The following is a 72,089-nucleotide window of genomic DNA, read 5'->3' as shown; positions in this document are numbered from 1 at the left end:
TGAATTATTGTCAAACTTTTACAAAAGGCATTTTCTTTGCTGTTCAGTTTAATTATATTCATTCTGATTTATATAGCACCAAATCACAACAACTTTATATTGTAGAATAAAGATCCTACAATAATACCAACAACAAATGAGCATATAAGCAAAGTGAGTTGATGCAACACTCTGCAGACTTTTAAGAGGACTAAGTTGGAAGTTTGGTCCTATTTTAGATGCTAAGAGTGCTGATGAAGAGTAGAATGATAGAAAAGAGTAGCCTCTGTGCCTGCAGAACACGCTGAAAGTAAATCACATCACAACAAACTACCCACTATTCAATATCAAATGAAAGGTAAGTTTGCTTTTAGCTCAGTACATGGTATGAGAACACAAGAGCAGGAAAAATACACTAGGAAGCATTGCTTGCCTGTGAGGTGTCAGTCCACATCTGGACTGGACTGTGTTGTGAGCTTTACCTTATGACTGTCCTGATGACGCTCGTGTCTGAGTGGAAATGGGAGAGTGACATGAAGCACTTGAAGGACAAAGTCCTCAGTCAGTGACAAAAAGCATGAATGACACCTGACACACGGCTGACCTCAGAGTGCTGTCTGCTTCTAACAGCTGCTCAGAAAAAGACGTGTGATTAACCGGACCTGACACAAACACAAGTGAACACACACCCACACACTCGCACCCAGAGCCATGATAATACAGCTGAGGGATAAATGTGGCTCAATCACACGAATTTCTTTCTGATAACCATGATACCACTGCTGCTGCAACTGACTCTTATAGTCACATTGATTTATGATACCTTTATACTTTCAGTTCACTACATGAGTGTATCAAAAGAAACAAACTATATAAATCTGAGGCAGGGCCAAAATGACACATGACACACCTCTTTTGATTCACTAAGCATTAATGCAGTTTTGTATTTAATCTTTATTATTATTAAGCTCTTGCTTCTTAACATGCTTTTTAATGCATGAGTCTAAAATACCCAAATCTGCTCATATTAGAGGAACAGCAACCGCATTGGCTTCATTTCTCAGGAGACTGCTCCTTTAAATATAACTTGCGTGTTTTTTTTTGCTTGTTTGGTTTTTGTTCTTCTTGCAAATGTGTTTGACGTGCTTTCTTAACAAACTTGCCTGATGCTTGCAGGCAAACGTATTCTCGCAGCTCTGACATGTACAAAAACTTTTGAGCCGACCTCTAATTTGCCCGGCGACCGCTCTCTCCTGCCCGCTGTGTAGTGCATGCAGAGTTGTTTGTAAAGTCCTGTGTGAGAATGTGTCTAAAATGCATGTGAATGTGTGCAGTGAGCCAAGTGAATATGCATGGCCGCACCCACTTTAATGCATGAAGCCTATCTGCGGCTCATTCATATTTATCTGCGGCACATGCATGCATGCTGGCCCGCAGCTGTTCCACTGCAGGTAATCATACACTCACCGTTTCTAATGTGAAGCAGCACGGGAAGTGCCACCGCATGTTGTGTTTGCAAACAGCTTGCATTCTTACTGTTGACGTTCACTGTGAAGCCACGAGTGTGTGGTGGTTCAGCTGAAAAGTCGAGAGGGAGAAGCAGTAAGACCCTGCCAAAGCTTTCAGAGGTTGCAAACACACACACAGACACACTCAGCTCCTGTCATTGAAGATATTGACTGGGCAATCAAGTGTTATCAAGGATTATCTTAACCTTCGCCCTGCTCCTCCTCTTGACTCCACAAACATACAGGATACTCCATCACAGGGAGAACTATGGGAGATCAAAGCTGGCACTGACATTCTCACACTGTAATATGTAATATTATCTAATCTGAGCTTCATTCCTCAGCTATAAAGACATGGCAGGAGTGGATAAAGTACATCTGCTTATCCATTTATCAGCTTACCCCCCACCCTCCTTATGTCTTACATCCCCCCACCATCTCTTTCTCTCTCACCATGTCTCCCCCGTCCCCCCCTCTATCTCTCTCTGTCTCACTCCGCCTCTGACACCCTGATCAATTCCCCATCAAATCCTAATGCCACGGTTTAACTCAAGTGTGGCATCTTAATTAGAACGATAACTGCACACTGTCAGGGTCATCGACTGGGCCGGCTGCAAACCAATGCTTCTCATCGACAGGCTGCCAGCGCTCAGAGAGGCTCTAAAAGCAGGGGACAGGGGACGTAGAGGGATGGATGGACAGAGAAGACGTACAGGTGGAGATTGGGGGTGAGTAAAAAAGATATAAGAGTCAGTAAGGTATACCTGAGAGCACTCAATGAATGTGAGACTAGAAAAACCTAAAGAACATGTGACTAGAGTTTGGTAACAGTTCAGGAGAGATTAATAATGTTTTAGAAAACATGTTTTTGTAAGAGATAAAAGGACCAGGAACACTTCTATACGGAGCAATGACAAATTGGATTGGCATCTCAGGTGGTTTCTCTCAAAATGTTGTTGTCATATTAATGCAACTATGGGCAGAAGAGGGAAGGAAGAGGTTTGAACCCTTCTCACTGTCAAAACATTGTTTTCTTTTAATGCATTGCTGTACCAATTTGTGCTAATTATACACTCACCTGCCACTTTGATAGGTGCACTGGTTAACTGCTTGTTAACACAAATATGTGATCAGCCAATCACAGAGAGTCTGTGTACTTAGGCATATGGGAATGGTTGAAGTTCAAACCGAGTAGAAAAGAGATAGTGAGATTTTAACTGACTTTGGTTGTTGGTGTCAGAGGGGCTGTTTTGGGTATTTCAAAAACTTGTTGATCTTCTGTGATTTTACTGCACAATCATCTTGGGGGTATACAAAAATGGTTTAAGGAAGAGAAAATGTTCAGTGAGTTCTCTTGACAAAAATGTCTTGTTGATGGCAGAGGATAGAGGAGACTGTTTTAAGCTCAAAGACAGGCAAAAGTAACTTAAATCACACAAACAGCACAACACATCAAGCCTTTAAGCAGACGGGTTACAGCAGGAGACAACCACATCTGGAACCAATTCTGTCAGTGGAGAACTGAGGCCACGATTCACATGGCCTTACCAAACCTGGACACTAGACGGCTGTGAAGTTGTTGTCAGGTAGATGAGTCTCAGTTTCTGCTATGTCTTTTGGATGGTCGAGTTTAGAAATTAGTACAAACTACATAAAAGGATGTATCCATTATGCCTCATAGTGACAGTTTGTGTGAAGGATATGTTTTTACACACTTTGGTCTTAAGCACCTATGCAGACTGCTTCTGCAAACATTTTTGGACGAATGGGTCAACCTCAGGAAGTCAGTGATAGGCCATGTAAAATCACAGATCAGGGTCAGCAGATGCTGAGGTGCACAGTGCACAGAGCTTTCTGAGAATCAATTGCTACAACCCTCCAAACTTCATGTGGCCTTCAGATTAGCTAAAGAACAGTGTGCAGAGAGCTTCATGGAATGGGTTTCCATGGCTGAGCAGCTGCATTCAAGCCTCCAACTGCAATGCAAAGCTTTGCAGTTGGAGATGCGGTGGTGTAAAGCAAGTAGCCACTGAATCTAGAGTAGTGGAGACATGTTCTCTGGAGTGACAAATTATGATTCTCTGACTTGGGCTCTGATGGATGAGTCTGCATTTGGTGGTTGCCAGGAGAACGGTTCTTATCTGACTGCCTTGTGCCAAATTTAAAGTTTGGGGATTATGGTGTGGGCTTGTTTGAGTTACAGTGAGATCAGTTTGGAGATGGTCCCTTCCTCTTCTAATATGACTGCACACCAAGGTTCATAAAGACATGGATTAGTGAGTTTGGTGTGGAAGTTTTATGACCTCCACAGACTCCTAAAATCAAACAGATGACTTTGGGGATGAATTAGAGAGGAGACGGTGAGCCAGAACTTCGTGTCCAACATCAGTGTCTGACCTCACAAAAGCACTTCTGGAAGAATTGTGGAAAATTCCCATAAACACACTCCTAAACCTTGTGGAAAGTCTTCCCAGAAGATTTGAAGCTGTTACAGTTGCAAAGGGTGGGCCAACATCATATTTAACACTATGGATTAAGAATGGAATGTCACTCAAGTTTATATTATGCCTGTGAAGGCAGACGAGTGAATACCTTTGGTAACATAATGGATTACAAAAGAAGTTTAAAGTAATTTGATTGAAAAGACTAACTGACGGTATTCAGGAATGTGAGAGAGCTGTGCAAACTGTGAAAAACATAAAATACAAACTGTGTTGATGAGTTATGAGGTTCAGATGAGAAATGCATCAACACAGTAATAAATATCTTCAGTAGAAAAATATGTGTCGAAACTACATTGAAAGTTTACACAAACACAATGAGAAACACCTATGAGGCGGGAATGCACTGGTTATTTGAGAACTTTGTGGTGAGAATGATGTAAAATTATGTCAAAGTGATTGTTAACAGCAGTCACATCAGTAAAATCATTAGAAGTAAATTAAGTGTCTTGAGGTAACTGTTGTAATTTGGAGTTATATAAATACGACTGACTTGAATTTTCAACTATTTTTGATTTGGTTTGGAGAAAATGGAATGAAAGAAAGCAAAAAAAAGGAAAAAGAAAGAAAAGGACTGAATGAAGGAAGACAAGCTAAAGGAAATTGTTGGATGGAAAGGAAAAACAGGCAGAGAAAAGGAAGCGTGGAAATAAGAGGAAGAGAAAGGAATCCTTGGAAAGAAACTAAAAGGAAACAAAAGGAAAGGAAATTTCAACCAAGGGTCTCATTAAAAACTTCTTTATCAAGTAGGGGAAATGGAGCTACAGGAAGAAGGCATCAAGAAAAAGAAAATAATGAAAAATGAAAGGAAAGAAAGAATAGCACTGAAAAATCAGATCAGGGAAAGGAAAAAGGAGAAGATGAGAAAAGGTTAGAAGACTGAAAAAAGAGGCATGAATGAAGAGCTGTAGAAAAATAAGAACAATTAGAAAAATGGAAAGAAGGCTAAAGCAAGAAAGAAAAAACAGAGGTTGCTGGCAGAAATAAAAAGCAAAAATGAGGGATTGGAAACAGAAAATGTGGGCAAGAAAGAAAGGACATTTAAAGAATGAAAATTAAAGATGACACAGGCATCTCAAGGAAGACAACAACAATTAGGAAAGGAGGGTAAAGGAAGAAAGAATCAAGAAAGGAAATTACAAAGGAAGAAATAGGTAGAGAGGAAAAGAGTGTAAGGAATAAAAGGAAGAAGAATGGAAAGACAAAAGAAAAAAGGCTCGTCTGTATATTTGCTGTCAAGCAGAGAACTGAAGATCCTTGACTACAGACACTGAACTCGCTTTCACATGGCAATTTGCCCTCTCTGTTTGCTTTTCAGACCAGAAATAAGGAAAGAAAAAGAAGAGAGGGGAAAAAGAGAAGGACAAAACACAGAGATGCTAAGTTTGTCATTGTATGTGACAAATGTAGAAATCAATAAATCATTGTGGGCTGTTGACAGGTTGTGGCAAGGAGGGGCCGCTCATTCCTCATCGACTATTTATGAAACTGTCGCTGCTGTCTGTCTCTCCTTCTCTCAGAGCATGTGTTGCCTGGCTGACTGGTTGGCTGCCAAGCGAAAGTACTGTCTGAAATATTTAAATGTTTGCGTGCATTTCACACCGGACCTGTGACGCCCACAGAGGGAGCGTTACGTGCCCATATGAGAGGAGGAGGACTGAGACACAGGTTCTGTGTGTCTATCACAGATTCGACCACCAAAACTCATCCTGGCACAAATAAAACCACCTCTCTGTTGTTCCTTGAACTGTTCAAGTCCATGCATGTCTTACAGTGGATAGGACTGTTGCCTCACAATTCCTGGTTCAAACCCTGGCTGCTGCCTTCCTGTGTGGAGTTTGCTTGTTATCACTGTCCCTGTGTGTCCCTGTGTGGACAGTGATAACATGCCAAACTCCTACAGAGGTCTGGAAGTCACTCGAAAAGGGACTAAACTCAGAAAAACAAAAGTAAATATCTACATTCCATAAACAGCAATGTAAAAAGAGAATATAACAACTCAGGCATTGTACTAATTTAATTCACTGCAGTTTTATTTATATAGCGTTAAATCATCACAAGTCACTTTATACTGTCAGGTAAAGTCTCTATAGTAATACAAAGAAAACCTCAACAATCAGATGACCCCATATGACAGTGGGAAGAAAAAACTCCCTCTTAACTGGATGAAGCCTCCAGCAGAACCATGGTCAGCGAGGGGCAGATGACTGGCCCTGGTTGGGGAGGGTGAGGATGGGGCTAAGGGAATGAGACAGGTCAAACAACACAGTGTGGAAGACAAGAGTGAAGAAGAAACACACAATACATCTGTACACAGCCTAGACCTATTGCAACATCACTAAGGGGAAATTCAGAGTTACCTGATCAAGCCTTAACTCTATTGTTTATCATAAAAGAAAGTTTTAAGCCTAATCTTTAAAGTAGAGAGGGTGTATATCTCCCAAACCCAAATTGGGAGCTTCCACAGAAGAGGGGCCTGGAAACTGAAGGCTCTCCCTTCTATTCTACTTTTAAATACCCTACAAAACATGAGCAGGTAGAACATGTCTACCTGTTTGGTAGGTTTTGTACAGAAGATGTCCTTCCTGCTGTAACCTCAAATGGTTTTGTGTCTTCTCACAAGCTTTCACTTGTAAGGTGGATGTGTAATGTGCAAAAGGAATCGTGCAAATTGTGATAATCTTCAGAGATAAAGAAACCTAATAAATTTATTGCTCGCATGGCTAGTCATACCATCCTTTCTGTTTCTGGAGACGACTCATTAGAGTCGGCATACATACTTAGCATACATGGTACTGATATAGAGATAGATAGATATTTCTTCTCAGTTAAGCACACAAAGGCCTTTCTAATGCAAGTCTAACTGACCCAGTCACACAAACAAAACTTTTATCTATGCCTAACCACTGTCTAACATTCCCCCCCAACCCTCACCCAATTGTGGTTAAGGGAGGGAGACAGACTGTGATTGACAAAAACAATCAAATTCATGAATTTTTCCACATGACTTGCTGTTGAGTCCATGTACACTTGAATGGAACTAAATGGCCTACAACTCCTCACATACTTTATGTCCTGCTGGACCAAATACTCCAGAGTAACAAATGTAGATTGATCCTCATATCCTGTGTAAGTAAAATTTGCTAAACAAAACTAGAGAGTAGGAAGGCCAGAAAGCAATGAAAGGTGGGCTAATATTCTTCGATTTTAGTCTAAGAAAATTAAAAGTATAGAGCACCAGCTTTACCATCTGAAATTAACTTCTGGGGATAATAATTATAGAGGGCTGAAGCATCAGTTCTCAGAGCTCTGCTGTGACTGTCTCTAAGCAGGCCATGAATGGGCATTAGTTGATTAATGAATTAGACTTTATATCCAAAGGGGTGCTCTCCCAAAGAGTCCAAACTCCCTAACCTACTGTAATCCACCTATTACAGACAGATTATCCTGACTATTACACCAGTGTAGATTTAACAGACCATGAGCTCAAATTACCCAGAGGGGTTGGATGAAAAATTTGTCAGTTTTTACTTCAGGATTATCCGTATTTGAGAGTGATTGCCCTAAACCTTTACTGTGGATGTGTTAAATACCAAGTTCCTTTTACATGCAGTGCCATCCTTATTTTTTAAGCTGTAGTTGCTTTTATATGATCATCATTTATATCATTTATAAATGATACTAATAAAGGTTTGTTGATTAAATTATTTTCATGTTAGAGCATGCGGATATTTTGCACTTTTTTTTACAATACTTTTTACTTTGTCACCAAATATTCCAACTAAGCCAAAGCTGTCAATCATGCGAGCGATGTGCCATAACCTGGTCGGTAAAGGTTCGAAACCGGTCCGCCGTATGCCTTTGCAGTGTGTGAAAACTGAGGTGAAATCAGGCGCAGTTTTTGAATCTGTTACTGTGTTTTGCACCAAGGAAGCATTGTGTTGGAGATTGTTAAGAATAGATGTGTTATGAGAGGGGCTGTCCAAATTGGTTATTTCACCTGAGTGTGAGGTGTGAAAGTGTTCCAGCATTCCTACTGACAAAGACATTGTCCACAGCCTGTCATACCACGCTGAAGCAAGACGGTTGAGCCAAAGAGCTTTGCCAGCTTTTATTTTGATTTCCAACCATACAGTAATGACAGTAGACTGGCGGAGAAAAAAAATCATTCTGCTGAAATTTCACTGCACATTTTTAAACTAAAAGAAAAAACAATTTTTGTATAAGGCATCATGCAATAGTTTTGCTTGTCTTGCCCACTTGGGAATCAAACTAGCTGAGCTTGACACCCTTGGACTAAACAACCAGATTTTTCTCATTGTCTCAAAAAAAAAAATACAGTGTCCCAAAGTAAAATTATTCCTTTTTATTTTAGATTTTAATTATTTAAATGGTAAATGGCCTGCATTTGTATAGCGCTTTTCTAGTCCATAGGACCCCAAAGCGCTTTACACTACATTCAGTCATTCACCCATTCACACACACGATAGCAAGCTACATTGTAGCCACAGCTGCCCTGGGGCGCACTGACAGCCTCTAAAGCCTGCTTAATTTTGAACCCAACTATAGGCCATAGTTAAAACGGTAGTTCGGGGACTGTGACTTTTTTCAACAGTTGGTGCATGTCCCATCTAAGATTAACCAGTTTTCTTTGGCCTATAAAACTGCATGCAGCCTTAGCGTGGTCCAGACGCTGAACATAAAGCTCCAAATTGCCTGAAATTATCAATAACCCTTAATAACGTGTGAATAGGAGCAGACGAAAGGCTATATTACTGAAAGTCTGAAATCAGAGGGTGATATCTGCATATTGACACCTGTGGTATTGAAACAAGACGTTAGTCCTCAGTTTCACCAGCTTCTCTCACTCTAAGTCTGAGCTGCTTCTAAAAGTAGTTTAAAGCCACACAAAGCTTTTAATAAAACAACATTTTGCTTCATATTTTTGTGATATGTGGTGTAGTCTTGCTTCACAGTAAGTGTGCACCTGTGAAGTCTGATGTGTGCAGAGAGAGAGAGCAAAAAGTAGATGAGGCACTTTGAGAGCTTGCGGCAATGGTGAGATTTAAACTCATTCTGTCTACGGTTCCATCAGATAACGAGCTGAATCAGCACGCACTGTGGATATGCACAGAGTGGGACACGCACACAGACACACACACATCAGACATTTACGGAGATACAGGAGGAAAAGACAAAGTCTGGCACTGGCTGTTCATGAGCAGGAGTCCTCAGAATCAGAAACTGTCACTTTGTCATTCCTCCACCATTTCTCTTTCCTCAAAGTTTCTCTCTCCTGGTGTCTCAAAGGTCACAAAACAATTAAAGGTAACAAAATTGATTTATTTATCCTTGGTATGCAGTGTACACTGCATTTCCTTCCTCACAAAACATTTCCAAAGTCAGATTTAGGAATAAGGTAATCACTGCAGTCTGTATCGTCTTCTTCCTTGCTAGTGGAGGATACAAATGCGGTCGTGTGGAGACAGAGTGGACTGAACTAAAAGCGACCTGTTTATTGACTGTTTGCAGAACTTAAAGGGCAAAAGGGGAAAGTGAAAACTATAAACTTCTGAAACATAAAGCTCTGTGAGGGACTAATGGAAGGGCAGCACTACAGACAGATGCAAAAACAAGACACAGCTGAGCTAAACTACAGAGGATGAGACAACAAAAGGAAAACTAAAAGCAAGACACAAGACACTAAGCATCACGAAGTACTGGGACAAATGACCCGGGGCAATGACAGCAGGATCCCTTGGTTTCTTAATCAGATCAATCACGGTTATTTAGTGTGCTCACATTGATCTACAGAACAGCTAATGGTGGAAAACTTTTACAATGCACCTTTAATAATCTTAGATATGAAAGATTTCTGCCTCAAAATCTATCTGCTCACAATCACTTTTAATAGGATGTTCTTTATTGAGCATTAATTAGTCGTTTTAAAGGTCGTCATCTGCAGGCAATATGCAATTTATTAATGTTTTAAATTAGTTATATATTAGTTAGGAACAGGTCATTTTGTCACATTCAATGATATTTATGCTATTATGATATTTCAGCACACTATTATTATTATTATTATTATTATTATTATTATTATTATTATTATTTACACACATTAAGAACGACAGTCTATCACTTTCCGTCTTCCATCTTCCTCTGTCCTCTTCCACCACTGCTCCTGCCTCCTGCTTTTACTTTCTCTTTTCCTCCTTCTCACCCAGGCTTGTTTTAGGCTCTGTGTTGGATCACTTTCATAGCCCTGCTGTCAGTGCTAACCACACCTTGACCCCACTGACCCCTCTTATATCCTCTGCCTTATCTCTCCCAACCTGCCACAGCACCCTGCACCTCAGCCCTCACCACATACTCTGCTGCTACCTTCTCCCTGTGAAGGAGGAGGAGGAGGACGTGGAGGAGGAGGATGAAGGAGGCGGTCAGTGACGCACTCCGCTACAGGCCTGTCCCTGCTCATTTCAGGTTAGCCCATCTGCAGTAGCACCAGCCAAAGTGACAGCTGTCAGCGCCACTAAGCGTACTCCACATGCTCCCCCTCCATCCGTCCTTGGAGCTCGGCCAGAACGAGGAGAGGAGAGGAGAGGAGAGGAGAGGAGAGGAGAGGAGAGGAGAGGAGGAAAAGAAAGATATTTAAGAAAATGAGAGAAAAGGAAAGCAGATATTTTTAATAAGGCAAGAGAACAAACTGAAGAAATAAGTCAAGAAGAAAGAGTAAAATAAATTGGGTAGAATTAGATTTTAATAAAAAGAAAATCTAAAAAGAAGAAAATGAAAGGAAAAAGAGGGGACAAGAGGAGGAAATAGAAACGGGATGAAGGGCGAGGACGTAAAAAATCAAGGAGAGAAAGAAACAAGAAAAACAAAAGAACAGATGAACGGAGGAAAAAAGAGATGAAAGGGGTAGAAGTAAAAGGAAAGGAAAGACTGAGGGCTGAAACAAGGGGAATAAGTGAAACTGTTTTTTTGGGGGGGGTTTTAATAGAAGCTCAGCAGTTTCTCCAGTCACTGGCCTACAATAATAATAATAATAATAATAATAATAATAATAATAATAATAATAGAGGTGTAAATTTAAACTGGGCTTCGTCCGTTTCTCATTCACTCTGACCTCTCCAGTCTCGGCTGCTGTTCTTCGGCCTCTTCTGTGGGCTCGCAGCTGCTCCTGTTTAACGTGCGAGCAGCGCCGCCTGCTGGCTGGGAGCGCAGCAGCCTGCAGCAGCTTCTGCTCGGCGCTCCTACGAGCATCAGCGCAGCGCTGTGCTCAGAGCGAGCGCGAAGGTGCGAGAGAAGACAGACTGAACGTCTAGAGGAGACAAACAAAGCCGGACTGTGAGCGTGACTTTTGCTGTTCACGCGCGTGTGTGTGTGTGTGTGTGTGTGTGTGTGTGTGTGTGTGTGTGTGTGTGTGTGTGTGTGTGTGTGTGTGTGTGTGTGTGTGTGTGTTTTAATCGCAAGGGCTGCAAAACTGCCGCAAAGGAGAGCTGGAAATCAGGGGGAGCGGGAAGAGAAAACAAACTTATCTGCATTTTATGGCTGATGTGAATGAAGGTAATATAAGTTCAACATGTCCACGTGCACAAAAAGTAATATTTGCATCGTTCTTGAAAAAGGAGAGCTTCTGACTTAATCTGTGCTGAAATAATTCAATTTTTTTTATCTTCATTTATACACATAATTATGCATGTTTTCATAATTTTGTGCACATATTATTTCTTATGTTCACTTTACTGGATCATCATTGTATCAAATGTCATGTCAGTGAATATAATTACTTATATGACGTCATGTTTAAACTCACTTTCAGAACCAAATAAATGGACAGTGTGTATCCAGCCTTGGTTAGGTAAGTGAAGGACGACAGCATTACAGGTAGGAACAAGAAACCGAACTAAACCTGACAAAATGTTCTGTTAGAATCTTGGTGGGAAATCTCTTTTTCAGATCTCTTGTTCTTTAAATGTTCCTCCCATGTCTCTGTTTCTGTTACACATTTCACAAAATTACAAAATGTTGCATTTCAGGTTTCGAGGTCAACAAAGCTACAGTCTGACAGCGAAAACCAGTCAGTGCGACAGAAACGCGACATGAAACTCATGCACTAAGCTCCTCACCTCCAAGCGTGAGTATATTGTTTCCTGTCCTGGAACCTGACTTGAAGTTGTGCAGACTGTGCTTGAAGAGGTCGGAGGTCGAGTTAATGATCTTATGAAGACCTGAGACCCAGAGATAAAACAGCTACCTACTCTCCTTTGCTTCATTCTAGATACAACCGGTACGACTGAGTGATGCCTGCTACAAGATGTTCTAATAACCACGTACATGAATAAATAACACACACACACTCACACACACACATACACAGGTACAGAGCTATCGGCTGAGCAGCAGCAGCAGAGCGGGTGTCTTGATTCCTAGACAGACACACTCATGCACTTTTAATGGGATCCCGCTCTAAAACCATGGGATTCCTCTGCCAAGTGCGACCCTTTTTTTCATCCTCTCACTCACACACAGAGTGTGTGTGAGTGAGTGCTTAACCGTGCGTGTGTGTGTGTGTGTGCAGGAGGTGTGGATAAGGGTCATCTCCCGGCCCAGGGGTGCGATTTCAGCTTTCCAGAGGGAGGGTAAGTGAGTAGTCCCAAGACCCTGAAAACCCTAAGGTTTGAAATGAAACCTCATCGCACACGTTGTGCACTCAGCCCGACCGCCAAGAGTGCACGTGAAAATATCACAAATATAACGTGCAGCTGGATCATTTTTAATAATATATGGGGAAAAAATAATCATCCTTTTTGCTGACCTTTCCAGTCTTTCTTTGTTTATTTATTTGCTTGTCTTTTTTGATGCCCATAAATTAAAGTCACACTTCCTTACATAAAGAAAGTCTCAGTGAATAACAAAATCACATGTTCAGTATATGTAGATTTTTTTCAGATGATTCCTTAATATTTCTGCATCATTAAATCAAACAATGATACTTCAGGTTTCACGGGCAACATTTTTAAGCCTGGATTAGCATCTGAGTAAAAAAAGCTAAAAGCAGGAGCTGTACTTCATGCCTGTGATTTAATCCGGGATTAAACGGTTTGATGAATCCCAAATTGATCCCAAATTTGTATAATATCTCCATCTCATCAGCCCCTGACACAGAGGAGTGTTTATCAGGCAACTTCTTCAACACAATTCAATATGCATTAGAGTAGCCTGAAATAAAATTCTCAGAATGAAAGCCTCACAAGTCAAGCATTTTAAGATTTGTTTACCAATTTGTTATTTACAGGAGTGCATGCTTGTTTATGCATTACTGACACTGAGTTGGCAGAAAGCTGGAAAAGCTTTCTATTGGACAACTCTCAAGAGGTCGAGCTTAGGCATTCTGCTCTGTGACATCCTGTTGGTGTCCCTGGCAAAACCATCTTTGTCACCTGTCTCATCAGATGACAGAGATGATAGGATTAGAAAGTATCTTATGTGAATGAGGGGATGAGCAGAATATTTTCTGATATATAAAAATGCTCCCAGTGGTCGAGCGCAGCCTCAGAGGTGGGGTGATAATATGACCTGCAAAGATGCATAAGTTCCCACAGTAAATGATTCTTCTACTGTTTAACCCTGAGTCTGCTGAACTGCTCTTCGTATAATGAGGAGACCCCATCTCATCACGTTTTACACAAAACTACCAGAAAACCCCACGTGAGATGTTTTTGATGTATTTTTGCCTAAAAACCCATGATATAAATGTATCATATAAAAACACTATTATTTAGTTTCTGCAGTGGTGATATTTATTTATTTTCTGACTCACATTTCATGCCTCAGAGTAGTGGCTCATTCCAGGGTATTGGGGAAAATAATCAGTGTCATGTATCATGGACTCCAAGATTCTGCCTGTGAGCTCACTTCAGCGTGTGAATCCAGCCCATGATCACTTTGGACACATTGTCTCAGACTCTTGATCTCACATATCCAGCAAAGGCTCAGTCTCAATGAGGTGCCATATTTGCAAAACTGCTCAAATGAACGTGACACCCAGCAACACGTCAAGCAGCTGATGAAGCAATGCCCCCTTTAACTATTTCTTGTTATATGTAGTTTTTTTTAAGATCCACTTTTTTAAAAAAAAGTACATTTGACTTCTGTTATTTATTTATTTTTATTTATTTATTTATTTTTTTGGCTTACTTTTATTTTGTTGATGCATTTAAAAAACATTCAAATGTACTCTTGTTTCTCATATATTGTTTTATTGTAATGAGGAAACAGTCTGTATTATTAAAAAAAGAAAAACTCAGTTATTGTGCTTTTGATTTAATGATGTAGCTATCACAGAGCTGCATTTTATTAATAATTAGTTTTATAATGACTGAGCCCCCTCGTGAGCTGCTGGAAATAAGGTTCTTTAAAACACTTACATCAATCATGTCATTTGCATTTTTCAATTAGCCTGTTAATAGGTTCATATATACAAAATGGGACAAAATAAATTACTATTGATGGAAATACTGAAGCAAAAAGTCCAACACCGCATGTCGCATGTTCGTTCGACCAGCCGAAATCCCAACGCTTCACAAATCTTTGTGGTATTAAAAAATGACCATTATTTAAAAGGTATATTTTTGCAAACTGTAGACCTACACATCTGTTTTGTTCCTGTTGCGAGTAAATAAGACTGAATTATCACGTTTGCCTATAATCTCTGTTTCTCAGTGTACCTGTGGTAGTGTCACAGGTTCTGACAGCAGAAACTTGTCTTATATGTCTGTTGCTATATCAAACAACAGATAGTGCCATATCTGACTGAGTGTTTTTGTTTGTTTGTTTTTGCTTTATTATTATTTATATTATTGTCTGGATTTGAAACAAATAATTCCACTTTGGCATCTTTATCCAACCGTTGTTCTGAAGCTCAAAAATGTTGCAACAATGTGTGTGTGTGTGTGTTTGTGATTTTCAGAAATACTTCGAGGTTGAATAAAAAATGAAATGATGGAGCAGCTGTTCCATATTTATTACGCAGAAGGCACTTAAAGGTGGAACACCGTGGAGGAAATCTGTGCATGCTGCTGTGTTGAGCACGCAGGAGCAGAGTACCAAATGTTTGTGGTTTTTGCTTTTTCTTTCTTTATTTATTCATTTATTTATTTGTTCTCTGGTGAGCGGGATTACCTCTGAATTATGGAACAGTCCCCTTTCTCTCCTTAAGTAAAAAATAACATCTGTCCGGCAAATGGAGAGCTTAGTGTTTCTCTATAATTAATGGTAAAAGCCTCCAGAGCTGCACATAAAATATACATCTTCCATGCAGGACCCCCATAACAAAGAGAGCAAGAGAGACCAAGAGACGAGGAGGCGGAGGAGAGCAGTAGGTCAGTGAGAAAGGAGGAAGTGCCACTCTCTGTGCATGACAGCACAGTGAGTGACTGTATTTATTCACAGACCTAAAAAATTAAGTCAACACTGCCAAAAACGGCCTTTTCTCCAAGATTTGTTCTTACTTTAAAACCCTTTTATTGTTAAGTCTTTGAATAAAAGCACAGCAGAGAACACTAAAGACTTGCAGGCTGCTTGTTAACGAGGTGAAAATATTCCATGTATAACTCAATATGCAATTTTAGATGGGTTTTTTTATGTGTGTTCCTGACAGTTTGATGCCATCTAGATTGCAGTTTTCATATACAACAGTGCTTGCTCAGTAAAAAAAAATAAAAAAAAGTAAAAAATAAAAAAACCTTTTTATTGAAAGAGATCTCATCAATCTCAATTTTACATCTCAAACAATGTTCTGTCACATAAAACATCTCACGTTGCCTCTTTGCAGACTTCCTTCTAGTAATTAATGGCTGCAGTTAGAAGCTAGCTTGACTCTGCTTGACTATGTCGTTTTCATTAGAGGCCAGCAGCATTTTCTGGTTGCTTGTGCGTGCTCTTGTGGATAAACCTCTTGTCGGTTTAGCAAAAGAGCAGCTTGTCCTGATTCTGCTTTCACTGTTCTGAGATCAGCTACAGTTTGCATGTGAGAGACTGCACATTGCATGTGTGTGAAAACAGAGCAGCTAAAAAGTAACCAAGCAAACTTATTCTGTGATTAATCATCTAAATAAATACGTTTTCTGTAATGACCTTGCCCGAAATGTAGAGAGGAATTTTATTACGTTTAGCACAGTTGTTTTGCAAATACACCACCATCAGTTTTCTTTAATATTTTTAATCCCACTGCAGATATTGACAGTTAATGTGTCATTCTGTAGATTTAAAATGTTATTGATATGTTTTAATAATCAATTTGTAGGTTTGTTTATCTGAATTCATTAATTCACCACTTTTATACATAATACAGGTCACCCATACCACAAAAATAACATTTTATAGAATTGAATTCATACTGTAGATAAAACAAATTATATAAAACATTTAAAATAAGACCATCCTTACACATTTGCAACAGTAATATTAACCCGTGTAAGACTAATGGGAAACATTTTTCTGCAGAATAAGTACTTTTACCTTTAATGCTTTAAGTTACATGTGCTGGGGTACATGCTGAGGACTTTACATAGACTTGCAACGCTACTTTTACTAAAGGAAAAAAATTAAATCCACCAACACTCTTCATTGACTAATGAAATAATAATAGTGAAGATTTTAATAACAACTATAGAAATAAGAATATTTTACAATTCTTCAGGCGAAGGAGTCTATGCAGAGTGCATAAAATATTGAGAGATAGCGCAAAGTCATTAAATATTGTGTTTTAATAAGGTATTTAAACAGTAGCAAACATGCATTTTTCTTCTTTTAAAGGAGGTGGTGATCGTTACCTCTGCTTCTTGCCTTTCTGTAAAATCACAACACACCAACAACACATACCAAGTTCACTTCTAGCAGCGCTAAACACATGTGCTGCGTGCATAAACTGTATACATACAGTTTCCCCTAAAGACGTTCAGCAACATTATCTTGGATCAATCAATAAAAACTTTTCCTGCAGACAAAAAAATCTTCAGAATTCATCATCTCTTATTTAAATGAGCTAACCTCCTTAATAGTGTTGTCTCTTATATATGTTATGCAGCATCTGCTACACATGAACACATAACCTCACAACCACGCATGCCATAATCATCTGCTGTGAACTGCTCCCAACTGCTTTGTTTATTGATTAGTGATTGAAAAATGATTGGCTGTGGAAAGTAAACACAGGAGCACTCAGACAGTCACCATGGAAACACACATCTCATTAAATTTACAGCCAGCATAATACACACACACACACACACACACACAAAGTCAGAGCTGTAAGTGACTCTTCGGAGTTGGAGCAGTTTATTATATAGCTGATAGTCTTCAGTAAGTGAGGGCATTACAGTTTTTCTCGATTGCTAAAACACATTTCTTGAAACTATGCCTCATATTCTCACAACAGTAAACACAAATCCATAACATCTCACTCAATTTCCCAAACATCCTATTTCCAGGTCAAAATGAAGCTCTACACCCAAAACTATTCACTCTTGCTGAAAAACCAAACTTTGCCCTCAGACATCAAACACAAGCCCTCAAAAACACACACACTACAACAGAGTTTTGCACACTGGTACAATTAATTCAAAACAATAGTTCCAAAACAATTAGGTTGCTTATGGTTCTCCCCTTCAAAAACCTTTTCACATGATAAACACAAAAGACGCAACCAATGTATGTACAGTGGCACATTTTTATTCATGTACTATACAGTACAACACACACCAAAAAACATTATTCCACCTCAGCATCTTGTCTTTGGTCTGGGTCAGGCCAGAGAATCTCATCCACATCACAGGCTATATTGGCCCTAGCCAGGCAGCGGGGGTAAAATCCTCTTGCATGCCTGATCCACCCCTGGCATGCATCTACTGATATGTCTAGGCAGGCTTCTTCCATGGCCTGAAGGAGGTGAACACGGACATAAGGTTCTCGGTCATACACTTTCCACCGCCATGCCGAAAATAACTCCTCTATCGGGTTTAGAAAGGGAGAGTATGCAGGCAGAAAGATATTAGAAAACCTTGGGTTATTGGTAAACCAGTCACGAACCAGAGCAGCGCGATGGAAGCTGACGTTATCCCACACAACAACGTAGTGAGGCTGCTCTGGCTGTGCTGGTTCCCTGTAGTCCAGCTGGAACATATGTTGTCTTAAACCATCAAGAAAAGCAAGGAGAAGCATAGTGTTATAGGGTCCTAGTACGGCATGGCGGTGGAGTACCCCTCGTTGGCTGATGGCTGTGCACATAGTGACATTCCCCCCACGCTGACCAGGGACATTTACAATAGCCCGATGGCCAATTATGTTCCTCCCCCTTTTCCTTCTTTTGGTCAGGTTAAAACCTGCCTCATCCACAAAGATTATTTCATGGGGAACAGGCCGTCCTTCAATCTCAAAGATTCTCTGCAAAACACATAACACAGTAGAGTCAATCGGTACCCTGAACCACAGTTCAAGAGTGCTGAAATGGCAGCATAAACTGCCATGCTGTGATGGTACACAATACTTTATACAATATCCAAACTCATACCTGAACATATTCCACACGTTGGTTTTTCACTCTGTCAGAGTTTCGTTCGAAAGGGACTCGGTATGCCTGTTTCATCCGGAATTGATTCTTTCGGAGGATGCGGTCAATTGTGGAGAGGCTGATGGCATTTATGCCTCGAAAAAGATGATCATCCTCAATCACTCTCCTTTGAATCTCTTGCAGGCGGATTACATTATTTGCAATTACCATGTTTACAAGTTCCCTCTCTTGCCCCTCCGACAAAAGCCTTAACCTGCCTCCACCAGGTGGTCGTCTCTGTGTCCTACAAAAATAGAAGCACTCATTACTGTAACTGTCACACATTCGAAGGTTCTGATTGGTGTGTGATAAATTTTGACTCCTAGTGTTTCCACCTGGTTAATTGTGTGCTAATTGAGCTCAAGCTATGCTGACTTAAGTTAACATTATTGAATGCTAGTGCTTTCTAAATGACTACATGGTGTAAGCACTGTAAAATGTAGGGATTTGTGTGTAGAGTTTTGCAGTAACAGTTCACCAAATTTGACTCATGTGTCAAAGCAGGGAATAGTGTTTATAGTTCAGGGAAATGGGTGAGCTTTTTGAAAAATAGCGTTACGGTTTTGAAATTTTAGTTTAAAAGCCTGGTTATAGTGTTTAAGCAATCGAGAAAAACTGTAATATAACAAAGGCTGCTTTGATGTATAGTGAAAACACTGAAGTTTTTATTGAAAGTAAACAGTGACCTCTACAGGTTACAGTGTGTCAGAACAGGTATCAGACTTAAAGCAGTTCATCTTTCACCACTGCTGTTTGATACATTTGGAGATACATAACGAGAATAATCCTCCAGCTTTTAAGGGAATGGCTGTAACATAAGGATGGAAATTGCAGGCGTCCACTTATCTCTGAGATCATCTGCCTAGAGATACAAGCATTGTAAAAATGTACACAAACCCGCATGGATTGCCTTCATCTTATCTTATCTTCCCAATTGTTATACCTATATATATTTGAAGATGAATTTTAAAGGATTACGTGTTGTGAACTATTAATTTTTCATTTAATTTTACTTAGTTTTACTTTATTTACACATTTTATGAACACGAAGTTGTAATTTTCTCTCTCTCCCTCTCTCTGTGTAAAAAGTCATATTTTGCTACTAAAAAACATGACTTTGTTATTGTGGTGTAAATGGGTAGTCCAAGTACAAACATGTTAAAACAAGTCGATACTTTATTTGCGATAACTGTTTGTTGTTTTTTTGTTTTGTTTTTTTAGCGGAACCAATATGTAAACCGTTCTCTCCGCCGGAGTATTATAGATGTGGGACGGGAACGATGGAAAGATGGCGGCCGCAATGGTGCAAATGTCATGTTTGTACCGGGGGATGTTAGCGGTCAGGGCCACTGGCATCAGGACGCTGATCCCCGGGCTGGTCCCGGTCCAGTTCCGAGCCTTCTCGGTGCGGAAGGAGTCCGAGCTAGAGGAGAATCCGTACTACAGCAAGTACCAGGACAAGATCCAGAAACTGCGCAGGTCAGCCACCAGCCACACACCACCACAACCCCCTTACAAACGATAGGTTTCCCGTCGTTTACAGTTTCACATTAACGCTGAGGTATACGGAGTATCTCTTCAAAGATTTCACCCACAGTGAAGTTGTCTAATATTATTTATTGATAGGTTTTTAATATGAATATCTATTGTTAAACTATAATGGGTCGGCGTGTGAAAATGCAGGAGAAATCCAGCATGTAGTATATATGAAATATATATAAATATTAAAAATATCCATTGAATTCATTTCATAAATGTAATGTGAATCTTTTATCATTTGTTTACTTTGAGAGTTGTTGGAATAGTACCCAGTGGAAGATAGTGAATGAATTTCTGCTTTTAACAGTTTACTTGTTTCATTATGTTATCATTATAAAGCCACGAAAATGGATTATAGTATAACTACAAACACTCTCCACTGTTACCGTTGACTTATTGGTTGTTTTAATGTTTTCATCAAAAGTTCCTGAAGATAATAATAACTGTGATCAGATGATAATGATGTGTACAGTTACAGTCATGATAGAATAGTGATATTAAACACAGATAGCTAGTTAGTTAATTTGTTTTTACACTGACTTTGTCTGAATCCTCTGTAGTGCCAAACCGCAGGAGTACAAGACCCGACTGGAGAAAAGGCATGAAGCCAATAAGGAAGTGCTGGGACACTCGAAGCAGGCAGAGTTTGTCCGATTTATGGAGCAGGAGGTGGAGTATCAGCGGGGCTCACAACTGAACAACATGATGAGACAATGGACTAGTTAGAAACTGTTTCGTTTCTAACAACCACTTGTTAACAATTGTGTTGTTGCGTAGACAATTTTATTCAGATGTGTGTAACTGGTTTGCATTAGGATGGTCTGGTTGTAGTCAGTGAATTTCCTTTTTGCTGTGGAAATCTTTGCAGCTGGAAAAAAGGGACAAGATGGCAGCTGGTGACGCAACATCAGGAGGTTTTACAAAGAATAAGGTGAGCTAAAGATAGAAGAGGTTTAGGCCTCAGTTGGCAGCAGTGGATCTTGAATAGGACACAAATGGAATACTGAGACAGTTCGCCTTCAATTTAAGAGTTATGTCTAACTGCTACAAGCAAAGCATTTTAAAAGCTGCAGCTTTTATTTTGAAGGTGAATTGTCTCTGTTTCTGGTTTACATCGCACTTTCCACTGTTTTACATCACTTGGCATGTAGCGCACAAGTGTCTGCAGGCACATTAGCATCTTCCTTGCAAGCTGTGAGTGACTGCAGTAGCTGGTTAGCAACTTAAGTGATTACAGTGAGGTTCTCAAGTCACTTTCCCCTTTTGCTGTTGTCTCAGACTGTGATGTGTTTTCTTTAGACTTTGGGCTCCATCCTCAACTTGGAGATGATCAAGGACAAGACAGGCGAGGAGATTGCAGAGGTGATTGTGTGGGATTGGCCTGTGCACATCAGCCTCAGACTCTCTGTACAGAAACCTTTTGAAACTGTTTTCACCTTTCCTGTTTTTCTCTCAGCTTTGGATGAAGTATTATTCTACCAAGGATACAGTCAGCGCCATCATCCCAGTGAGCTTTATGTTTTTATCTCCTTTATTTTTTGCTTGGATTTAAATGTGAAAATAATATTCATATTTGGTGGCTTTCTGATTGTTTGTTTTTGTCTATTAGTCTTTAGAGTAAATCTGATGGTTCAGTGAGCTTTGATGGAAAGATGTGCTTTTAAACACCGAATGTGACAGAGAAATCAAGTGACACAACATGCTCATTGGCTAAACAGTTGTGATTAACTAATTGGCCAATGAACGTAGCGTAATTTTTCTGTCTTTCTGATTCTAATAATGAGCTCAATTTCCAAAATGAACTTTGTGCTTTATTTAGCATAACTTATAAATAGGAGCTGAGACCACAGACTGACCAAAAAAGTGTTTACTTAGGTCACAGAGTGACAAAGCTGAGGGCCATGTTCTTCCTCACAACCAAACCAAGTAGGAGGAATCACCCCCTGCTGTCCATGCAAGAGAATGCAGGTTTTTGTAAATTTAGCATCGGGTTTAATTTTTATGATGTGATATTTTATACAAATACTTAAAAAAAAAAAAAAAAAATTCGATGGTACTGCATGAGGTGGTCAGCAGTGATAGAGAAGTATGTGAGTTGTGGTGCAGGACTGGGTGGAGACGAGCGCCAGGGGTGATTTGTGACAGAAGGACATGAGCAAGGGAAGGTTTACAAGATGGGAGTGAGACCAGCTGTGATGGTCGAACTAAAGACAGGAGGCAGAGATTCACTTGGAGTGACCAGGATGGACAAGATTGGAAACAAGTGCATAAGAGGCACAGATCATGTTTGGAAACAAAGCTGAGATGGTTTGGACGTGTGCAGAGCAGGAAGAAAAGAGAGAAGAGTCATGGATGTAATGAAGGATGTTTGGTGAGATGGAGGAAGATGATCTGCTGTCTGACAGGGCAAGATGATATTTTATATACAGTCTGTGGTCTCATTGCTATTTAGGTAATGCTAACTCATATATGATGTACAAGCAAAAGGACAAGCTGTGCAGTGATGCAGAGAGTTCCTTTGACATGGTGTCAGTAATAACACAGGAAAAAAATAAAGTGCTTGCTTTCATAGAATGTTTGTTTTTGACTCATCTACACATTTAAATTGCAGATTTTTTTTTTCTTTGGGGCTTTTCTGTGCAGTTTGGTATTGACTGATAATAACACTCTAACACTGCAACGATGCCATTAAGATAATATTTATAGTTGCAGATTAAATTGTGATAAGCACTGTTCATAATGATCTAATATTCTCTCCTCTCTTGTATTTGCAGACACAGATCTATGAGATGATTTTCAGCAGATCACAGTCCTGCCCAATGGTAAGATCAATGCAGCAAGCTATGGAAGCTAAGCCAACGTTATTTCTGAACACTTTAATAACAGCAACACTGACCAAAGTTCGGAGCGAAGGAATAAAAATACTGAAGATAAGAAAAAAAAAAGCTGCAGAAAGTGATTGATGGGTATTTCAAAAGCAGCAACAAAGTTTGGCTGAATAGCTGCAAAGTACTAAACTTTAAATTGTCATACCTGTGATTATTCATTAACCATCTGATCATCAAGACTTTCATGATGCTGTTATTGTTTTCAGGCAGCCCAATTTTTTTCCCTCTTTTTCTAAGTCGTCACCTCGGTGACTTTTCTCTGTTTCTCCTTCATCTCAGTTCCTTTACGCTTTGCCTCAGAAAGAGGGTTACGAGTTCTTTGTGGGTCAGTGGTCCCGACACGAGCTCCACTTCACCTCCCTCATCAACGTCCAGGTAAAGTGCTTCAGACTTACAACACCTCGACATGCTTCTGGGAAAGGTCATTACTCTCTGGATTCCGGAGCTTGTGAAACTAGGCTTTACAGAGTCATTCCTTCTGGCACCTTTCCTTTGGTATTTTTAACCATAAAAGATGGAAAGAGAGTCTTTATTTTGTTTTTTTACATTTTTGAAATTAGCAATTACGTTTTTTGGAAATGAGTTGATCTGTTCATGCTTGGCTATTTACAGTAACAGCAACTTTGCCCAAACTCTCGTAATTCCACTTTGAGTTTATCACGGTAAATTACCTGATGGTGTCTGTGTGCAGACGCTGGGTGAGAATGCTCCCAGTCAGCTGATCCTATACCACTACCCAGACCTGAAGGAGGAGAAGGGCATCGTGCTCATGACAGCAGAGATGGATCCCAAGTTCATAGTAAGTCCACATACGAGCCTATATGAATAGACTTCAGAGGTTTTATGTTCTTGAGAGATTCACAAATACAGCGATGCAGCGGATGTAGTGTGTCACACCTGATGTGTATTTAAGGCCTCAACATCTGTCCCTCATCTCCACAGACCGTCCAGCAGGCTCAGTGTTTGGCTAACCAGGTGCAGCTCTTCTACGGCACCCAGAGACAGGAGACTTACCGATTGGTGGAGATGTTTAACCACCACCCTGCAGAATTCAAGCACATGTCAGTCATAGCAGAGCTGGAGCAGAGCGGTTTGGGGCCTGCAAACCCTTCCACGGGTTCCTGAGATGGACTGAAGTTGCCACCAGACAGCCTGCTGAGGAACTGTTGGTCTCCGTGTACAGTCGCAAAGATATCCAAGCTTCTTTGCTCAGCACGCTCCAGTGGGATATAGCTGCTTCTTGCTCTGTGTGTGCAGTCTCCAGCAGCAGCTGTGAATTACAGAAAAAAGAACTTAAAGAAGCACAAACAGCTTCTCTCAATATTTACTACACATCTTGTGTGTTGTCAGTTTGCCTCAATGGGAAAATAATGTTGAAGTGAGCACTTCTATAATAAATAGTTCTCACTTTGTCTTGTTTTTCATATCAGACTGTGATGTAAGCAGAAGAACATTGTTCATAGGAATCCAATTAAGTAATAAATCATCTTCAAAACTGTAACCTGTTTATATAGTCAGCGTTCTAACCAGAAGAAAAACTTTAAACACAATACTGAGGCAAACAGGAAAGTCTTCACAGCCTGGATTGTGACTGACCACTTATTAATGATCAGTGTGGTATCATTCCATACAACTGTTACTGTACGTTAGAGTTCACATTAACCAAATATTTATGACAGATTTTACTTATTTTTTTAACAGTGATGGAAACATTTCACGTGTGTCCTTCCTTTTGACACATAACACTGATGGATTTATCAGAAACTTCCATAATAACACCCTTAACAACAGTGCAGCAGAGGTGGGCAGTCTCTGCATAAAATGACATAAACATATATTCTGGGCCTAAAGTGGAACTTTGCAAGTGAGGCACCAAAGGCTCTGGTGCAGAATTTAGAAATAACTGAAAGTAGAAACGAGTCATGTACAAAATTGTTTTAGCTTTACTAGATTTACTTTCTTTACATGTAAGCTGTGGGCAGGTAACCTGTGCTGCTGCTTCTGAGGTTTGGTATGCTTTGTGGATGTACCCAACTTTACCCTGTAGTATAAGAGCAGATATTACATAAGCCTTTGTGGCTGGTTTCAAACCCTCCAGCCAGAATACAGCTGTGTAAAGGTGGAGTTTGATAAGTGATACTAAAGAGAATACTCAGCAGACTGCGCTACACTGCATAGGAGCACTTTGTATTTGCTGATATTTATTGAGTTGTATGAAACAATGCAATTGAATGTACAGATTAATTTTAATCGATACAGCTTCAATTCACAACAGTAACTTTAAGGTGCTTTATATTTTAAGGGAAAGACCACCAATCACACGACCCCCTATGAGACTGAAAACAGCTGAATTCAAAGATTAAAAGCTGTGGCTCAATGCATCATGGTTCTATGATGCGTGCTACTGCATGTGTTACAGTAAATGCAACAGTAAGAATGGCAGCAGGTCATTATTCACTTTTATTGTATTTATTTAAGGAAAAAAGTACTGTGCAAATCCCCAAATGCAGTATTAGGGATGGTCACATATTCAGGCAAAAACACAAATTCATTTCTCTTAAAAACAGTCAATTCCAAGCATTTACTCAAATGTACACACACACACACACACGGAAAGCCAGAGAGGACATAACAAAAAAAAGTATTTGGGTCTAATCACAATAAAAAGATTTAAAAAGTATTTTCAAAGAGTTCAAATCTATTTTTCTAATGCCATAAACAAAGTTTTTGTAGTGATAGAAACACATAGTCAACAGACATAAATCTATGTCATTGCAAAATAATGCAGTGCATCTGCAGGTTGCAACACCTTAAATTTAAGCTGGGAGCTGTAAATACAATTATAAAGCCAATTTAAGACTTACTTAATAATCACACAAAAAAGTACAGACAAGGAAAAAAATGAATTTCTATTAACTTAATCTCAACTTTTACTAACTCCAAACGAAACAAGTTAGGCCAGCGTCTCTTCAACAGTCAGCAGTGGCTTCTGGCCCTGGCAGATCCCCAAAGAAAGCAGAATGGATTTGCACGGGGTGGCTGTGATTGTATACCGACTAAATGCTAATGACGTGTTAGGATCGGGGATCGGAAGTTAAATGTAGACAGTGAGAGAAATGAATCTAATGTTGAAGGCTTGTAATGAGTAGTGACACTTTGATGGTACACATTTTAATTCACATAATAGGGAGTGACTGAAAATTCAGAAAAGCAGGTTTGGGATGAAATGAACCAAATTTCTAAATCTAGTCATGTTAAGTCAAAGACAGCAGTTGCTTCTGTCTAAGATGGTTATGTCAAACAAGGTTGGGTTGTCTACGTGAATGAAAATGGATCTCTTGATGATTTATGCCTGTGGAAAAGAGCCACTATTACTACCGAACAAATTTGAAAACAGCTGATGTTGGCTAGAAGAAACTTTTCTGACTGAACTTGGGTCGTTTGGTGTAGAACCGCATTCTGCCATAAAACTGGCTGGATTGGTATTTGTGCAGTGCTAAGTGTTTTGCTGAAAGTGCAGCTGGCCCTAAAAACTGCCATTGAAGCTGGCAAAGGGTGTCAACGTAATTGTGCTGTTGGGCAACTGTGGAGATGTGTGTGGTCACGTTTCTCAGTGGTTTCTGTCTGAAATGGCTTGATCCCTAAGAAACAGGGTGTTATGGATTTGAAAGCATCAGAAGTTTAACTTATCAACATTGGGTGCAAGTAAACCAAAGCCGTGCAGCAGCAGTTCATCAACAATAGGTAGACTGCTTGAGGAGCAATCTGCATTTCCTGCATATAAATGTGTAATCTGAAGGAAAGGAACAAGATCTCATACTGCAGAAAATCCCATCTGGTTTCCATTTGTAGTCAGAGCACTACTGATCAAACACATCTGACCACATAACTGCATGCAACAATGCTTGCAGAGAACGGAAATGCAATGATAAGACCACTGAGTAATACTTTCTGACAAAGATTTAGCTTTCGAGTGAAGGAAGATGGAAGAAAATCATGGCCTAGATGTACACTGGCCTTACTTAAGCTGTGAAAACAGAGAGCTGAAATCAGGTGCTGGATTGTAGCAACGTTCTTTCATTTGAACCAGTTTCCTACAGCACCTGAACTGATAAGGGGTGTGAGTATATTTCCCATACATCCATCCATCCATTCACTTCCGCTTATCCTTTTCAGGGTCACGGGGGGGTGCTGGAGCCTATCCCAGCTGTCATAGGGCGAGAGGCGGGGTACACCCTGGACAGGTCGCCAGTCTGTCGCAGGGCCAACACACAGGGACAGACAACCATTCGCACTCACATTCACTCGCACATTCACACCTAGTGGCAATTTGGATTATCCAATTAACCTATCCCCACAAGCTGCATGTCTCAGAAGACAGACATGCTATATTTCATAACATGTAATTGCTAAATTTTATTGGGGCTAAACACAGTACAGGAGAATGCTCAACAAATACAAATTAAGCAGACAAATATAACAAGTAGAATAGGGAAAGTGTATCTGGAAAACTGCTGACAATGTGAACTGAAATGTAATGGAAAAAATAGGATGTAGAGAAGCATATTTGGTAACTCAGTGTCTCAACAGGGAATTAAAAAATGTTTCAAAAGCAGGATGGAGGAAAGATTATCTGGCAGCCTCGGGTCAAAAACGGGTTATCAAGAATGTTCAAACACAGGATGGAGAAAATGAAACTGTTATCTCAGTTCCAGAAACTGGAGTAGTTGATGTTAGTGAACAGAGGAAAGAAATTAGCATCTCTGTGCTAACACAAGTGGAGAAAAGTAAATGTTAAATGGACTGGTTGTTATATAGTGCTTTTCTACTATAGCTGAGCAATCAAAGTGCTTTATACAACGTACCTCGTTCATGTCTATTCATACAAGCAATTTTTTCTATGCTTAAGTGTTTTTCTTTCTATCTAACATTCATACTCTGGTGGATGCACGAATCATGGTATCGCATCGCAATAGTCTTCTTACTGTCAAAAGTGGCACAAAAGTTGCTAATTTCCAAAGGAATGTGAATATCATCATTGTGAAAGAAGTTGTCAGACCTTTTAAAACTATATTTAAGATTTTCTAGACGAAACAAGACTCAGATAAACACTAATTTTTGCTCTTGTCCCCTCATGCTTTCCACACTCATGACTATGGACCGTCATGTCACAGTGAACACGACAAACTCAAATAACATTCATTTTAAGCTGGAACAAAATGCTACTTCAAGTTGTATCAAAATTTTACAAAAAGTTCAAACAGCATTGATTTAAAGAAAGAAACATTTTCTCAATACAGCTCTTACAACTACAGATGCAACATTGGCTGTTTCTAACATACAGTACAGTGGCTGGACATTGTTAAACACAGTGGACTTTGATGTAATCACACCTCATGTCATGCTTTTCCTACATGATCGCTCTCTATCACATTTGACATCCAAACACACATCCTCTCAATGTGAGTACATCATAGGCATTATTGTAAAACCTGAAACTACATTTACAAAATATTTGTCACAGTGCATTCAAAATACTAAAACTACATTAGAAAACAGAGCAAAGTTCAAGTGCTTTAGTCACCTAGAAATGATAAAACTAAACATAAAAAAATGATCTAAGGATTAATTCCAACATGACACTTTTAGTAATAAATCCAGGTTGAACTGACTGTCTGAATTAATCCTAATCTATTAAAAACTGAATGTGCTTTCTGTCAGAAGTGAACAGATTAACCGTTGGAGGCCTTCAGTGGTTAATCACAGGTGACTGCTGGTCTATTCGGTCCCATCAAGAATACAGTACAAGAAATTTTGTGCTTCCTTGCTAATTCTGCTCTATCTTCTTCAACGATTATTAACATTTAGAGAAGCTACTTTCAGCTGTATTTACAAGGGATCATCACAGTGGGTAGCACCACATTGGCAGGTTTTTACACCAGATATCTCTTCTGACGCAACCCCAAAGTAATTTGTGTAAACCACTACACTCTGACAGAAGCTGTTTTTTTTTTTCTTTATTCTTACCAAATAACTTTGCCAGCTGTATCAGGCAGAATTGTACAGTGCTTGAACACTTAAAGTGTGTCCATAAAGAAGGGTACTGTACAGCTGTCAGCTTCAACACAGCAAGCATGTATGTTTGTAAAGCCTTGAAATTAATTAAGAAGAAGCCTCAGTTCTGTTATTTTGCTCCCTTTATACTTTTGTGCTTTTATTTTTGTAGCTACTGCACTTATATGACATAAAGCTCATTGAAATTCTACAAATGTAACTTTGCTAGGCCCTGTGGAAAATTTGCATCTATTTACTCACACACTTACTGACTTTATATACATTGCCACCACATTCTTCCTAAACATGCAATTTAAATTCAAAGTCAGGTTACCCCAGTGTAGGAACTGGGGACACTGTTCAAGGCCTGTACAATGTAGACAGTCCCAAAAAGTGAAGCCATGGTATCTTGGATGTGGGCAGTGCCATATTGTGCTGCTCATTTGCAAACAGATCCTTCATAGTAGTGACTTCAGGTGAGAAATTACAGACATATTTCCACTATCGACTTCCCTACTGCGCAGTCTCTGTTAGAAAGATGCCAGGACACAATTCTGTGATACTTCAAATTCACTTTTGTACAATGGGTAAAAGTAATAAACATCACATTTCAATGATTAACTGACGAAGATGTCAGATATGCTGGAGTGTGCAAGAAGAACCTGGCACAGCACGTGTTCCTTGACTATACATGTTTTTTCTTTTCCTTTGTCCCAGCTTTGCATCATCACCTACCTCCTCAACTCAGGAGAGGCTGTTTCTTTGTGTCTGCTGTACTTGTACCGTGTGCTCCGCTGCTATTCCCTGAGTGATTCTTCTGAAGTCGTCTCTTAGTACATGGCCTCAGTGTCTCGGATGCTTCCGAACGACAAACTGAAAGCGCTTCCAAGTCTTTTTGTGATCGTGCTGTCTTCCCTCTTTTTCTTCCTGTTCCAGTTCAGCAAAGAGGCGGAGCTCTGGCCTTTAGCCCCAGACAGCAGACGATGCCGAGTGTTTTCTTTGTCGCTGCACAGCGACAGCATAACTGCCCTCCTCTCCACCTGCTAAGAAACAAAAAAGCATACACACAGGTACACAACCACTGAAACAGCAGCCAAACCCCACAGATATTTCCACAATTTAAGGAATCAAAGAAGAGACTTTCAGTTTTGATTCAAAGGTTTGAAAATAAAGTATTGCATTGACCTGAGCCTTCAGGCTAATACTAGGTTAGTATAAAGATGGCTCAAATGTAATCAAATGACAAACACTCATATTCCCTTGTTTCAGCATTTTACAGGTGAGGGGTAAAAAGCATCCATCAGAGAGACAGAAGGGTAAATTCTGAAAAAAGGTCACTGAGCACGGCCTTTTCATGCTGCTTATGCTGGAAAAGGGCTAGACATCCATGGAAAACAACAAAAAATAAATGCCACCAAAAAGCTTTGCAACAATTTATTGTTCTCTACGTCTCTACGAAGGAAGTTTATCTGAAATCTACATGCTTATGAATACCCTACATAGCTCATACACATATTTACCTGTGTATCATGTGAGTGTAATGTGACCACACTGATCTCCACCCCTCTGTCACTGCAGCTCTTCAGCATGTGGACCACCTCACCATGTTTGGCCCACTTACAGTCCTTTCCATCTACTGCTACTATGTAGTCTCCTTCCCTCAGTCCAGCCTCCTGAACACATCATGTAACATCATTAGTTCATCTTAATTACATGTTTTGACCTCATTTTTTTCATGCAAGTATGCAGGCCCGCAATATATTCCCACAATGAAGAAGGAGACAAAAGAAGGAAGTGTATTGCATTTTGTCTCCTTCATGTCCATCACAACTCTTTTCTAAATAACAAATGAATGGCTCTTTTTTGCAGTTAACTACTTAATCAAGTTCAATTCAACTGTATTTATGCAGCGCCAAATCACAACAGTCACCTCAAGGCACTTTATATTGTAAGGTAGACCCCATAATAATACAATAAGTAGACAGGAAAGCAGGTCTTAAAATATTTAAATCTTAGAATCAAACTGCAAATCAATTCCTTTTGAGAGGATAAAAATAGAATAGAAATAAGACTACAAGAATACAAGAGAAGATCTTTTCTTCTCACAGAATCTTCTCTAGATGTGCAGGGTATATCTCACCTCTGCCCAGCCTCCAGGCACCACTCCAGCCACCAGGACAGGAGAGTCTCCTCTGAGCGTGAGCCCCAGTCCTCCTTCTCTCTTATTCAGGCAGATCACACGCATCGGGCCCCAGCGAGCCCTCGCACAGAACACTGACAGTGGACCCTAGAGCATAAGAACAGGAAACAATTTTAATGGTTACCTAACCTGGGTAGGTATCTGCCAAGTGTGTATTATTTCTTCCCTGTGGGACTTACCAGTCTTTGGAAGATATCAGTAACCTTGACTGTGGAGAAGTTGGGTGGAATGACGTCTGGTTTCTGGTGGGTATGAGCTGGTAAAGAAGCCAGTTAGTCACTATGATTTAATCAAACAGAAAATGTAATCACTGACTTTACGATTATACGTGACACTCACACTGTATCTCTGGGGCCTCTGCAATTTCATCAAAGTCGTCCTCTCGGTCGAGCTCTGAGTATTTGTCCAGGGAACGTTTGTGTGTGACAGAGAGCACATCCTGCAGGATATCCATCTTTCTCAGGATCTTGCACAGACTGTGGACACGCATGGCCTCCTCATGTCTGATTACAGCACGCCGCAGGTGGGCCTTACCTTCATGTAAGCAGAAATTATTATTAAAAAAATAAAGGTTTCAAAGAATGGGAATATAACTATTCAAGTTATAACATGAGCATTTTGGTTCATTTTCAAGATGCTTGCACAACGCAGCTCATAGCAGCTACGTGATGAATACAAACTCACCAAGTTTTCGTCTTTTTTCAGGATCTTGAAGAACCTGGCTGAGTTGTGGCCCAGCAGGAACACTGGCATGGCACTGAAGGAAGGCCTTCTCAGCTTCCTCCTCCTCTTCCTCCCCTCCTGCCAACACTATGGAAAAATATATACAGCTAAGATCTGTTTAGAAATGCTAATTAGGTGAGCATTATCTCTGGAAAAGAATACAATAGTTAGGTTTATTGGGTAAATCACTAGAAATGTCAGTTTTCTTCTTCAAAACACAGTGCTTTTGATGCTGCATAGGTGATACACAGGACAGAGGTGTACTCCATAGGTGACAGAGGAAAACAGCTTTGTTGATGAATTTGCCTCATTAGGCATTAACAGACTGCTGACAAGATGACAAGCACAGACAAGATAACGTCGCACACTGCCCGCTGGATCAGTCTGACACCACTCTCACACCACCAAGAATGTCAGTCTTTGATAAAAAATATTACATTACAGTCTGTTTATAAATTAGCAGCAAAAAGTGTCTTACGTATGTAACAAGCTTCAACTTGATTTTAAGACTTTTTAAAGACACAAGTGTACTGCTTTAATTCAAAATTAAATATAGCCAAGGCAGAAGGTTATCTACAAAACAAGAAGTATGAACTCTCCCTAATGAACATGTGAGTAAATTTTGTACTTACACATGTGGTCGCAGAGTGCAACAGCAGCGTAGTAGTGGGAGAGAGCGCGGAAGTGTTCAGATTTTACCTGAACCATGGACACCCATGAAAATGGCACGTAGTCCTTCATCAAAGGCTGTGTCATAGTCTGCTGCACTAACAAGTAAACATCTGACACCTACAAAAAACACACATGCATACGGTTAAACATAGGGCATTAAGGGTAATAACACAAACAAAGCACATATGTATTTACTCACCCGTGCAGCCTCCTGTGCCAGCCGGAGCTGGGAGGTAAAGTGCGTGTCCTGTGTGGTCAGGGTGATGCGCTCAAACACACACTCCTGTACCTGGGCAAGCATGAGCCGCACCAACATGCAGAGTGATGGACTACTCATGTCCAGACTTGGAGCGTTGGAAAAATTCTCTTTAAGATAATTAAATGCACCTACACATTAAAAAATAAATAAATTACCAATTAGCCATGTGAATTCAAACATCCTGACATCAATGTTTATTATATCAAAAGTATATAATAAAAACAACTGAACAAAAGCTTTAAATTTACAGGATTGGGTACCTCAAAATCATCAATAGCTGATTATAAACAACAACAAAATCTGTTATATTAATGGCAATCTTCTTGTTTTGGCTGCTCCTTTTAGGGATTGCCACAGTGAATCATCTGCCTCTATCTCGCCCTATCCCTAGCATTGTCTTCTGTCACAGCAACCCTCTGCACGTCCTCCTTTGCTCCTCTGAGGTCTTCTTCTTTTCCTTCTGCCTGGAAGCTTCATCTTCAACATCCTTTACACAATATATCCACTATCCCTCCTCTTTACATGTTGCATTCTTCTCTGTCACTCCTGACTTACTCATGCAATATCAATATTTCCTATTCTTGGTACCCTAACACATGCGTTCTCTAGATTCAAAAAGACAACAGTGAAGCTCTTTCTGACCTCCATCAATACTCTCAAAGCAAACATTGCATGTGTAGTTCTTGCCACGAAGCCAGACTGCTGCTCGCTGATCAAACCTCTTCTTAACCTAGCTTCCACAACTCTTTCCCTTAGCTTCATGTACAGTGGGGCAAAAAAGTATTTAGTCAGCCACCGATTGTGCAAGTTGCCCCACCTAAAATGATGACAGAGGTCAGTAATTTGCACCAGAGGTACACTTCAACTGTGAGAGACAGAATGTGAAAAAAAAATCCATGAATCCACATGGTAGGATTTGTAAAGAATTTATTCGTAAATCAGGGTGGAAAATAAGTATTTGGTCAATAACAAAAATACAACTCAATACTTTGTAACATAACCTTTGTTGGCAATAACAGAGGTCAAACGTTTACTATAGGTCTTTACCAGGTTTGCACACACAGTAGCTGGTATTTTGGCCCATTCCTCCATGCAGATCTTCTCGAGAGCAGTGATGTTTTGGGGCTGTCGCCGAGCAACACGGACTTTCAACTCCCGCCACAGATTTTCTATGGGGTTGAGGTCTGGAGACTGGCTAGGCCACTCCAGGACTTTCAAATGCTTCTTACGGAGCCACTCCTTTGTTGCCCGGGCGGTGTGTTTTGGATCATTGTCATGTTGGAAGACCCAGCCTCGTTTCATCTTCAAAGTTCTCACTGATGGAAGGAGGTTTTGGCTCAAAATCTCACGATACATGGCCCCATTCATTCTGTCCTTAACACGGATCAGTCGTCCTGTCCCCTTGGCAGAAAAACAGCCCCATAGCATGATGTTTCCACCCCCATGCTTCACAGTAGGTATGGTGTTCTTGGGATGCAACTCAGTATTCTTCTTCCTCCAAACATGACGAGTTGAGTTTATACCAAAAAGTTCTACTTTGGTTTCATCTGACCACATGACATTCTCCCAATCCTCTGCTGTATCATCCATGTGCTCTCTGGCAAACTTCAGACGGGCCTGGACATGCACTGGCTTCAGCAGCGGAACACGTCTGGCACTGTGGGATTTGATTCCCTGCCGTTGTAGTGTGTTACTGATGGTGACCTTTGTTACTTTGGTCCCAGCTCTCTGCAGGTCATTCACCAGGTCCCCCCGTGTGGTTCTGGGATCTTTGCTCACTGTTCTCATGATCATTTTGACCCCACGGGATGAGATCTTGCGTGGAGCCCCAGATCGAGGGAGATTATCAGTGGTCTTGTATGTCTTCCATTTTCTGATGATTGCTCCCACAGTTGATTTTTTCACACCAAGCTGCTTGCCTATTGTAGATTCACTCTTCCCAGTCTGGTGCAGGTCTACAATACTTTTCCTGGTGTCCTTCGAGAGCTCTTTGGTCTTGGCCATGGCGGAGTTTGGAGTCTGACTGTTTGAGGCTGTGGACAGGTGTCTTTTATACAGATGATGAGTTCAAACAGGTGCCATTCATACAGGTAACGAGTGGGGGACAGAAAAGCTTCTTACAGAAGACGTTACAGGTCTGTGAGAGCCAGAGATTTTCCTTGTTTGAGGTGACCAAATACTTATTTTCCACCCTGATTTACGAATAAATTCTTTACAAATCCTACCATGTGAATTCATGGATTTTTTTTTTCACATTCTGTCTCTCACAGTTGAAGTGTACCTCTGGTGCAAATTACTGACCTCTGTCATCATTTTAAGTGGGGGAACTTGCACAATCGGTGGCTGACTAAATACTTTTTTGCCCCACTGTATGGCTCACCACCTTTATCCCTCTCTGCTCATGCTTAGCTACAATCTACAGAACACTGCCTTGCAGTCTCCTTTATCTTGCAGTTTGCACATGCGGCATAAGGGTTAGTATGCAGTCATTGTTAACCCAGACCCGACAAATTCAGAATGAAAAATTCATTTTTTATGATCTGCATCTTTGATCTGGTCAAGATTTTACATCAGCTGCACTTCCTGATGCAACCCTCCCTATTTATCTGGACTTGGGACCAGCACTAGGACTATATTGCCTTGTGCTGTTTTGTGTAAAAAACAAGCCCCTCGTATTTGAAGGCTCACAAAACGAGAAATCAAGTATTTTGATGTATGATTTTGCCATTGTGCTACCTGCAGCACGCTGAAAAGCATCTATAGCTCGGTCTATGCCAGCTGTTGCAGAGCGGTCCTGTCGTGCTCCGATCTGCGTGTACAGGGCTCCGATGTTGAACAACACACTTCCCTTCTCGAAGGCCAGCGCACGCTGACACGATGGAACGCCAGTCAAAGAGTCATACCTGAATGACAAACGAAAAGGGAACCACCAATGAGCAAAGCCCCTCCAGAGTTTAAGCTGCTGGAACAAAAGTTTCTATTAAGCTTAAGTTTTTTTTTTTACAGTCATGGAATGAGACACTGCCATCCATGCTCTACTTCATAATTAGCACCTTCAAGCTCAACTAAAATTTGTAGCCAACCACTTAGAAACATAAATGAGATTTTAATTCTGGAAAAATGGTTTTATAGTCACATTACATAAATCTGTCCCTGGAAAACAACTATTGAATGCTTCGATTTTCTCCTGAAAGAGAGAGCAGCAGTAAGGCACCAGGATGTAGTAACAACACGGCTAAAGTGCACATTTAAAAAACTGTTCCTTTGCCCATTTTTATTTTACTGCATATTGCACATACTGTAAAATGCATGTTAATGATTATGATAACCCTTCAGTATTTAAATTATGCTATCATATAATACCAGTGGAAATGAACACCCAGATTCTTCTGAGCAGAGAAGAAGCGTTGATCCAGGTAGTACAGCTGATTGTAGTACTCCATTAGCAGCTCCAGACCGGCCTGGTTTCGACTGGGTGTACGCATGGCCTGATTGAATAATCAATAAACTAAATGTTAACACTCATTTAATGTCAGCTACGGACAGCCTAAAAGAGACATCAACTTTAAATAAATCAATACTTTTCATTCCACTTGTTTTTCTACCCATGATGAGCAGAATGTTTACTCTGGATCAAACTGTATGGGTGAATTTATTAACCTGTCTAAGTTCCATAAGCTCTTTGATTTCCTTGTCATAGAGAAAGCTGTCCTCCCCGTAGTGCTCACATATGAAGTCCTGTGAAGGCAGACAGAGACACGGTGACAAAAGAATTATCTTCACGTGTCCACATGAAGATGATTTTGGTTATTCTTCCATACTATCTGGAAAAAGGAAAGCAAATAAGCACAAAAATATGATATTTCATCAAACTACCCATCTGTGTCAAATGTTTAGTAATGAACAAGTAATGAAAAGAAGTCAGGCCAACTAATGTAAATTAGCATAAAAATATAAACACTGCTTGTAAAATAAGCTTAAAAACATTGATTCAGTAACTTTTATTAGGATACATTTATTGCAATAATCTTTTACTCAAACACAAGTTTTTCTTGAAAAGAACAACAAACTGGATAAATAAAGAGAAGGAGGTAGATAGATGCTGACTTCACCTTGATAGCAACAGTGACATCCACCTCTTTGGTTTCTTTTAAGCCAAGTGGGATCATTGGAACATTGACAGCCTCACTACAAAAAGAAATTAACAGAGGTAGTGTAGGTTTCGGCAATGACTGCTGCTGCCATCTGCTTGTTTTCAAAACCAGCGAGCACTATTCTCAGTGCTTCATCCTGCTAATCAGAAAAGCTAAAGCCAAGCAGTAAGCCTGTCACCCCCCACAGTTACCTACTGCCATTCACAATAACAACAAATGTGCACACTGCCACCACAGGGTTATTGACTATACTCTAATCAGGGGATTTTTCCCTCACACGATACGGAGCCGTGGAGGCAAAAATCTTATGGCTGTGACAGAATGCATGACACACATGTGGATGCTTTTTTCCTTTAGTCTGTTTAAATAAATGTGACTGAAACCCAACTTTGACTTAAACCCCATCCTATTATTAAAAAACAAAGATAACATTTCTAAGGACTGGTCATCACAAATATCCAAGTACAAGGAGGTTATACACCCAGTGCCAGCGTCACTACAAAAATATAATGGATGCTTGTTTTCCCCAATTATAATGATCATTAGTCTAATAAGCACGGCCTGGAATTAATGGGACAAATACGCATGCATTTGTGCACCTGTCTGTCTGGTAGACGTCCATGCTGCTGTTAAGTTCCTCCAGCTCCTCTTTGAGCAGCTGCAGGTTGGAGTTGACAAAGCTGAGCTCTAGAGCCACCGTCTCCTTCACCTTGTTGTTGGTTGTCGCCCTGCAGAATAAAACACAAAGACGTCCAGGTGTTTTGTTTTGTTTTTCAGTTCTCAATACTTCTTTGTGGGCTTTCTAAAAACAGTACTTGGGCTGATTCCTAATCTGCTTTGTCGTAGAGCCCAGTATCACAATTAGAACAACACAGCTAAAAACTGACTTGCTACTTTCATTCAGTATTAGTGGATGCAGCAAACTTTTCTGAGAACATAAATTCAGGATGGGGTGAAGGCAAAAAAAAGCCTCTCTTTAATTTATGCAGCTCTCTCCACCTTCTCCTCCCTCTGTCAACCACTTTCTCCGGTTCACCCCCCAAAAACAATGAGAGGGTCGATGACTAATGCCAGCTCATACTTCTATGGGGTACACAATGTTCCCAGAAATCTGAAGCATCTCTAGTTTACAATGTTGTTGTTTAGAAAAGTGGTAGAGAATTCCTCCATTATTGGTCCTAAACAGTGCACAAAATTATTGGGACTTTGCAGTCATAAAGACATTCTATCCATGAAGGAGAGAAATGCATCAAAATGGGCACTGTGTCAAATTCACAGAAATGTAGAAGAAATGGTTGAGTTTAGATGAACTGAAAAAATAAAGGCCTGCAACATCAAATTTACTTACATTTCCTCTGGCCCATCTATCCACCCCATCTATTCTGTATCTTGTTTTAGCGGGAAATCTGGTGTCAGTTTTGGAGATGTTTCTACAAACTCCACGTCGCCTTGTTTTCAAGTTATCGATTTCACAAGACTTTCAGAAAACTTACTCTGACTTTGAGAGTGAGGTCACTGAGATTCGAACTCATCCAAGATTTTCAGTAGATGCACCTGTGGTATGAATATGAATACACTGTCGCATTCTGGAGTTATCATATTCAAAAAAAATTCAGAAAACTAAACCTCTGACCTCGACTTTGAGGATTCAAAATCCTCAGATATTTCTAGGAGATACATTGATGATATCAATTTGTAGCTCCTACGTCGCCTTGTTGTTGAGTTATCACATTCACAAGCTTTTCAGAAAACTACCCCTCACCTTTGACCTTTAGGTTGAGGTCACTAAGACTCAAACTCATCCGAGGTTTTTGGTAGATGCACCTATGGCATTTGAAAATCCTAGGTGACTTCCTTCTTGAGTTATCACAAACTTAGGTGTCCAGCCTGCCCAGCTGCCCATCTGGAGGGATGACTACAACACCCCATCAGCCTTTTATGGCTGAGCGGTAAAGAGCTAAAAAAAAAACATATGTTTGAGTGTTTATCTTGAAATAGCACTTCAGCTTCAGTTGCATATACCTGTTACCAGAACACTCACATCACTTTGAATTTGAAAAATTTGTGGCATTTTTTCCATGTTATCCTTTAACACATGACCAATCTCAGTTCAAACACACAACTGAAGCTCACTTTTGAGGACTTTTTAAATCAGGTTAAGCTTTCCAGTTAGACCACTTCAGCTTCACCTCTCTCCTCATCTGTCACTGCCTCTCCCAGTCTCACACACACAAACGCCGATATGTAGGATCAAGCCAGGGCCAATCTGATTAGTCAGCATTAAAAAGGCTGCCAAATATCCCCTTCACACACATCCACTTACACACACAACATGCTGCAGCTCCGGAAGGGTAACACAAGTATTTCTTGCTTATGAGATGAAGAATCAGAGAAGTTTAAATGTTAGAAGTTTTTTTTCCTGTCGCCATAACACATTTTAATTATTTTAAAAGCACTAACCAAAGCAGAAACAGAAAACAATGTTTTGATATCATTAAGAACAAACTGATCGACAAAGTCATTAAAAAACTGAGCAATAGTCCTTGTCACATGACCTGTAAATAGTGTCTCTGTATGTTTTTACTAACTTGTGTTTAACACCAACCTGCCAGAGGGTCTGCAGATGGAAATTAGCACAAGGCTATAATCTGGCATATTTACATTTGTTTAAATGTTCATTAATATCTATTGCCCCTCTTTCTAAATAAATAAATGAAATAAATTATATAAAGCACCTGTGAGATAAGAAAAATATCTCACATGCAGAGATATTTTGCAGACCTCTGGGGTCTGCATGGACCCCTGTCACTGGGATGATGTTTAAACAACATTACAGCCCCTCAGCTGAGCTCCTACATGCAGCACAAAACATGACGTCTTCATTAGCCAATCACAAACCCTGATTAGTGACACCCCCTCCCCTGTATTTAATTAGCATCCCAAACCCCCCTACATACAAACACACACAAACATCGACTCCCACACACCAGCACTAATACCATGACACAGTTCCACAACAGTTTCACAACAAGTGAAGTGCAAGTGAAAGCTACATGTTTTTGTGTATGTGTGTGTTCATGTGTCTATGTGTTCCACTTGACTGGAAAAAGAAGGACAGAAAAAAAAAGGTCTGACAGCACCAGACAAATAAGTGGGGGATGAGCTTGCCAGAGCACCGCTGGGAATCTCTGCATGGGAACAGGACGGGGGCAGACACAAAGCTAGCTGATTACAGGCTGACGGGTTGTGTGGGGGTCTTTGTCTATGTGACCGGGCGTCCCAATAGAACGGGAGAGAGTGCTTGTTTTATATCCAGTAAACTGAGTCATCACCTTTCGGGATAAGAGCCTAAATAGGTCAAATGTGGAGCTAGGGAAACATTGAAAAGACAAATAAAAATAAATTAACACCCTGTTACACAGTAATTACTTTAAGGACTGTTTCATCATTTGAAACATTTAGAAAACAAAACAGCAACAGCCACTGCAGTCAGGCCACTCAAACTGGCTTGACTATGAAATAAGAATTTGCAAATAGAACGACAGATAGGGCATCAAAAGAGTAATTTATTAATCTCATACCAGCTGTGGTTTTCTACACTAACTAAACTTATGGGAGCATTTTGAAGCATCGTAATAATACAATAAAATAATACAGAGTACAGAGTAAATAAAAAAGAAAGAAGAAAGCTTTTTTTCAACTTTACCAGTTGTTGCAAAAACAAGTCCTGAGACAACAGTGTCTGTCTTAAATTAAAAACATGGTTATTTTGATTAGATTAGATTTTAATGCGGCACCACTGAGGAAGCAGAAAGGAGCTCTTTGCTTTAATTAAGTGGCTCCTCCTACTCCTCCTCCCGAATAGTCCTGGAGCAGCAGCATGTCCCATGTCTTTCCAGAGACTTTTGCACAGCGGTCTGCTCATACTTTAAACATTCTAAAACTGCCACGGCAGAGGTTTAGAGCAAATGTATCCACATACTTCATGCATATACTCTGAGGCTCTGTACTAATTTACCTCTGAGTGGGCAATAAACATGGACGTGTTGAGAATGAGTTGAGGAGACAGAATATAGAGGAGAGCCATGGAGAGACACTGGACAAAGATGATGCCAATGTCCTCGGAGACAAGACCTTGATGCTATGTGAACATTTCATTTTTAACTTCGTTCACTTTCCTCACCAGTAAAACTCTCTGGTTTGTGTGAATGACAACTGGCTGCTTCAAGACACAGGGCCAGCAGTTCAGAGAGTTGGGAGATTAGCTTCAGTGGTGCTCATGCTGCCAAAGTATGCAGTGTTCACTCACTGTTTTGTTTGAAAAAAGCATTAATACAAAAAAAGCAAATATTTGCACAACAGGGAGGAGATAAACCAGCACAAGCACATAAACAGCCATATTCACACACAGTGAACACAAACAGAGCTGTAAAACTGGGTGGTGCTGGTGTGTGTGTTTCTTTAGGATGGGAGTGATCTCTGACCTTTTCCCATCAACCGACTGAACCAAAAATGTGAGGCAACTAACAAAGACGACAACACAGATGGCACCTGAATGGCATTTCTCACAAAATCAAACAGAAAAAGTTGCTGTGTGATGAGTGAATATACATTATATTTAAAGCAACTGTGATACAGCTGACAAACACAAAGCTTCACTATTTTTTACCCATGGGATTGGAAAAGCAGCTCAACACTACAGCACTGCATCACTTATTTCCAAGAAGATTCGTGTCCATTTTTGCCTCTCCAAACTGTGAAACAGACACGCATGCAGATGTTGCATTACTAGAAGGAGGAAATAATCTATTTAAAGCCACGAATTCGGTAGTGAGAAAAATGTATGAAGTACATTCCAGGGTCCTTAATCATCAAAATTGATTAAGCTAGGCAGCTAATATGTATATACATATAACTGTTAATGTTAATAATGTCTGTTAAAATGCTTTTCCACGATTATGTTCATGTTGGCTTGAAATAAAATATCTTCCTCTGCCGTTACTGCAACTTCTGTGCGCATGTACGTGAAATGGACACCGTGGACTGCTGTGTCTATTTCAAGTTCTATTGTGATATCAGGTTGCAACCACCCTACCTATGGGAGTAAGCTAAAGTTCCTGGAGAGAACATGCAAACTCCACACACACAATAGATTCAAACTCAGGTCCTTCTTGCTGTGAGGCAGCAGTGCTAACCACTGCACCACCGTGCTGCCCTCGTGTAACATTACAACAGAAAAGTAATTAAAAATAAAATAAAAATTGTGCGTGCAATGTTCTGATCCGTCGCAATGTCTCACCTGAACAGGTTCTCCGCTCCAGTTCTCATACGCATCTCCTTGTTGATCTGCTGGTTGATGCGAGCCCGTCGATGCTGCAGCTTACTGCGCTGAGTCTGAGCCAAAGGATCACAGCCCTGCAGATGAAATAAAGAAATGGAGGAGGTAAAAGAATTACTGAATGACCAACTACAAAAGTTGCATTTCCCACAGAATTAGACTATCTTAATTAATCTACTCACCGGCAAGAAAGCAAACCCTTTTCCAAGCAATAGCGTAAATGATGCTGTATGTTATAAGGGTGTAAAGGTTATGGGGTTATCGTTTTTATCGGTAACTCGGTTTCCCTGGGTCTTTCAATTATGTTTTATGATTAAATCTTCTATTTTTTTGGTACCAGTACTGGTTTTATTTTTGTTATATTTATCCGCGACACCTTAAAGGCCGGTCCATGAAAATATTGTCGGACATAAACCGGTCCGTGGCGCAAAAAAGTTGGGGACTGCTGCTCTAAGAACAACACAGATACTTCCAGACACCAGTTTAAAACCATCCAGTTGACTACAGGATGAGAAACTCAAGCAGCTGACTAATATCAAAGATAGCAACAAAAGAAACTAGCAAGTGGACCAGACTGTAAAGAAACACGATGGTAAGGGCATGTGAACTTCCACTTATATCGTTATCAAGTCCCTGTATGAGAAACACTGGAGTCTGGAGAGGAAGCTGAATGATATCGAGCCTTAGAGAAACACAAAGTGGAAGGGTCAGGGCTGGTTGAGTTAATGAATTTGCAAAACCGGAGCAAACTGATGTAGTACCAGTAAATCCATCATGGAAGCTGCTGAAAAACCTAAAACTTAAAAAAAAAGACAGCTACACTAGACTACCAAATATACTTGGTGGCTGTTAATATATTTTGGCAGTCTGCCCAAGAAAACACAGAACAGCTGTGCAAATGTGACAACATTACTTCATGCTGTATGATCTGAGTAAGAAGTACTGGAAGCAGCATGGCAGACTTACAACCAGCTAACTAATGTTTTCCCCGATGGAAATTATCCTGTCCAAAAAAAAAAAGAAACCGTAAGAGACACAGCCACAGTGGGGATAAGATTTGATATATCGAAAATAAATCTCAAACAGACTGCGGCGCAGTGAGAAATTACTTTTTTTAAGCCTTCCTGTTTTCACATGACACTAACCCCAGTTTTACCATGGCACCATGGCATGTCATTACTGCCAGTGGAGAGCAGTCTGAAAGAATTACTTCGCACTACAAACCCAGTATAGCATAGAGATGATGGACGTGACAACACGTGAAGGTCATTGTGACTGCTTAACATGATAATACTGTGCCACAACAAAGCAGAGGACATACATTCTCTCAGAAGATAAAAAACTTTAACAGGATCTGTACATGTGTTTGAAGATTTAACAGCTTTTTAAAATCTTGCTTCAACAGAGGCAATTTGCTCACAATACTTTAAGAACTGCCTCACAGCTGGTAATTTGTGTGCTCACTAAAACCAGACATGTGTCATACAGTACAGCACACTTTCACACTCTGAGGTAAACAAATGTACAGTTACATGACAGATGGCGGAGCTGTACTGTAAACAAGCTGAATACTCCCTTTTTCTTATGCCCTACTGCTCCTTCCATCTTCTTCTCTATCCCTCTTCCAGGAATCTCAACAGTATATAGTTGTTATGTTTGTCTCTCTCTTTTTCTTCATATATCTCTTTACCTCCCAGTAAAGGAGTTTGTTTAACATGCGCACATCAAGTAACCCTCCAGTGAACTGAACTGATCTCCCACGACAGGGCAGGTTACAAAGACTGAAAATCGTACTTCTGATTGCTTTGGTCACTAACAGACTGGTGCACGGAAGATGCTGACTGTCTGTAAACACTTGCTGTTTACTCTCCAAGCGTTAGAGAAACTTGTGAAAATGTGAAAAACTGCCAACAGGAGGCAAAGAACATTCGCCTTCAACAGTGAAACTTCTGCCTGACTGCTGAAAGAAACACATTTTTAAAAATTGCAAATTTTTTGGAAGGCAAATGCTCACTCATTTTGCTTCTTGCTTTTCACAGACAACTTGGCAAGTAGTTTGGAATTGTTTGCAGACATGTCACAATCCTCCAGGTACACTACTTGCAACCGTTGCACCCAGCTAATGACTAAAGCAACCACCAAGAGGTTTTTGGTACAACACACTATTATATACATACAGTAAGCAAAGTAACTACACACTGCTGTTAATACAGCATGCATAGATTATATATCATCTATTATTTTTTTATTGGTAAAAGTGATAACTAACAGTTTGGTAAATGTATATTCTGTGATTTACTTATTTGTTACATTTTATTTAACAATGTCAGGAAAGCAATGTTTCAGGGGATCCTGATGTCACACAGTCTCATAAAAATAAATAAATTACAGACTAATAATTTAACAGTGGTATACGATCAGCACTCTGTGAACATCTACACGAAACCAAGGTATATGTAAATATAGAGCTAGATCAGTTCAGCCCTTCTCTGATGTATTGGGATGGTCACTATGTCAAAACTCAGAAAATGTGGTCAGCGAAAACATGTGCTCTTTTTCCCAATAATGTGGGTATTATCCCTGCTGCTAACTTTCTTTGTTCCCTAAGTTAAAGTTTACATTTGCCAATTTACATGATTATCGATGACATTCAGGTTTCATGTTCTTTAGTTTTAATTACAGGTCCAATAAGATCCCCATGTGAAGCCACACAGCATCATCTCGTGGACTGTATTCTAATTTTACTTATTCAGTATTTTTTTATTTATTTGAAATGAATGTAAGAGTGTGGGTGTCTGACCTTGCGGATGCTCCCACTGTGGCTGCCATCTGTGGGTAAAGTCGACGGGAATTCGTCGTCGTCGTCAGAGGGACCGTCTGACAGGGACATCTCAAACTCTCTGCAAAGATTCATGTCAGCATTTTTATTACACTCAGGCACGTTTAGACGCACTTCTCATACACCACCGCACTCTTGGAACAAGACTCTTAGCTTAACTCGCCATTTTAAAACGTAAGTTTTATCCCAACGTAAACAAAACAAAAATATCCTCCCCAAAAAGCGTTAATTTGGCTAACATTAATCCTTGCCTTATCGCTGGCTCCTCCATCGTCAAGCTACAATACCGGCGATCAAAAAGTCTCTACATGTCTCCCAACTTTCCCACCACTTTGTGAATTTCCAAGTAAGCGTACTACTCCAAAAACAGTCAACCGCAGATTAACTTTTTTACTCCTGAAAACAACTAAGCTTTCGCTTTAATGTACAACGTCGTCCGCACGACTCTTCCCGACGTGTGTGCAGCTGGGAGCGCTTACTCACAGAGGCGGGCCGCGAATGTAGAAGGTAGCCAATCATGTTGCAGCTTCTAAGACGGGCAATACATGAAACAAATCATAGGGGAGGTTGGGACGGAACAACGATCCGAGGTGACCAATTGCGAGTCGCTCGTGGCATCTCCCATACTCCGCGAGTCGTTTCTATGGTAACGGCAGGGCTTTGGCTTCTGTGTGTGGGCCTCGGAAAGATTACAGAAGCTCCGCCTCAACCTAGGACTGAAAACAATTTTCCACATTAGATCACTTATTCTGTTATTCATTGTCTCCGTGCTCTGTTCTGCTGTTGTCATATGGCAGCGTTTTTTGCCTTTTTAAAAACTTTTTAACTTAGAATGTATGTAAAGTTCATCAACAGGAAACACTAATAAACAGGTTACAACATAGGTTACAACAAGGTTACAAATAAAAAAAATATTGAATATGATGTAATAAGTTGGGTTTCATTCTGTAAATGGTGATAGAGTTTTTGTTTTATACGCTAAGTCTATATCTGAAGAAGCCACGGCAGAGAAGAAGTGGGTAAAAAGCTCAATACTTGCATGTAACAAAACATGCAGGAAGGAAGGTAAGCCAGTGCTAAGGTGGCTTAAACATGCATCCCTCCTAATAGTCAGCAGGGGGCAAATCCTCTCGATGGGTAGTAGTCTACGGGAAACCGAGGCTTTTCAGCACTTTCCTGGTGGGTTTATGGCCTTGAGGGGTCTTTACCCTTCACAGATTTGCCGTAAGGCAAAATAAATTTTTCTTAAAACCATCGTCCAGCGGATGTCTTTTTAAAAGATTGTTACCAACCAAAGTGTATCAGTGAAATAGGCTTTTTAAATATAACTGTTCTGTCTGTTATTGGTTTATACAAAAATGAAAGAACAAACATAATTTTAATAATAATGCTTAATAATAATAATGGTAATAATAGTAATAGTAATAATCGTAATAATAATGCTTTTAATAAGCAGTAACACATGAAAGGCAATCTTGTTTGTTTATTAGTCACGAGAGGATGTCACATAAAAACAGATGAAAGGGGCAAAATTGTGTGCCATAGTCAGAGGTTAAAGTGGGCATGTTTTTATTTATTTGTTTTGTTTGTTTGTTTTGCTACTACATTGGAATGACTGTGGGTGTCCATAAGTTGTGGTACTTCAGCATCTAGCTAGCCATGCAGAAGAAGAGTGAGCATAAGTGTGTAATTTTTTTGTGTCAGGACATGTATTTCACAGGGAGAGAAAAGAAATAGAGTTAAATTTACTTAGACATGGAGCAAGGTAAGAAAGCCAGAACTAGAAAGGAAGAAGAGAGGTTAGACTTAAAGGTAAGGACTGCTCAGTGGTGTTTGATAAACTGGAAATGTAAAGCTTATATTTAAGTACTCATGTATTTAAATACTGGGTCTGTATATGTGCGATTGTGTTTTTCAAGTTGTGAAACATGCTGCAAAAAAACAAACAAAAACAGCATGGATTTAAACCAAAGAACAGTGTGTGACTAGCGCACAGTGGCTGTAGTCATGGTCAGAGTTTGTTACATAAAGGGTAGCAGAGATGAATTTGAAGTTAAGCTGATGATGTTCAAATTCATTCACTGAATTCCACATTCATACCAGCTGTATAGTGCACAAATGAAATGCAGAATCAGGGACAGTACCTACAACACAAAGGCAAAAAAAAAAAAAAAAAAAAAACACACACACATAAGCAAAACAATGACATGCTAGATGCATTTTATTTATTTATTTTAGCTATAACACTGGTCAGCAGATAACTTTTTATATGAGTATATAAGACATTAAGACATTCTTCCTGAACCAAGAAAGCTCCAGCTCCAGTAACATTTACATCAACCTCCAGTGGTGCTGTAAAATCTGTAGCTGAGAGCATTGGGGCAACAGAATAGAGCTTTTACACAGTGTGAAAAGACTATGCACACTTTGCTTCTCAAATCCAACCCTCTGGCTTTTTGTGGGACAATGTGAAAGAGCTATAGTGGTTATATTGCCATTTACTGGATATACTTTACCCCAATCAAATTGTTTGCCTTGACAGGTGATGGTAGTCTCCATAGCTCATATTTAAAAGGCTCTTGTAAACAGTAGACAATATATGCACATGAGAATTCAAGAAAGTATAGAGAACTACCACTTCATCGATGGATATGATGCAGCTTTAAGAAACTTTTTAACAAAAAGGGGAAAATGATTGGTGTGAGGAAGAAGCTACGTATATACAACAAACTCCAATAAATAACCAAAAAAAACAACAGATTTTCCATTAATTGTGGTGAATTGTTATTACATGGAATGAAATAAAAACCTAAATAAATATAAATAAAAATAAATAATCTAAATCAAAAGCTCTAATACAATAGTTGGTTACTTTTTTAAAGTATTCCACTGTCTGTCTTTGATTTTTTTGATTGATCAGATTTTCCCTTCTCCTTGCTTTGTACCACTTTGGTCACTTGGGGGCAGTTTTTTCCCCTTTTAGCCAGTAAAATACTATCCTGCAAACACTTCTCTTTTCTGTGCGCTCTGTGATTATTTGTATGGAGGTATCTATGGTTCAAACTATGTACATTTTTACAGTTACTACACTGTGGTGGGGTTGGGGGCTGGTGATGTTGTTGCATTCAGTAAATCCAAATGCCAACACATAAAGGTAGTAATTTCTGTCCACCTGTGGATCCAGAACACAACCTGCCATCTGTAGATTTGACCTTTTATGCTCTTTGAATAGCTGCCAATTCAAATTTAGAAATGCTTCAAACCACTGTGATGAAGCTCATTCATGTACACTGTTCTTTACAAAGTTTGTAGAAATAAAAAATTTTCTGCTCACAATGGCCAAGTAATATAGGAACATCTGTGACATTTTCACACTGTCAATAATTTAGTGTTGTTCTCTCCTTCACAGCAAACAATGAGGAGGACCTGCTGTCGATGTGAAAAATGTCTTCGTCCTCACATGCAGGGGGGAAATGGACATTCTGTGCAGGCCGAAATGGATTAGGGCAGAACAACTGTCATTTCAGACACCACCTTGAGGTGGCTGTCGTTGTGAATAAGAGGTATATGAATAAAGCTAAATGGAATTGAGCTGAAAAGAAAATAAGGTACTGTGCAAATGTTCCACCAGACTTTTTGGACATTTTTAAGTGGTCTTGAGCAGTAGTTCAACAGGCTTCCTGAAGGTCTTTTTGTGGACTTTAGCTGCTTTTTCATTCACTATTAGTCGGGTCCTTGTACCTTATTATTTTTGTTTGTATGTTTGTTTGTTCTCTGCATCACTCAAGCATAAAAAGATACCTAACTTAAGTGATGGACCAGTGATGTGTCCACACATAACAGACAACTTAGAAAAGAACATTTTAAATTGTAGCTTTAAGCAATTTGTTAGCAGTGACCTGCTGCAAAAATAAACTTTTTGTTCTCATTTCTTTAGTTAAATGCCACCAATAACACAGACCGGCATAAAATAGTAATTTTGCACCAGCAACATGTTTCCAAAAGAGCTATGAACCAAAAACTTGGCATATATTTGGTTGGTGTGCAGGGTGTCACTGAGGAAACTGGAAAAGTGGAGGGCAAAAGAAAAAGCGGCAACCCTTAAAAATAATCTACAGCAGATGAACAGTATCAGAAGACATGTCCTTAAGCAATAGGGAAAAATCCGGAAAAGACCTGAGACAGGACCTGAGAAATGCTTTTGACAATTCAGCCAATCCATCTACAGTACTGTTCGTCAAAGCCTCACCAGAAATGGTCTTAATGGAAGGATGGTTGAATATAAGAATCAGTCCATTATCTGTAAAAAAAAAAAAAAAAAAGAATGGTGGTGGCTCTGTCATTGTTTGGTGCTGCATTTTAGCCAGTGGTGTTGAGGAGCTTAATGGAGTTACGAATGCAGAAAAGTACCATCAGATTAGGATCCACCATGTATTGCCAACTAGAAAGGCTTCCCTTTTCAGTGTGACAGTGATTCAAAACACAGTGCCAATGAGGTACAAAACATGCCTGGATGGAATAATATACACTGTGAGTTGTGGACTGCTCTCCCCACAGCCCTGGACATAAGCATTAGTGAAGCAGTGTGGGATCACCTTGACAAAGAACAGAACAAACAAGCAGCCAATATCCAAAGTAGAGCTGTGAATTTCATTCAAAAAGCCCAGAGCACTGTTCTTGATGATGCCTTAAAGAAATTACAAGAAAGCTTACCTGAAAGAGTTCCTGTTGTGTTGAAGTATAAAGGTGGTCATACCAGATATTGACTTTCTAGGCCATTAGAATCTGACAAACTCTGGTTTTGCCAGTTATACTGTATTTCCATTCTTCTTTGCACATAAATTACTGCACCTATTTACCATTTTTATGGCAAAATTTAAACCACTGAGGGGTGACTCAAGAATTGTACAAGGTACTGCATACAAACTTTAGTCTTCTCTAAGGAAAGGGACACTAAAGGTAGCACATTCAGGGGTGCTGGTTGTGAGGTTGAAAGCACTTCACTGGGAAGTGGTACTAATGAAGCAAGGTGACAGCTCTTAAGACAAAGCCACTGAGGTGACAGGAGGTCCCACAGAGCAAGCTAGGGGGCAGTTTTTTGTAACAGAAGGTTACCTGAGCGGGCAGGGTGCCTGACAGGCCTTGCTGCCCTTTCATTAGCTTGCGTGTCATCCAGTCTTTTAATGGGGGTGGCCCCTGACAACAGCTACACTCAGCAGCATTATGAGTACAAAGCTGGATTGTCCTCTGCACACATGAAGACTGTAATACTTCAAACTTAGAAGGTGCTTTGGGGTGATGAAAAATTCAGACCGGGGTAGTCTGTGATGTGTGAGCTGTCAAATCAGATCAAATAATTAGCTTCTTTAAGAGGAAGATTTTTTTTAATCTTGTCTAGCAATAAATGTGTGAATTTAAATAATACAATAAAGAGACACTGATTTTCTATCAGGTGTTTATTTATTTCAGGTATAACATGAGCAACAGAATATGTAGCAGCAATTAGCAGGCTGCTGATATAAGCAGCACGGTCAGCTGCTTATATAAACTCCACACGCATGTATATGTATGTAGATAGATAGATAGATAGATAGATAGATAGATAGATAGATAGATAGATAGATAGATAGATAGATAGATAGATAGATAGATAGATAGATAGATAGATAGATAGATAGATAGATAGATAGATAGATAGATAGATAGATAGATTGTGCAAGTTCCCCCACCTAAAATGATGACAGAGGTCAGTAATTTGCACCAGAGGTACACTTCAACTGTGAGAGACAGAATGTGAAAAAAAAAATCCATGAATTCACATGGTAGGATTTGTAAAGAATTTATTCGTAAATCAGGGTGGAAAATAAGTATTTGGTCAATAACAAAAATACAACTCAATACTTTGTAACATAACCTTTGTTGGCAATAACAGAGGTCAAACGTTTACTATAGGTCTTTACCAGGTTTGCACACACAGTAGCTGGTATTTTGGCCCATTCCTCCATGCAGATCTTCTCGAGAGCAGTGATGTTTTGGGGCTGTTGCCAAGCAACACGGACTTTCAACTCCCGCCACAGATTTTCTATGGGGTTGAGGTCTGGAGACTGGCTAGGCCACTCCAGGACTTTCAAATGCTTCTTACGGAGCCACTCCTTTGTTGCCCGGGCGGTGTGTTTTGGATCATTGTCATGTTGGAAGACCCAGCCTCGTTTCATCTTCAAAGTTCTCACTGATGGAAGGAGGTTTTGGCTCAAAATCTCACGATACATGGCCCCATTCATTCTGTCCTTAACACGGATCAGTCGTCCTGTCCCCTTGGCAGGAAAACAGCCCCATAGCATGATGTTTCCACCCCCATGCTTCACAGTAGGTATGGTGTTCTTGGGATGCAACTCAGTATTCTTCTTCCTCCAAACACGACGAGTTGAGTTTATACCAAAAAGTTCTACTTTGGTTTCATCTGACCACATGACATTCTCCCAATCCTCTGCTGTATCATCCATGTGCTCTCTGGCAAACTTCAGACGGACCTGGACATGCACTGGCTTCAGCAGCGGAACACGTCTGGCACTGCGGGATTTGATTCCCTGCCGTTGTAGTGTGTTACTGATGGTGACCTTTGTTACTTTGGTCCCAGCTCTCTGCAGGTCATTCACCAGGTCCCCCCGTGTGGTTCTGGGATCTTTGCTCACCGTTCTCATGATCATTTTGACCCCATGGGTTGAGATCTTGCGTGGAGCCCCAGATCGAGGGAGATTATCAGTGGTCTTGTATGTCTTCCATTTTCTGATGATTGCTCCCACAGTTGATTTTTTTCACACCAAGCTGCTTGCCTATTGTAGATTCACTCTTCCCAGTCTGGTGCAGGTCTACAATACTTTTCCTGGTGTCCTTCGAAAGCTCTTTGGTCTTGGCCATGGCGGAGTTTGGAGTCTGACTGTTTGAGGCTGTGGACAGGTGTCTTTTATACAGATGATGAGTTCAAACAGGTGCCATTCATACAGGTAACGAGTGGGGGACAGAAAAGCTTCTTACAGAAGACGTTACAGGTCTGTGAGAGCCAGAGATTTTCCTTGTTTGAGGTGACCAAATACTTATTTTCCACCCTAATTTACGAATAAATTCTTTACAAATCCTACCATGTGAATTCATGGATTTTTCTTTCACATTCTGTCTCTCACAGTTGAAGTGTACCTCTGGTGCAAATTACTGATCTCTGTCATCATTTTAAGTGGGGGAACTTGCACAATCGGTGGCTGACTAAATACTTTTTTGCCCCACTGTATGAGTGCATGTATATGGATGTTCACTCATAATATGATACTTGTCTTTGTTATATAACAAAAAGATTTTTTTATTATCTTAAATATTAAATATTAAAGAAGCACAAAACCCAAAACAAATACTTTTACCAATGAGTATTTATTCAATGATCCGAAAGGAATACAGCGATTAACAGCATGGTAAAAAATGAAAGAGCATGGGTTTTTATTTGTTTGTTTGCTTTATTGCTTTCTTTTGCAGACTGTTTTCCACTTTTACACTCACAGATCAGTGTGATTAACATATTTGAGGAACAAGACTCTTAAAAAAAAAGTCTTGCAGATTGGGGAAGGGACAAACTAAGATCTTGTTGATGTGAACCAGACGCCTGTTCCTCGAACCTTTTATTCAAACCTATTATAAATGAGAGAGAAAATTGGAGTTCTAACATCAGTACTTTCAGGTAGAACAGACCCTTCAAAGATACTGTTTATAGTAGATCCATGTGTGCAGAGGATAAGGACCACATGCAAAGGAGAAATAAGCCCCATTATTTGTGTCTGTGAGCAGTGTCATCAGCAGCAGTATGTAGCCCTTAACAGTGAGGTAATAAAGGTAAACAAAGGCTTTGACAAAAGCCATTCCATGTGACATGTAACCAATAATGACATTAAAAGCAATGCACATTTTTTGAGAGTTGACAGCAGGTATAATCAGAGCTCTTGAAGGTGACTTAGCACTTGTTTCCTCTTACATCAAGCTAATACCATGAAACTACCAAATGATTTTATTTAATCTTTAGGGATAGACTTGCCTTTGGTAATTACAGTATCATCATATAGAAAGAGATACAAATTTATATAGATTATGCAAAACCTCATCTCGCAGCCTCAGCGAAAATGACAAAAGTGTTAATCTAACTGTTCTCATGAGGGTGAAGTTTTTCACTTTGCTATCAGAAATGTTACAATAAGCACTGACCACCATGTGTTGTATATCTAGAGCGATTAAATATTGTTTGCATTGGTGTTTTCATTTTAAATGGATGAGGGGTAACTTAGAGAAATAAAAGGGTTGGCACGATGAGGACTAAGCATGAAAAAATAACAGTTGTCTCTCCGGCTGCTTGTCCAAACAAGCTGTAGCTGCCCTCATCTGTCATTTCAGCCAAAAAGAATCAAGTCACATACAAACATCAGCATCTCATGCCTCCAAGTACCTTCTGGCCCAACATTACACAGCCACCTGCAGGTGAAGAAACAGTGGATAAAGCTTCCATTTGTGTCAGACTTGTAAATCCACTTTAACACAAAAAGCAAGCAAAGATGCTGCTTGATTTCTCTCAGTGAAGATCAGAAGGTTGCAGTTAAGTCCCAGAGGGAGTGTTTGGAGGTTGCTGCTGTAGTGTCTCATCTATGGTGACCACTACCTCCTCCTGTCTGTTGGAGCTCAGATGGTTGGTGTGGTTCAGGGATATGTAGCTCATTTCCACCAGCGGGGGCCTCTCACTCATCTCATTCATGGTGTTGGTGATTGAGTTAACCTCGGTCTTGTTGCGGTTGGCAGCACGGCGAGAGCCAAACACCCAGTCTGAAATAGAGACAGTCATAGTGTTGCTTTGATAGGCATCAGTTCAAAGCAGATACCTGTACTACAAGGAAGGATTAGGGATCTTACTGATCTAACTTCAGGTAATATTTTCAGCATTTTTCAAATTGGCTCACTTGTACTTGTTAGTACGTCATACTGTCACTTAGGCTACTGACCTAACATTCCCCGAAGAAGATAATGTTCACATGCAAAACCACCGCCTACTGAACAATCCCTTCAATCACCACTATTCCTGGAAGATCCATGAATTAATTGAGCACACAGTAAGAGAATCTAAAAAATATACCCAGTTCCCGAATATAATCTCTTTGCAAGCCAAAAAAAAGCTCAGAATTGCAATTAACTAAATACAAATAAAAGATAAATACTCAGTTAAAAAATGTATACTAACCTTTCAATATAAACATATTCTCTGTTTTTTTCTTTGTTTGTTTTAATAAACCTCTTATGTCTGGCAGTTTTAGCAAGCAGAATCATGGTCTTAATGGCCTGCTGTGGCATACACATTTGCTTTGCCAAGAGGAGGTCTATAGGCTCTCTACAGGCTTCTCTTCTAAGTCTTTTCCCTTTTCTCTTTCTTTTATTATTCACATTAGTATCTGTGGCGTCATACAAGGTTGGAGCAAATGGGGAGAAGTGACAGGTTAGAAAAAGAAAGGGGAGGCAAAAAAGAGAAGGAATAAGAGGAAAAGATAAAGAAAAGGGACAGAAAGAGGTGGGACCTCAAGAGAGTCGTGTAAAAACAAGCTCAACGAAGTGAAGCAACGCTGTGAAGAAGAGCAGACCAAAATTCCCCTACAATGATGTGAGAGATGGAAGTTAATATTGCTAAAGGTGGTTCTACAAGCCACAGATGCATCGGGTATACTTTATATCAATGGTTGTTTTTTACAGACCCTTACACAAACTTTCTTGGATGTAATTAGAATATATTAATCAACATAATATCATAATAATTTTCCTAAGCTAAGTGTTAAATAATTCCCACTCTTATGCCTAACCACCTACCATTCCTTAAGTCCTTTACCCTTCAAGGTGAGTTTATTCAATCTGACACTTCAATGTTAACAATAAAAACTCACAAGGTCTTTCATTTTCATTTTTTAGGTAGTTTATTTCCTTGACCCATCCCCAAATTCCAACCTCAAATTGCTATCCCCTCCCCACGGCTTGCTGTATGTCATCCCACTTAAATAATCCTGGAAATACAGCTGTGTTTATTATTGTAATTTCAAAACCCAATTTCAGGAATTTCACAGGAAGAGGTGTGAAACTTGAACTCTCCATGTAAGTGAAGCTAATAAGCACTTTTCATGCCATGGTTAGTTTATGATAAACCATCACAGATGATGCTTTGTGGAAGGGAAGCATAAACTGCAGACCCATACATTCTGCAACGGGGCAAAAACAAGCATGCTGAGCATTTATAATGTGCACTGAACAAGGCTGTAAACTTCATCTAACAAAAAGTCGTGATGGGTTCAGCCTCTGTAATTCCATTAGAGGCAAAGCACCATAAAATTGTTTCTGGGGGTAGATGTCTACTGCACAGCAGCCCCATCATGTGTGGTGGAGCCTTTTTGAATTGGAACCCATCAATCATTGTTCTGTCAGATTAGGATCTGAGATTATAGCTGACAGTCGTGAGTGTGAGGAACAGAAAGAAGGCAGGGCGGGATTCCTCAGACCCATAGATTCCCCTGTTAAATCATGCATTTCAGACTCTGCTGCAAAGTGACAGAGAAAAACTGAAAGTGAGCCAACAGCATGCTACACTAAAAATTCACATTTAGATTCATCTGATCTGATCATCAATAAATTCTAAGCCTATTTTTGAACTGATGCAGTTTAGGTGTTATTTGGAAGCCCTGCATTTTTAGCAGCCAGCAGGGTAGCTGTGGACCAGGTGGTAGAGTGGGTCATCTACCAATCAGGTCAGTGGATCTATCCCCAGCTCCTCCTATTCATATGTCAAAGAATTTGCACAAATGATACTGAAACCTCCATCCTGCATCCATCGCAATATGTGGTTAGATAAAAGTGTTTTAGCATGATATACATCATCACTTTAAATCCCAGCTGAGCAGAGATGTGGAACTGTAGAAAGGAGACTTCAGAGTGTCATGAACCTGAGAAGAGGAATACAGATACTGTAAAGTATGTTTCTTTGAGTCAAATCTCGACTGATGGAGCTCTAGAGACAAGTTTTATCACAGGAGAGGAAATATTTATTTCATATTTTTAAGACATTTCCCTCTCTTTATTGAGTTGTCGTGTTCAAGCTTGTGAATCAAGTTGTGTGAGACTTGTAGAAAAAAAAAAGACCTTTTGGCCTTGTAAATATTATCTTGATTATATATTGAAATTCAACAAGACCTTTACTATTTTGATGCATTTTCCATTAAAAAGTCTTTTATTGGAAAACTTTTATTTAATGGGTTACTTTTGTTTGTAATTTGAAAATGCAAATTTAACCCATCATACTATGTACTATTAACTGCTGAAATGTCAGACAACTAAAACCTGACAAAGTAAGTGAAATGTATTTGAATTCTCAAAAGTGAACCAGAGACGGTATAAAATATGGACGTAGCTTCCAGGTCAGAAAAATAAAGTCACAAGCAGGAGTGCTTTAAACCTTCATTTTATCCTAAAACCACCACATGGTGAATTTTGGGGCATTCTGAATAAAACATTAAATATGTTTTATAAATCTTGGTCATACCATGGAGAAATATCTGTAGCTCATTGACTAACCTGGTATCAATCACAAGTCACTAGTCAGTAAGAATGTGACTTCACAATCAAAATTTGTGTGCAGCATGTCTTTAAGCAAAGATTGAATAAAAACCCATAGTGTACACTACAGCTCATAGCATAACAGCAAATATTTGAACACTTCAGAAAAGAGTCTGTCAGCTTGACTAAGATTTTAGTGTAGTCATTAAACTAAGGATTAAATCTTTTTCATAGTGAGTAATCCAAACCCCACAGCATCTTAAATGTTCTCTTGATTAAATTCTAGTGTGTTTTTGTAGGCTTCTTAATGCTTATCTTATATGATGGTGTTTATCTCTGCTCATGACCCTCAATATGCACTTTTTTTGAGAGCAATTTAACGCTCATCCTAAATGTTCCCGTTAAATTTGAATTTTCAATTCAATTTTTCAATTCAATTCCTGAATTGTTTTTATGCTCTGTAGCTGTTTTTATGTTCTTTAGCTAGCCACCAGGTAGCACACATTTTATATTAGCTAGCCCAATATCACTAACCCACCATTTTTTATTTTTTTTGGTGCTGGTGTGCTTGCTAGCACCAAAAGATGTCATATTAAAAAAAGTAAGACTGATGCACAACGACGAGTTTTTAACAAGAGATTGACAGCTAAGTACTTATTTACTGAAGTCAGGGGTAAAGCCATGTGCTTAATGAAGAACACATTTAACAATTTACAATTTGAAACACCATTCTGAAACTAAATACGCAGAGTAATACATGAACTTTACCGATGGAGAGCAGGTATCACTGCCTCTGCTAGCTACAAAAGCATAAAAGACTCTTCTTCTTTTTTTTTACCAAGCTGGACTCTACCATACTAATATGAAAAAGCATTTAAAATGTGCGCTTCTCCAGGCAAATTTGCAAATCTGGAGCTTTAGTTAAAAAAAAAGAGAGAACAAATTTGACATTCCTCCTTGACTCTGGACAAGAGCTGTGCTGTCCGTGGAACAGGTAATTGCATGCTATGATGGGCTTGATGTGAAATGGGACAAATTTGAGAGCATCTGTGAGGCTTTGTAGTCTTTTTAACCTTCCTGTGGTGAGAAGGAAAATGTCTGCACAACACAGATTCTCCACATTTACACCTCAGCAAAATACCCAGGAGGCCAAACACTCTGTTTGTGTTAGTGCACGTGTGTCAGTTTGAATGTTCATGTGAAGGTGAACAGTTCAGGTGAGGTGAAGGAGACAGAGAGGAGGGGCAGCGTGTCTCTGTGGCAAATCTAAGTGCTGCAGCGTGTGACCCATGTGGACATTTTTTTTACCTGGTTCACTGGTGTCTGTACCGTCACCTTCCCCAACAATCGACCTGCCTCCACCTGCAAACAGTGAGCAACAGAACAAATGTGTAAGATTTGGCGCACACTACCTTCTGAGTGTTATGAAATGATAAAGACAGAAATCATATGAACACAACAGGTATAATAAAAGGTAATGAAAACACACCAACATGGCCACTGTGGTGCTGAAGACCAGTACAGTTCTGCTGTACTACTGAGTATAATTCGTGACACTTAAAATGCATACAAAGGATGCAAAGAAAAAAGTGATAAATGTTGAATAATACCTGTTTTATTTGTGATGGGAAATACCAGAACAAAAAGTACATAAAAATAGTAATATATGGTGATGCATGTTTTGTGTTGTGACAAAAGAAAGTGATAGCTATAGTGTATAGATATGAATTTAATATACATTTGCAAACTATTTTCCTTACAGCAAGACAAATTATCAGAAGAAAAGAGTAGTTGTGCTCATTTTTCTAGAAGAAATATTACCATATTAATGAAAGAAATTAAGCATACACGCTTAACCCAAAAGTCAAAGGTTTTCGATACATATTATTGTTAATATTATAATTATGTTAGCATTCAGATTATGAAAGAAATAATATCCAGATTATATCATAAATAATTTTTATATGCTGTTTTTAAATTATGACTTCATTAGTTAATGGAAATAAAGCTACCCAAACTATCTGGCCCTAGGAACTGTACACAGACATTAAATCATGAATTAACTGTGATTATTCAGATTTTTTTGGAAGCTGAGTTCAGCTTCACTAGCCATACATACCCAGGCCAAATATATATATATATATATATATATATATATATATATATATATATATATATATATATATATATATATATATATATATATATATATATATATATGTCATCATGGAAGGACAGGCCCCTGCACGGTATGTACCACCGGCAGATAGAGGAGGTGGCTGATATCCAGAAATCCTACCAGTGGCTAGACTGAAAAGACAGCACAGAGGCACTAATCATGGCAGCACAAGAACAAGCTCTGAGCACAAGATCCATAGAGGCTGGGGTCTATCACACCAGGCAAGACCCCAGGTGCAGGCTGTGTAAAGATGCCCCAGAGACAATCCAGCACATAACAGCAGGGTGCAAGATGCTAGCAGGCAAGGCATACATGGAACGCCATAACCAAGTGGCCGGCATAGTGTACAGGAACATCTGTGCCGAGTATAACCTGGAAGTCCCGAGGTCAAAATGGGAGATGCCCCCAAGGGTGGTGGAGAATGACCGAGCTAAGATCCTGTGGGACTTCCAGATACAGACGGACAAAATGGTGGTGGCTAACCAACCGGACATAGTGGTGGTAGACAAACAGAAGAAGATGGCCGTAGTGATCGATGTAGCGGTTCCGAATGACAGCAATATCAGGAAGAAGGAACACGAGAAGCTGGAGAAATACCAAGGGCTCAGAGAAGAGCTCGAGAGGATGTGGAGGGTGAAGGTAACGGTGGTCCCCGTGGTAATCGGAGCACTAGGTGCGGTGACTCCCAAGCTAGGCGAGTGGCTCCAGCAGATCCCAGGAACAACATCGGAGATCTCTGTCCAGAAGAGCGCAGTCCTGGGAACAGCTAAGATACTGCGCAGGACCCTCAAGCTCCCAGGCCTCTGGCAGAGGACCCGAGCTTGAAGGATAAACCGCCCGCAGGGGCGTGCTGGGTGTTTTTATATATATATATATATATATATATATATATATATATATATATATATATATATATATATATATATATACACACACACACACACACTTGTGTGTGCGTGTGTGTGTGTTTTATACTCCCCTTAGGGCCCCCTATTGCTGCTTGATTAATATCCTCCTCTGTCCTGATCACTTAGTTACTAAGTGCATTTTTCTTTAAACAATTTAATGGAAGAAGCTGACTATCAGATCAAGACAGCACTGAGTGTCTGTGCCCTAAAAATAGACTCATTGTTTCATTCTTTCATATATTATGTATCAGTCACAGGAAGCTCCTCAAAAATAGAAAAAAAAAACAAAAAAACAGCAGCTTTGAGTTGTCAGACAGTGGTTTGTCCTCCACAAGGTCAATGGCTAGGAGAGCAGAGCTACTGTACATCTGCATTACAAACATTTAGGATTTTTTGTTTTTGGGGGGTTGGGGTGTGTGTGTGTGTGTGTGTGTGTGTGTGTGTGTGTGTGTGTGTGTGTGTGTGTGTGTGTGTGTGTGTGTGTCGGGGGGTGCTCTCACTAAAGCTCCTGTAGATATTCCTTTAATAAACAATGTTGCTTTTGCTATTTCAGGTAGTCCCCAAGTCACTTCCTTCATGCATTCCTTAAGATATTTTGATTCTTCTGCGCTGCTGTGTCACTTTCAAGCAGCAGTTCTTCTAGAATAAGGAAAAGTGACTCTCAAAGGGGGCTCAAGGGACAGTCCTTTAAGGCTTCTAGTGGTCTTACTGACATTTAGAGATAATTTAGTCTCACTTATTTATTTATTTACTTATTTATTTTTACAAATTCATGTAGGGGAGACCGGGGATAGTTGTAACGTGGGTCAGTTGTAACACTTCCAATTTCTCCAATCAGGGCTAAGTTTCAAATGATGTGACTCATCCTGTGCATGCCCAACTCAGTTCTGCTATCACATGTGAAAAATCAGCACATTTCGTCAAACACAGACAATTTAACACGAAAAAAAGTAATTTGTATGCCAAAAAGTAAGTTTTTCTACTTTATTTCAATTTCTAATAGCATTATCTGCTTTGCAGCTAAACTCATCAAACTCAAATTATGTTATTTGTATGTCTATGGGGATATATTCTGTGTAGGTCTTTAGTGCTAATGTTTTAGCCGTTGGCTGTAATGTTAGCTAGTTCATGGCTATAGGAGTCTGGGTCAGTTGTAACAGCAACAGTCTGGGTTAGTTGTAACAATAATGCAGATGTTACAACTTGCCACACTATTACTTTAACTTATATTAAACAAGTTGGGGCAACGACATCAGCAGAGAGAGGTTCACTGGTCGCATTTGTATATGCGGTTAATGCCATTGGCAACACAATTACTTCACTGTTTGTGTTCCCACACATACATTATGCAGACCTCTGTGTCAGAGATGGACCAGTAGGAAGTACTGGTAGTGGAAATAAATCAGGATGGGTGCAAGAAACAGATTTCCTCATCTTTCTGAAGCACTCTGCAAACCACACCAAGGTAAGCCATGATAAAAAGTAATGGAATTGCGATGCTGGTGAACAACTACATTTTTTCAGCTTCATTGTTATGTTCAAAATTGGTGCAAGAGTTGTAGGTTATAATGCCCACTGAGCCAAAATTAATGAAATATTCAGTTTCAGAAAATTTTATAATTTGTCTTTTTTGGGGGGTTGGAATATGTTCAAAGTTAGATTTCTGCATTCTGTCACACACACACACACACACACACACACACACACACACACACACACACACACACACACACACACACACACACACACAGCTACATAAATGGATGTAAGTGCATTCATGTGTTGAATAAACAAAGATTACATGTTAATATTTTGTCAGTACCCTTATTTCATTGTGTTAGATTTCACCCCAGGATATGTTACAACTAACCCAGACTATGGGGTTAATTGTAACATTTCACTCTTTGTGTTTGAGGCCATACCAGGCAATGGGTAATTGTGCTGCAGAGAAAATAGCTGCACTATTTAATAGCAGAGACATGTAAATACTTTGCATTACATTTTGAATCCACTACCTTAAAAGAGCTCCAATTTACAGACAGAAATGTGAAAAATGTTACAACTATCCCCGGTCTCCCCTAATGATATTACACATGAACGTTTTTACCACCTTTCCATGCTTTACGCTCTTTATAGTAAACCCATTGGCACTGAATGTACACTCAACACACACATATAAGCACAGTAGGTGCCACATACCGACGAAGTCATTCACCACATCTTTGACCAGGTGTCCAACTATCGCATACGCCACTGCCACTACTACCAGCGCTGCCATGACCAGATAGAGCACCGCTTTGGGAAGAGGCATGGGATCTCTCTCCGGTGTCCGATAGTCCGTGTACAGCAGGTCACTCTCCGAGTACGAGTACTGAAAGACGTGCTCCATGCCCGAGGTATGGTTGGAGTCGATAGGGGGATTACTCGCGCTCATGGCGCCGTCCGGCTGCAAGGATGTCACCACAGTGGTCGTCACAGCCTCCGCCTTGTCGATGTTGACCATCGACAAAGCGGAGGCTGTAGTTTTATTCATCAAAGGCAATATCTGAGACAGAAAGTAGCTCCAGTCCTTTATGGCACTCGTATTGCATGAAAACATCGTTTCCACCGTCATACCACACCACAAGAGGGTCACCAAGGCGCAAAAAATCCACTGAACACGGACCGATCCAGTTTCCCTTTAAAGTAACGTTTGTATATATATATTTTTAATTCCAACAGGTACCCTCAGATGCCAAAGTCTCACTCCGACAGTAGCTCATCGGTGCCTTTGAAAACTTGCCCCGCTCTCAATGATGAAAGGCAAAACGCGTCACCGTAGCCTTACCGCGCGGCTATTACGCACGAAAGAAGGAATTTAGTGCATTCGATCTTTGGTTTATTTGCTAAAGTAAAACAAAAAGAGTGCAGTAGCAGAGCGCACCAGCCTGCAGAGTCATCGTCAAGTAAAGGAACAGAGAGTGTCCGCAGTCAGCAATCCACGTCCCTGTGCCTCTCACGTGCGCAGATGGTGACAGTTACACACTAAAAGCCCGTCCTGCACCTGCGTTATGTACGGCAAGGACGACTGCACGGTGCCAGCAGGACACTTCTTCACCTCTCTCGGATCTGAAATAAACAGTAGCCCTACGGCTGGTGTCAGAGCACTTGTCCGTTCTTCCTCCAGACTCCGGATGGAGCGATTCTCTACAGAAGCCACAACTAGAAGTAAGTTCATACCAGTTTCCTTATTCTTCCTCAATCTGGCGTTTCAGATCTTTGTTCACTACTAGGTTTAACTCAGTATTCAACAAATCCAGTGATAACTGCTGATGTTAGTAAGATGTGAGAACTATTCCTTCATGTATTTCTTATTTCAGAAAGAAGAAAAGGGGCTTGTATAGCCCCTGGGCAAGTGGATGATTAACTACCATTGTACCGGTATTACCATTCACGGTAGATAGCAACCAGAAACAATAAACATGGTCTATCTTTGCTTTGAGGATGAAGGATTTGTTGTCAAATTAGTTTAAGTCATATTAATTTACATGAGATGGAAGTGGGAGACAGGAATTATGTTCACCATCTATATTTAGCTTGTTAGCATATTAATATTTACTGATTAAAGACAGGAGAGTTAGGGCAAATGAAAATATACTTGATCTGCTTATACCCTAAATGAAAGCATTTAACAATACTTCCGATTGATATGGGGTTGATTACAAGTCATTGTGATAGCAAAATGCAAATCTGGACTAAATTTGATTGCAGTCTATTCAAAAAAGTAGGAAACATTTCACACAAAATTAAAACATGGTGGCACAGGGAAAGTTAGGGTGTCATTAAAGCCTTTGTAAATCGTATTAAAGTTTATTTAGGACAGATAGCATGTAAGTCTATAACAATATACTGCCTATGACCAGTAGCAAATGTAGAGAAGTTCAAGAATGATAACACTCCAGTGATGCAGATACTGTCATTCCCATTCAGGAAGAGAGAAATACATTCCCAGAAATAATGCACTATTTTCAGAGTGAGTGGAGGATGCGCTATAATACAAACTAAAAAACATAATCATTCACTAGAGGAACTGAAGTAGATTCATTGAACATTACTGAAGTTACTAACTATTTCTTCACTTAGTATCCAAATTTAATCCAACTATGTGCCCCGCTGCTCCCCCAAATTGTGTCACATCAGTGCAACAGAAATTTACATGGTGGGACCTTCTCCTGTACCCCTGACAACTTGCTGGTTTATAAAGGCACTATGGCATCATAGCCTATATCACACCATGATTTGTTTGCTGCAAAGTTCTTCCTCACACAGAGACAGTGAAAAGTCAGCACTGGCACCCTGAGCTGGTATAATGCAAAATTTTTTTAAAAAAAAGGACACTAACTGCATCTGTAACTTGAACACTGTCTTCCGCTTTAAACACTATGGACTCTAGCACTGAAAACTCCTGTTCTCATGTTTGGCATTCACCAGTGTTCATTCTGGACATGAAGGCAGGGTTGACCTGACATACATAGAGGTTGATGTTTTGCTCTCTACTCATGTGTAAGGCCTGTGATGAAACTGTACATGTGGAAATTCTGTGAAGTGATCTAAAAAAAAAAAAAGCAGATGTGCTGAAAGCGGTCCAGGGGTGTACAGGAAAACTACTTTATTAAAAAGATCTGGCATATTTAAACCACGAAAGGTTTTTCTATGAACAGAGTTGCAGAACCTTGTTATCATACCTCTGTATCTGTTCTAGACCAAGCTGATGACTTTGTGTACTTGTAATTATATAATATATTGTGTATCACAATAGTTACATACATACATACAGGTATCAAATACATCAGTTGTCATGCTACTGCAACATTTTAACAAATTGGATATAGTCAAACAACAGTGCTGTTGTTTGGAACCAGAAGGGAACAATGTAATACTGTGAGCATCAATTATCTCTGTGATGTTCCTTATACCTCTGAGGCCTGTGTATTTGTCCCTTCCTTCTCTTTTCCTGGGAAGATGTAACAGACTCAATTAAGATCACATCAGTTCTTCAGAGATCAGCTCAGATGAAATGTATTGGACTCACTGACCCTTAAATCAATCATGATGTCCAGTGAGGCACTGACGAAGCCACTGTGGCCTTCAAAGGTTCAGCTGTCACAAATGAGCGTGACATTTCCTTTAAGATTTTTAACATCAAGCATCATCAGTCTCAGAAAGTAGGTCATTTTCTTTTAACTTTGCCTGTAGTGAAGCTTTTAAATGTGATGTGTGCGATGTAGAATCAAGCAAGTCAATATAATAACAAAATAATAGAAAACTAGAGCAAAGATGCATTTTAAAATACCATGAACCAAGATCACACAAGATAAAAAAATTTTTATCTTAGATTCCTGCTGTTATTGGCCATCTCCAGGGCTCAATGAACAATGTGGAAGTGACAAAAACTGCATTTTCTCATCCACTTAAGAGTGTAACTGCTTTGACTAACAAGTGTCCCAACACAAGCAATCACTAGCTACTTTTAAGTGCAGTGCACACATTTTCAATGGGGTTTGAGTTGGGGCTTCGAGAAGGCCATTCCAGAGGTTTAGTGTTAGACTGCTTCATCCATTCCAAAACTAGCTATTTGTGTTTGGGATCATTTTCCTGGTGGAACACACAAATGTGTCCAGGTTTTAACTATTTAGCTGTTGATTTGAGGTGAAGTTGAACATTTCTTTCCTCATTAAATTCTATTCACAATCTCTCAGTATCATATCAGCAAGACAGCCACAGAGCATTAAAGTACCACCACCATACTTGATAGCTGACATTAACAAGATCTTTGCCAAATCAAACTTGCGGATAATTAAGAATGAGATTTCCAAACTGGACCCTATTGACCAACAGGATATGGTGGAAAGTGTGATACTGTTGACTGAAAGTGAAAGAAGAGGTAAGGGGGAAGGTGGTTTAGGAGGCAGCGAGAGAGAAGAAAAAGCAAGAATGTCAATGTAAGAGTAGGGACTGTACATAGGGACTATGACTGGTAAAGAGAGAGAGAGAGATATTGTGCACAGAGGAGTCCGGGTGGAAGGGAAACAAAGCCAACAGCAAATTGTTCTACCACTGGTACAGTGGTACACTGTCTTAGTAAAGTAAAACTCCCTGTGGACAGTGACACTGGGTTTCCAACAGTTTCCAATTCATGCCAGGCTCGAGCATTGATGGTTCCTGGGTGGTTCCGAGATGTCTTAACTAATTTACTCTCATCTGAGGGTGACAGTTTGGGTCTTCTTTCAGACCTTTTAAATGTACGCATCAGAATAACTTATATTTATGAACAGTTGTTTAAACTAATGACCTTTGAATCTGCTGTTGTTTTGCTACAAGAGAACTTCTCAACTTCTGTAAATCCAAGATGCTCACTGATGACAAATTAAAGTCATTGGTAAAAGATACTGTAGAACCAATTATTAAAATTACTTATTAAAAGATTTAAGTGCATGTATGTATTATTTTGACCCTGTACAGATTAGCAAAAATCCAAAAATAAATTCAGACTTGACCACCCGGTCTGTGCTTTTTAAAGTCAGTAAAGGTGTATGCTTTACAATGACTATCCTGAAATAAACAAAACAACAACAATTAAACAAAACAAAACAAAAAAAAGATTAAAAGTCCAAATTCTTTATGATATTCATGCCCTTGATCTGTGTATGCAACTTTTGATCATAACTGTATGCATCTCCGTGCATTCAGCTTATCTGCCAAATATGGTCACTAACTGGTTGCAAAATCTTGCATGGACATTAATTAACATCAAAATGTAAAGTTCAAATTTAGTGGGTTTGGTCACCCAATTTTTTTGTTTTCCCGTTTATAGGTGAAGCCTGAACTGATCAGCTTGGGTTTTTTTGGGACTAGGCAAAGTAATAATGGTTTCAAAATGTTACAATTTTTCATGGATGAAAGACTTTTTGGTATGGAGCTTTGTCAGGCATCGATTGATAAACATTACAGTCGAGATAAAATAAAGTGTCATTGTTGGGCTGACACTGAGTAGTCCACCTGTTTTAGGGCCTAACATTGTTCAGACTATGAACATTGTGAAGACTATGAACAGCATTCCTGAGGGATTTTCAGTATGAATATAATGCCATTTTTAAATTCATCAGCCCAACTCAGGATCTCTGACACGTCTCACCCTCTCAACACACACACACACACACACACACACACACACACACACACACACACACACACACACACACACACACACACACACACACACACACACACACACAAATCTATACCTATACCTATCTAGATAGATGTAATTATATATATTTATATATAAAATCTGAGTTATGGCTAACTTAGAGAAAAGAAATACATAAATAAAATCCCTGTTTATGTTGTGACTTGATCAGTAACATTTTACTGAGTCTTCAGCTTGGGAGAGTCAGAGTGCAGAGATGTAGCAAATATAATTCTCTGCAAAAATGAAGCAAATAGATTATGAAAATGAGAGCAGTATAGATGCAGAGACACAAATGCCCATTGCAAACCCTTAAAAATGGACAGAATAAAGAAAGCTTATATAAATACAAGTGAGGCAAGTGTTGACCAAGTAGCAATGTCTCAGGCAATGCCTCATTGCAGTTTCTGTAATGGCTAAGTGAAGCCATTTTGAAAAGCATGTCAAGCTCTATAGATTTTCTAATTAAAATGTCTACTTAAATGCATTAAAAAGCATGTTCACAGCCCCGGTGTGTCCTGGGTCTGCCCCGGGGCTTCCTCCCGGTGGGACATGCCCGGAAAACCTCGCCCAGGAGGCGCCCAAGAAGCATCCTTGTCAGATGCCTCAACTGGCTCCTTTTGATGTGGAGGAGCAGCGTCTCTACTCTGACCCTTCCCGAATGGCCGAACTTCTCACCCTATCTCTAAGGGAGAGGCCAGCCACACTTCGGAGGAAGCCCATTTCCACTGCTTGTATTCACGATCTCATTCTTTTGGTCACTACCCACAACTCGTGACCATAGGTGAGGGTAGGAGCGTAGATCGACCGGTAAATTGAAAGCTTCGCTTTTACACTCAGCTCTCTCTTCACCACAACAGACCGGTATGGCGTCTGCATCACTACAGCCGCTGCACCAATCCGTCTGTCGATCTCCCGCTCCCTTCTCCCATCACTCGTGAACAAACCCCCGAGATACTTAAACTCCTCCACTTGGGGGCAGGGTCTCATCCCTGATCCGGAGTGAGCACCCCACCCTTTTCTGGCCTCAGATTTGGAGGTGCTGATTCTCATTCCCACCGCTTCACACTCGGCTGCAAACCGTTCCTAGGCCATCACCTGATGAAGCCAACATCATCTGTAAAAAGCAGAGATGAGATCCTGAGACTACTGAAGTGAAGGCCATCCACCACTTGGCTACACCTAGAAATTCTGTCCATAAAAATTATGAACAGAATCGGTGACAAAGGGCAGCCCTGGCGAAGCCCATCACTCACCAGGAACAAGTCCAACTTATTGCTGGCTATGTGGACCAAACTCTTGCAATGGACTGGATCAGTCACCCCATATTCCCGGCGCACCACCACAGGACCCCCCGAGGGTCACGGTCGAAAACCTTCTCCAAGTCCAGAAAACATATGTAGACTGGTTGGGAAAACTCTCATGTGCCCTCGAGTATCCTTGAGAGGATAAAGAGCTGGTCCAGTGTTCCACGACCATGACAAAAACCGCATTGTTCCTCCTGTATCCGAGGTTCGACTAACTAACTAACTAACTCTCCTCTCCAGCACCGTGGCATAGACACTCCAGGAAATGCTGAGGAGTGTGAATCCCCTGTACAGTGGGGCAAAAAAGTATTTAGTCAGCCACCGATTGTGCAAGTTCCCCCACTTAAAATGATGACAGAGGTCAGTAATTTGCACCAGAGGTACACTTCAACTGTGAGAGACAGAATGTGAAAAAAAAATCCATGAATTCACATGGTAGGATTTGTAAAGAATTTATTCGTAAATTAGGGTGGAAAATAAGTATTTGGTCACCTCAAACAAGGAAAATCTCTGGCTCTCACAGACCTGTAACGTCTTCTGTAAGAAGCTTTTCTGTCCCCCACCCGATACCTGTATGAATGGCACCTGTTTGAACTCATCATCTGTATAAAAGACACCTGTTCACAGCCTCAAACAGTCAGACTCCAAACTCCGCCATGGCCAAGACCAAAGAGCTTTCGAAGGACACCAGGAAAAGTATTGTAGACCTGCACCAGACTGGGAAGAGTGAATCTACAATAGGCAAGCAGCTTGGTGTGAAAAAATCAACTGTGGGGGCAATCATCAGAAAATGGAAGACATACAAGACCACTGATAATCTCCCTCGATCTGGGGCTCCACGCAAGATCTCATCCCGTGGGGTCAAAATGATCATGAGAACGGTGAGCAAAGATCCCAGAACCACACGGGGGGACCTGGTGAATGACCTGCAGAGAGCTGGGACCAAAGTAACAAAGGTCACCATCAGTAACACACTACAACGGCAGGGAATCAAATCCCGCAGTGCCAGATGTGTTCCGCTGCTGAAGCCAGTGCATGTCCAGGCCCGTCTGAAGTTTGCCAGAGGGCACATGGATGATACAGCAGAGGATTGGGAGAATGTCAAGTGGTCAGATGAAACCAAAGTAGAACCTTTTGGTATAAACTCAACTCGTCGTGTTTGGAGGAAGAAGAATACTGAGTTGCATCCCAAGAACACCATACCTACTGTGAAGCATGGGGGTGGAAACATCATGCTATGGGGCTGTTTTTCTGCCAAGGGGACAGGACGACTGATCCGTGTTAAGGACAGAATGAATGGGGCCATGTATCGTGAGATTTTGAGCCAAAACCTCCTTCCATCAGTGAGAACTTTGAAGATGAAACGAGGCTGGGTCTTCCAACATGACAATGATCCAAAACACACCGCCCGGGCAACAAAGGAGTGGCTCCGTAAGAAGCATTTGAAAGTCCTGGAGTGGCCTAGCCAGTCTCCAGACCTCAACCCCATAGTAAATCTGTGGCGGGAGTTGAAAGTCCGTGTTGCTCGGCGACAGCCCCAAAACATCACTGCTCTCGAGAAGATCTGCATGGAGGAATGGGCCAAAATACCAGCTACTGTGTGTGCAAACCTGGTAAAGACCTATAGTAAACGTTTGACCTCTGTTATTGCCAACAAAGGTTATGTTACAAAGTATTGAGTTGTATTTTTGTTATTGACCAAATACTTATTTTCCACCCTGATTTACGAATAAATTCTTTACAAATCCTACCATGTGGATTCATGGATTTTTTTTTTCACATTCTGTCTCTCACAGTTGAAGTGTACCTCTGGTGCAAATTACTGACCTCTGTCATCATTTTAGGTGGGGGAACTTGCACAATCGGTGGCTGACTAAATACTTTTTTGCCCCACTGTACCCAACACAGATATTGACATTAATATTCTTAACATGCTTCACCAAGAGTTTGTAGCATTTGGACTTGTAGCAAAGAGATTCACAACCAGTCTACACGTGCTCTATTTGCCACTGTTACTGTTGGAAAACAAAAGCTGGTTATTTAAAGCTAAATAAGAGTAACTTGTAAAGTAAGAGAAGCTAGAGTTAGTATAATGCTTACCATCACAATATCACACCACAGATATTTTTAGCTTGGTTTTCTTGGGTTTGGTAAAAAAACAAAAACATAACTACATAAATTAGGGTTTGGGTTAAAAAGAGAACATTCATTATAATGCTTAGAATAATAAGCACTTGGTTACACAGTGGGGGAAAAAAACGAAAACTGGAAACTAAGAGTGGCACCGATGTCTAATGACAACCACGTTTTCAACTGAGACCAGTTCTGATGAGGCTTCAGAGAGCAGTGGAAAGACCAACTGAAGAGCAAGCTGCATCTGTCAGGTCCTGTTTCAGGCCTTTACTGTTGTTGTTTTTTTTATTTCTTTTCAATTTCTTCAGGGCACGACATTACAGTACTATGTCACATCTACTGTAGTTTATCCAAAGGTCCCCAGGCCATGCCCCCCAATGCTACCCAAGCCTAGCTTGGATATGAGCAGCAGACATAATTTAAGCCATACATTATATTATCTGTGATCAATTCTTTTTTTATTGTTTTCCTCTATAAGATTTGTGAGTTTTAGCAATGGTGCCTATGTGCACGAAAATCTCAGGCTGATAGCTGTTACATACATTTCATCAATGAAAAATGAAACAGAGGTTATTATTTACTGGAATCAAGCCTACCTTTAGATTATATAAACATTCATCCATAACTGAGCCAAAATCACAGGCAACCATGTCAAATGTTTATGACACATAGATTATGGAATATGATTGTATGTTTAGCTTAATAAAAAATAAATAAAAATCACAGCTTCCTTTTTCAAACAAGTCAGTCACAACAATATGTGAACGAACTGCCTCGTTAAGTTGCTCAGGCATGGATCTATCTTGTTTGAATATTTACTTACAACACATTTGCTCCTGAAGATATTTTCAGTCTGACACTCCAGTGGGGCTATGAGGATGGATTATGTAAAATATAAATCTCCTAAATATATTGCTAATTCGCCCTAAGGGCTTGGTGGTAGGTTACCAGGTGCTCAGGTGAAATAAACACACTGCAGATAGATTTAAGGAACATAAATAGAGCTGAGCCTGTGTCTCTTGAAGGGTTGAAAACCATGATTAGTAGGTGATGATTTGTCACTAGATGCCTTTGAATTCAGAACATTTCTGCTAGGGTAATACCGACTAAGGTTTCCATTTGACGTTTTTCAAACTGAGTCATTCTTTGAACCACCTGACAAACATTTAGGTTCACTGTGAGGTCTTGCACGGGTAAGACACTCATTAGGTCACTGCATCACACTTTTGTTCAGACCATTTTACTTCAACAGCTGAGTCAGCAAACACACAGAGAGGAATGGCTACAGCCATGCTGCAGATGTGAGTCACTAGGGATGAAAAGCCACACCTGTGATTTCAGATGTGGAAATGCGTGCAACATTACGTACACCAACAGAAACACATCTAACTGCAATTTGTTTTTTAACCATTAAAAATGGAAAAACTTGCTTTGTGTATGCAAATCACAA

The 72,089-nt window shown here is 40.0% G+C and overlaps 4 protein-coding genes across 4 annotated transcripts; 1 reads left to right on the top strand and 3 right to left on the bottom strand.

Moving 5' to 3' along the window:
• Positions 1-17,590: 17,590 nt before the first annotated feature.
• Positions 17,591-19,202, bottom strand: LOC146649450 (uncharacterized). The gene is made up of 2 exons (XM_085386747.1): positions 18,567-19,202; positions 17,591-18,439 (listed from the first exon to the last, which is right to left on the bottom strand). The coding sequence occupies exons 1-2, from the start codon at positions 18,888-18,890 to the stop codon at positions 17,768-17,770; spliced, it is 996 nt and encodes a 331-aa protein (XP_085242873.1). The 5' UTR covers positions 18,891-19,202; the 3' UTR covers positions 17,591-17,767.
• A 667-nt stretch (positions 19,203-19,869) lies between these two features.
• atpaf1 (ATP synthase mitochondrial F1 complex assembly factor 1) lies at positions 19,870-24,533 on the top strand. The gene is made up of 9 exons (XM_085386347.1): positions 19,870-20,084; positions 20,705-20,813; positions 21,013-21,075; positions 21,444-21,506; positions 21,601-21,651; positions 22,919-22,966; positions 23,312-23,407; positions 23,724-23,831; positions 23,975-24,533. Exons 1-9 carry the CDS (start codon positions 19,870-19,872, stop codon positions 24,155-24,157), a joined length of 936 nt encoding a protein of 311 aa, XP_085242473.1. The 3' UTR covers positions 24,158-24,533.
• Positions 24,534-27,146: 2,613 nt separating this feature from the next.
• Positions 27,147-45,754, bottom strand: rhpn1 (rhophilin, Rho GTPase binding protein 1). The gene is made up of 16 exons (XM_085386346.1): positions 45,523-45,754; positions 45,233-45,332; positions 42,394-42,509; positions 37,694-37,822; positions 37,053-37,128; positions 36,601-36,678; positions 36,304-36,428; positions 35,677-35,843; positions 32,881-33,068; positions 32,642-32,798; positions 31,971-32,096; positions 31,626-31,820; positions 31,466-31,542; positions 31,227-31,373; positions 30,607-30,759; positions 27,147-30,129 (listed from the first exon to the last, which is right to left on the bottom strand). Exons 1-16 carry the CDS (start codon positions 45,540-45,542, stop codon positions 29,917-29,919), a joined length of 2,067 nt encoding a protein of 688 aa, XP_085242472.1. The 5' UTR covers positions 45,543-45,754; the 3' UTR covers positions 27,147-29,916.
• A 7,147-nt stretch (positions 45,755-52,901) lies between these two features.
• On the bottom strand, positions 52,902-62,882 carry LOC146649447 (uncharacterized). The gene is made up of 3 exons (XM_085387492.1): positions 62,171-62,882; positions 58,193-58,246; positions 52,902-54,124 (listed from the first exon to the last, which is right to left on the bottom strand). The coding sequence occupies exons 1-3, from the start codon at positions 62,583-62,585 to the stop codon at positions 53,901-53,903; spliced, it is 693 nt and encodes a 230-aa protein (XP_085243618.1). The 5' UTR covers positions 62,586-62,882; the 3' UTR covers positions 52,902-53,900.
• Positions 62,883-72,089: the final 9,207 nt, after the last annotated feature.

The sequence above is a fragment of the Rhamphochromis longiceps genome, linkage group LG17 (genome assembly GCF_057381845.1).
Source record: "Rhamphochromis longiceps isolate RC_006_pf linkage group LG17, R_longiceps_female_GT1.1, whole genome shotgun sequence".
NCBI classification, from domain to species: Eukaryota; Metazoa; Chordata; class Actinopteri; order Cichliformes; family Cichlidae; genus Rhamphochromis; species Rhamphochromis longiceps.
Note: the sequence above shows the minus strand (reverse complement) of the source record. Positions and strands in the feature narration are given on the sequence as shown.

Coding starts and splice junctions, on each gene's coding strand:
- LOC146649450 (XM_085386747.1), bottom strand. CDS start 18,890: ATGTGTGACAGTTACAGTAATGAGTGCTTCTATTTTTGTAGGACACAG. Junction 18,440..18,566: donor AACGTGTGGAATATGTTCAG/GTATGAGTTTGG, acceptor TGTGTTTTGCAG/AGAATCTTTGAGATTGAAGG.
- atpaf1 (XM_085386347.1), top strand. CDS start 19,870: ATGTGGGACGGGAACGATGGAAAGATGGCGGCCGCAATGGTGCAAATG. Junction 20,814..21,012: donor TCCGATTTATGGAGCAGGAG/GTGGAGTATCAG, acceptor AAATCTTTGCAG/CTGGAAAAAAGGGACAAGAT. Junction 23,408..23,723: donor CCTCCCTCATCAACGTCCAG/GTAAAGTGCTTC, acceptor GTCTGTGTGCAG/ACGCTGGGTGAGAATGCTCC.
- rhpn1 (XM_085386346.1), bottom strand. CDS start 45,542: ATGGAGGAGCCAGCGATAAG. Junction 42,510..45,232: donor ACAGTGGGAGCATCCGCAAG/GTCAGACACCCA, acceptor TTTCATCTGCAG/GGCTGTGATCCTTTGGCTCA. Junction 32,097..32,641: donor TGCACTCTGCGACCACATGT/GTAAGTACAAAA, acceptor ATTTTTCCATAG/TGTTGGCAGGAGGGGAGGAA.
- LOC146649447 (XM_085387492.1), bottom strand. CDS start 62,585: ATGACGGTGGAAACGATGTTTTCATGCAATACGAGTGCCATAAAGGAC. Junction 58,247..62,170: donor TGTGGTGAATGACTTCGTCG/GTATGTGGCACC, acceptor CACTGTTTGCAG/GTGGAGGCAGGTCGATTGTT. Junction 54,125..58,192: donor TACAGACACCAGTGAACCAG/GTAAAAAAAATG, acceptor TCTCTATTTCAG/ACTGGGTGTTTGGCTCTCGC.